Source organism: Camellia sinensis, chromosome 9 (genome assembly GCF_055761805.1).
Source record: "Camellia sinensis isolate YWXY chromosome 9, ASM5576180v1, whole genome shotgun sequence".
In the NCBI taxonomy this organism is placed as follows: Eukaryota; Viridiplantae; Streptophyta; class Magnoliopsida; order Ericales; family Theaceae; genus Camellia; species Camellia sinensis.
This window is the reverse complement of record NC_138969.1, coordinates 177,896,702-177,968,790: the sequence shown is the minus strand read 5'-3', so window position 1 is coordinate 177,968,790 and position 72,089 is coordinate 177,896,702. Positions and strand designations below refer to the sequence as shown.

General features: G+C 33.1%; 4 protein-coding genes, 1 long non-coding RNA gene and 1 pseudogene across 6 annotated transcripts; 3 read left to right on the top strand and 3 right to left on the bottom strand.

Moving 5' to 3' along the window:
• Positions 1-32,953: 32,953 nt before the first annotated feature.
• LOC145788865 (protein disulfide-isomerase-like) lies at positions 32,954-37,903 on the bottom strand. 2 transcript variants are annotated; one of them, XM_082889646.1, is made up of 6 exons: positions 37,381-37,903; positions 37,192-37,226; positions 36,853-36,965; positions 36,622-36,667; positions 36,219-36,301; positions 32,954-33,193 (listed from the first exon to the last, which is right to left on the bottom strand). In XM_082889646.1, the coding sequence occupies exons 1-6, from the start codon at positions 37,425-37,427 to the stop codon at positions 33,155-33,157; spliced, it is 363 nt and encodes a 120-aa protein (XP_082745772.1). In that variant the 5' UTR covers positions 37,428-37,903; the 3' UTR covers positions 32,954-33,154. The 2 variants fall into 2 exon arrangements, with proteins under 2 accessions (XP_082745772.1, XP_082745773.1); XM_082889647.1 differs by lacking the exon at positions 36,219-36,301.
• A 50-nt stretch (positions 37,904-37,953) lies between these two features.
• Positions 37,954-42,658, bottom strand: LOC145798871 (chaperonin CPN60-like 2, mitochondrial). The gene is made up of 4 exons (XM_082888109.1): positions 42,568-42,658; positions 40,244-40,325; positions 39,679-39,774; positions 37,954-39,609 (listed from the first exon to the last, which is right to left on the bottom strand). Exons 2-4 carry the CDS (start codon positions 40,253-40,255, stop codon positions 39,451-39,453), a joined length of 267 nt encoding a protein of 88 aa, XP_082744235.1. The 5' UTR covers positions 40,256-40,325; positions 42,568-42,658; the 3' UTR covers positions 37,954-39,450.
• A 5,766-nt stretch (positions 42,659-48,424) lies between these two features.
• On the top strand, positions 48,425-50,950 carry LOC145799953 (cysteine-rich receptor-like protein kinase 25 pseudogene; annotated as a pseudogene).
• Positions 50,951-56,143: 5,193 nt separating this feature from the next.
• On the bottom strand, positions 56,144-56,776 carry LOC145799991 (uncharacterized). The gene is made up of 2 exons (XR_014341359.1): positions 56,713-56,776; positions 56,144-56,565 (listed from the first exon to the last, which is right to left on the bottom strand). It is a non-coding gene; the product is annotated as an uncharacterized LOC145799991 (long non-coding RNA).
• A 1,888-nt stretch (positions 56,777-58,664) lies between these two features.
• Positions 58,665-59,435, top strand: LOC114322814 (cysteine-rich receptor-like protein kinase 25). Its single transcript, XM_028270236.2, has one exon. The coding sequence runs from the start codon at positions 58,665-58,667 to the stop codon at positions 59,433-59,435; it is 771 nt and encodes a 256-aa protein (XP_028126037.2).
• A 7,963-nt stretch (positions 59,436-67,398) lies between these two features.
• On the top strand, positions 67,399-69,565 carry LOC145799952 (protein FAR1-RELATED SEQUENCE 5-like). Its single transcript, XM_082889596.1, has 3 exons — positions 67,399-68,304; positions 69,271-69,342; positions 69,443-69,565. Exons 1-3 carry the CDS (start codon positions 67,399-67,401, stop codon positions 69,563-69,565), a joined length of 1,101 nt encoding a protein of 366 aa, XP_082745722.1.
• The last annotated feature ends 2,524 nt before the right edge of the window (positions 69,566-72,089 follow it).

Sequence of the window (72,089 nt, the reverse complement as noted above, 5' to 3'; positions counted from 1 at the left end):
GCTGATTCATCAGGGGTCGTCCAAGATTTTCATTCGAGCGCTCTCTTGCAAGTAGGAGCTTGAGAGGTGAATTTCGGTTCAGATTGGTGGAGTAGTTTTGATGCTCTGTTTGGGCGGAAACATGGGTGTCGTTGGCGATCCAGTTTTGTCTGGTTTTCACTTGAGCGCTCCTCTTCGAGTGAGAGTTTGAGGGGTGAACTTCTTCTATTGTTTTGGAGGTGTCCTAGAGGGTGGTCGGTGTTCGGTGGGTGTATGGTTCCACGGGGTGAGTAAGGTGAAGAACTGCTGGTTTTCAAAGTTATCCTTTCAGCCTCAGCCGAGGTAACGCTTTTGGTCGGTGAGGAGTTCAGGAAATACTATCACCACCACTGGAGAGGAGTTCGGCATTGCAGCAAATGTTGGAGCTGCGTTGTCAAGTTTAGCAGGGGAGTTGCAGCGGCAGGGTTGGTGTTTTCCGGTGTTGGCTTTGGTGTTGTTCTTGGTCGGAATAGCAGCATAGGTGTGGGATTGGGTGTGGCAACAGCATAGGCGTATGTGTGGGCAGATTAGCAGGGGAGTTGCAGCGGCTTGGTTGGTGGTTTCCGGTGTTGGCTTTGGCGGTGTTGTAGCAGCATAGGTGAGGGCCTCGGAATAGCAGCATAGGTGAGGGCCTGGGGAGTTGTAGCTGAAGCATAGGCGTGGTTGGTGTGGGCTGAGGTGAGGTGTAGCAGCGTAGGTGGGGGCTGCAGCAGAGGCGTGGTGTGTGCTTAGGGAGTTGTAGCAGCATAGGTGTTAGGTGATTTTTGGGTTGATCAGCGGTGTTTGGTAGGTTGATTTTGTGGGGATTTATGTATTTTTAATTTTCCAGTTAAGTTCTTAATTTTTCTGTTTTAAAACAAAAAAATCGTGAGGCCAAGGGGTTGGTTGTATGGGTGCGAGTAGCAGTAGTATGAGTAGGAGTATTTTTATACTTTCCGAATCTCTCTCGATGCATGTCATCTTCCTGTACCTGTAATTTCATGTTGTTAATGAAATTTTTCTTTACTGATCAAAAAAAAAATTTTTACCAAAATGGCAGCATATTGTTGTGGGCTTTGGTTTCCCTCTTGCACAATCAAAACGGGAAGGTGAATATGGAAAGTTCTCAATGTTGATTTCGATTTTACGATGATGATAGACAATCAATTTGTGTGTATCACTGTTTGATTTGGTAATATTATTGTTCATTCCCCAATTAACATTCCATTCCCCCCTCTCCCAAAAACCCTAGATTGCTGAAACCCTCCTCACATATACATTGCGGCCGTCGTGTCATTGGGCCATTTTACGATTTTGTCCAGCGTCTCACAGTGTGTTCCAAAGCTACCACCGGCGACATCGATGTTTGTTGATGGCACCCATGGCAATTGTTAGGGAAAAGATGTGATTCCCCACAAGTAAATCAATCAATGGGAATAAAAACTAATGCGAAAAAATTAAATCAAAAGCAACACAAGAATTTTTACGTGGTTCCCTCAATGTGAGGTACGTCCACGGGATCGAAATCCGATTCCGCTGTCAACCAAATAAGTTCCAAGCGATTACAAACGAGACACCAATGGTCTCACAAAATCACCCTTAAGTGAATTCCAAATAATCACAAATAAACAAGAGGCAAGACATCACCAAATAGATGAACAAAAAATCTTCAGAACCAGAGTTGTAGAAGACCTAAAATAATTAACCCAAATCAACTTCACCAAAGTTGTCGAAACCACGCCACCACCGAATCAAAACTGCAGAACCATGCTACTCACCATGATCATAATGCTGGGTGCTCAACTTTTGAAAAAAAAATACCAAGAATGGCAGCCGTACAACACCTTTTTGGTGAAAATCAATATATATCTATCTCAAATATTGAACAATATATATATATATATATATAATTGGGTATTAGGTTTTGTAATCAAACCTTAATTGTATCCAAATTGAATTGGATCTTCACAAATATAATATATAAAAATATATTATACCTAAACCAAGCCAAATTAAAATTCTTTAACAAACCAATTGGGTCCCACACTCCAATAAGGAGGTATACCCAACAATTCTCCCCCTACCAACTTAGGTGGAGATATCAACCATACCCGCCAAAATTTGACACTTTAAATGTTTGTCCCTCGACAAAGTCTTTGTCAACATATCCGAAATATTATCATCTGTGTGAACCTTTTTGAGTTGTAACAATTTCAAATCTAACACATCACGAATCCAATGGTATCTCACATCAATGTGTTTCGATCTCGAATGAAAAGTAGAATTTTTACTCAAGTGAATAGCACTTTGACTATCACATTGAAGCACATACTTTTCTTGCTTCAAACCCAACTCTTGCAAAAATTTCTTCAACCATAACTCTTCTTTGCAAGCTTCTGTAATAGCATTCAGCTTCGGTAGTTGAGAGAGCAACACATTTTTGTAATTTAGATTGCCATGCCACAGCGCCCCCTGCAAAAGTCATCAAATACCCCGAAGTAGATTTCCTAGAATCAACATCACCGGCCATGTCAGAATTTGTGAACCCATCAAGCATTGGCTTACCATCCCCAAAACACAAATACACCTTTGAAGTCCCTTGAAGATACCTTAGAATCCATTTTACCGTTGCCCAATGTTCTTTACCCGGATTAGAGAGAAACCGACTCACCACACCAACGGCGTGAACAACATCCGGCCTTGTACAAACCATGGCGTACATCAAAGAATCAACTGCTGAAGCATAAGGAACTTTCAGCATCTCTTCCTTGTCTTTCTCACTTGTAGGACATTGATTCGAACTAAGCTTGAAGTGACCCACAAGTGGACAACCAACCGGCTTTGCTTTATTCATGTTGAACCTCTCAAGAACTTTCACAATGTAGCTTTCTTGAGACAACCAAATCAGTCCCTCTTTGTGATCACGAACAATTTTCATACCAAGAATTTGCTTTGCCGGCCCCAAATCTTTCATAGCAAAAGACTTGCTCAACTCCAATTTCAACCTGTTAATCATGGTAGAATCTTGACCCACAATTAACATGTCATCAACATAAAGCAAAAGAATAATAAATTTGCCATCTGAAAATTTTTTCACAAACACACAATGGTCCGAAGTGGTTTTAGAAAAACCATTATTCATCATGAAAGAGTCAAATTTTTTGTACCATTGCCGCGGGGCTTGCTTGAGGCCATACAAACTTTTCTTCAATTTGCAAACAAATTTCTCTTTTCCTTTCTCCACAAAACCTTCCGGTTGCTCCATGTAAATTTCTTCTTCAAGATCACCATGAAGAAATGCAGTCTTCACATCAAGTTGCTCAACTTCAAGGTTCATACTTGCAGCCATGCCAAGTACAACCCGAACAGAAGACATCTTTACAACCGAAGAGAAAATCTCATCAAAGTCAATACCTTTCTTTTGCCCAAAGCCTTTCACAGCAAGACGTGCCTTGTACCTCAGATTCTTGCCATCATTCTTCAATTTGAAAACCCACTTATTTTTCAAAATTTTCCTCCCTGTAGGCAACTTCACTTAATCATAAGTCTGGTTTTCAAGCAAGGAATTCATCTCCTCGTCCATGGCCTTTTTCCAATCACATTTCTTTGCATGTTCAATTGCTTCTTGGTAGCTCTCAGGCTCCCCTTGATCGGAAATCAACACAAACTCATTAGGAGGATACTTTCTTGAAGGTTGTCGGTCCCTTATAGATTTCCTTAACTCAAGTTGTAGTGGCGGTTCTTGAGTTGGATGCTCTTCCTCAATTTCTAGCTCAACTTCATTAGGATTAGCATCATCCTCGACATCTTCAATAGGTGGCTGCATATCTCCCCCGTTTTCATCATCAACTGAAGATGAAGGAGATGAATCCATGTCAATGAGATCACTAGTTTTTGGCTCCGGTTGATCACCTTTGCCAAAGTCTTCAATTGTTTGGTCTTCAAGAAGCACAACATCACGGCTTCGAATGATTTTCTTGTTGACCGGATCCCACAATCTATACCCGAATTCATCACGCCCATAGCCAAGAAAAATGCATTATCTTGACTTGCTATCAAGCTTGGACCTCTCATCTTTTGGAATGTGAACAAAAGCTCGGCAACCAAACACTCTCAAGTCCTCATAAGATACATCTTTACCGGTCCAAACTCTTTCTGGAACATCACCATTCAAAGGATAGGAAGGAGACAAATTGATCACGTCAACTGCTGTCTTTAAGGCCTCACCCTAAAAGGATCTTGGCAATTTAGCTTGTGAAAGCAAACACCTTGTTCTTTCCACAATGGTGTGGTTCATCCTCTCGGCAACTCCATTTTGTTGAGGAGTCTTCTTAACTGTCTTTTGATGCCGAATACCTTGGCTGCGACAATACTCATCAAATGGCCCAATGTATTCACCACCATTGTCTGATCGGATGCACTTCAATTTCTGCCCTATTTCTTTTTCAACCATGGCTTGAAAATGTTAAATACTTCTAGAACTTGATCTTTAGTTTTTAGTAGAAAAGCCCAAATTTTCCTTGAATAATCATCAATGAAAGTAACAAAATAAAGTGCACCACCATGTGTTCTAACTTTTAAAGGACCACAAATATCCGAATGAATCAACTCCAAAACATTTTCTTTTCTAGAAGTAACATTTTTTCTGAAAAGAAACTCTATGTTGTTTACCCGCCAAACAATGAACACAAGTTTTAAGATGTGTACCTTTCAAAACGGGTAGAAGCTCTTTCTTGAACAAAACTTGCATCCCCTTTTCACTCATATGGCCAAGCCGCTTGTGCCACAATTCGGTAGAAGTATCATCTTGAAGTGCATTGACAACACCTTTACAAATTTTTCCTTGCATCGAATAAAGTGTATGAGTCTTCTTGCACTTAGCCACCACCAAAGAACCCTTTGTGAGCTTCCATATTCCATCACCAAATTTGTTGTTGAAGCCTTCATCATCTAGCTTTCCAGTAGAGATCAAATTGAGGCGAATGTCGGGAACATGCCTCACATCTTTAAGTAACAACTTGCAGCCCAAATTTGTTTCCAAGCAAACATCACCCATGCTAATAATCTTGGACAAACCTTCATTACCCATTCGAACAAAACCATAATCTCCTTTGATGTAGGTAGTGAAGAAATCAACTCGAGAAGTCACATGAAAAGAAGCACCGGAATCAATCACCCAATTGCTCTCTTGGCCCACAAAATTGATACAATCATCTTCACAAACGACCATGAGATCATCGGTAGTAACTGCCGTTGTGTCTTCTTGCTTCTTATCCACACTTGTGTCACGCCTTTTCTCCTTGTTCTTAAGCTTTCGACATTCTCACTTCATGTGCCCTTTCTCATGGCAATAATGGCACTCAATGTCTTTCTTTGAAAAAGAACCATCTTTTGATTTGTCACGGCTTTGATCACGACCACGAGGAGTCTTACTCCTCCCCCTTGTTTTGCTTCGGCCTCTCACAACAAATGCTTCTGAATGAGAGGAACCCGTTGATTTTCTTCTAGTTTCTTCATTCAACAAGCTACTAGTGACTTGGCCCATTGTGACAACTCCATCGGGTGCCGAATTACTAACTGTCACAACCAAAGTCTCCCAACTTTCGGGCAAAGAACTAAGTAGCATCAAAACCTGCAACTCATCATCAAAAACAATTTTCATAGAAGCAAGTTGGTAAACAATACTCTTTATTTCATTCAGATGTTCCGGAATAGGGTTGCCCTCTTTATATTTTAAATTAACCAACTTACGAAACAGAAAAGCTTTATTTGTGGCTGATTTCCTATCATAAAGGCCCTCTAATTTTTTTCATAAATCATGTGCCGAAGTTTCAGTAGCAACATGATGAAACACACTGTTATCAATCCATTGACGGATAACACCAACGGCTTTTCGATTAAGCCTCTTCCATTCATTATCTTTCATACCCTCGGGTTTGCCAAAATCACCCTCAATGGGTCCATATAAATCTTTACAAAATAATAGGTCCTCCATTTTAGTTTTTTAAGTTACCCAATTGCTTCCATTGAAGCTAGACATACGACTCACATTCCCCTCCATTGATTTACACAAATAAATAAACCCAAAAAACCGTAAGCTTTGATACCAATTGTTAGGAAAAATATGTGATTCCCCACAAGTAAATCAATCAATGGGAATAAAAACTAATGCGAAAAAATTAAATCAAAAGCAACACAAGAATTTTTACGTGGTTCCCTCAATGTGAGGTACGTCCACGGAATCGAAATCCGATTCCACTATCAACCATATAAGTTTCAAACGATTACAAACGAGACACCAATGGTCTCACAAAATCACCCTTAGGTGAATTCCAAATAATCACAAATAAACAAGAGGAAAGACCTCACCAAATAGATGAACAAAAAATCTTCAAAACCAGAGTTGTAGAAGACCTAAAATAATTAACCCAAATCAACTTCACCAAAGCTGCCGAAACCACGCCACCACCGAATCAAAACTACAGAACCATGCTACTCACCATGATCATAATGCTGGGTGCTCACCTTTCGAAAAAAATATACCAAGAATGGCAGCCGTACGACACCTTTTTGGTGAAAACCAATATATATATCTATCTCAAATATTGAACAATATATATATATATATATATAATTGGGTATTGGGCTTTGTAATCAAACCCTAATTGTATCAAAATTGAATTGGATCTTCACAAATATAATATATAAAAATATATTATACCTAAACCAAGCCAAATTAAAATTCTTTAACAAACCAATTGGGCCCCACACTCCAATAAGGAGGTATACCCAACAATAAGTATGTATTTTCTTGATGTGTTGTTTGATTTTTTTGTTACATAATCGTGAAATTGTGTCGTTGACGTTTGATTCTAAAGATTGGGTGGATGGCATTGTGTTGTGTTGTAATGTTAATGTGTACATTGTGTGCCAATTTGTAATGTTTAAGTGTGATATGGGTAAGGGCAGGTTGGGTGTCGAGTTATGTTGATGGTAGGGTCAAATAGTGGCCCTTATTATGTGATGTTAATTGTGATAATGTATTCGTGGGTGTTATTTTCAGAAATTCATTGGGGGCCATTTGTAATTTGGTGTAGTAGTGATGGGGTGTTTGTTATGATTGGGTTGTTTGTGTTTGTCTTATTATTTGTGTGTAAATGTGGGTGGGGGACTATTGCCTGTGAGTGTGTGCTTGATGTTTGTAACTATTGGGTGTGCCACTGAATGTGATTTTTTTATTTTTTGGGTTGTGATGTTGTTTGACGAGTGTGTTGTCTGTGTTGGTTGTGTTGGTATTGACGTAATGTGCAATGTGGTCCCCTGTTTACGGAAGGTATGTATTCAGATATTTGATAGTACTATTAGTGGCATAAATAGTTAGTCATGTGTAATCGTGAATTGTTATTCACATCTCTGAACTGCATGCGTATTGTAATATCGTTTTGTTGAGGTGATAGTGGTTAGTGGTGGCATAGTTGTCGTACGTCAACATTGAGTTCGAAGTTGCCGATATTATGTGATGTGGGTGCATTGGCGTGGTGTAATGTGGGTGGGAAAGTATTTGATGAGAATCATGTAATTTAGGTGTGTTTGAGGGAGTCCAGTTCGGTGGACGTTGTGAACGTCGTGGCAATTGTAGTAGGCTTTGCCGATTGTTGTGTGACATACATTTCCATGAAGATTGGATGTTCATTGCATTTTGGGTGTGCAGTGGGTGGTGAGAGTGATGTGAGTGTGGTAGGTGTTGTGAGTCCATTAGTAGTTATTGTTTTTGGTGGCCATGTAATGTGCAGTCATATAGTGGACAATGGCATGCTGTTAGGCCCCATTTGTTTTGGAAGATAGAAAGCGGATTGGGTTTGTAGCGACCTTGATTTTTCATAAGTCTTTTTTTATTTATTTATTTTTATTATTATTATTATCTTATTTTATTTTTGACTTTATTAATTGTGTGGTTACATGAGAATTTAATGTGGTATTTAATTAATTTAATATGCTATTTAATTATAGGTAATTAATCCGAATATTGATATATTTATATTGTTTATAAAAAAAAATGTTTATATATTGATAAAATATATATCATATATATATATTACATTTATGTTGTATTTTTATAATATAAATATAATAGTCAATTAAGTTATAATATACTTAGGCTTAGGTATAATGTGCTAGACCTAGATTGAATCACTAAAGTGAATTTTCAAGAGGTGAGCAGCCACGGAAGGAAGGGAGGGAGGGAGAGAGACAGACATCAAAATCAGAGAGTGGAATTAAAAGAGAACAGAGAGACGGGGGAAAGGAGAGAATGTGGAGAGGGAAGAAAAAAAAAAAGATTAGGGTTTTGTTTTGATAGTTTTATTAATTCTTTAAATATTTTTTTGATTTTTAAAAAAATATTGTGAGTACAAAACTCATTTTCCTTTATTTATGTTTATTTTGTTTTTTTATTTATTTATTTTATATATATTTGATGTTGGTTTGATATGGTATTTGTGTGAAGATGATGGTCTGATTTTAATTACTTTAGTTAGTTATGTATGCAAGGTTTAGGATTTTTGTATATATTTATTTTGTGGATGTAATCACACTCATAGATATATGAAATTAAAATTAATTAGGAACCCATAGATAAATTCCTTATATTTCACCATGACTCCATGAATTATTGTTTTATTTGAGTGATGGTAAGAGTGTATAAAAAAAATGAGAATTATGAGATTTATTTAAATGCTTTAGGCCTGACTTTATTATGTTTGTTCTCATGAGTAGATGAGAGATTGTATATATATATATATTGTTATCTCGTTCTCATAAGTAGACGAGTGGTTTGATTTATACGCATACGTATATGCTAGCCATCCGGAGAGTGTGGGTCAAACTCAGGACGATATCCCCGTGCAAGTTTGGCTTTGGAGCGGTGTTAGGCATATGGGATATATGTATAGGCCGGAAGTGAAGGGCCAAAGTGGTAGAGTTAAAGTATAAAGAATTTAGTTATGAGTTTATTATTATAGTGTGATTTGTGTTGATTTGTACATCTTGAAAAATTGTAAACGACCTTGATAAATTATGAAATTTGAGTAAAGGCATGTATACGCGATTATAGACAACTTTTATGTTTTAACTTTTTATTAAATAGATTGATTAAAACTTGTAATCGGATGATCTTGGTTACAATAGTTTTTATTTATTTTAACAGTGCATACTTTAAATGTTGTTTTAACCCACGAAACGAGCTCATTTTTATTGGTTTCACACAACTTTTAGTAAAATATTATTCTGCACACTTTTCATGTTTTGAACTTTTCCAAAAAAATTCATCTTAAAGCAGTTTCTTTTCGTTTTCAGTTCTAGATTTTTCGATCGAATTTCGTTTAGGATTTTCTATTAAGTTTTTCTCTCAACATGTTCAGTTTTTACTAAATTCATCCGCGCTACCTTTTAGGAAATTTGATTCTATACAACTTTTGTTCTTTGAGTTTTGCTTAATTCGAATTATTTAAGCATGAAACGGTGCATTTTTCTACTTCTTCAACAAGTTACTTATGATTGAATTATATTAACTTTATATTTTTTTTGCAGAATGATTGGTCTTACTAAATTTTTATGTATGGCTAACCTACCATATTTTTATTTTTATTTTGTTTATTTTATACTCAATTTATATTTAGTTATGTACGAACAAGAAATTAAATGCCACCGTATCGCAGGAAACTACCCATTTGTCTCGGTGCGGTTGGAACTACTTGTCTTGTCCTGCAACAAGAATTAAATGTATTTTTGTTTGTGTCTGGTGGACACGTGGGTGTTAAATCTTGTACTCACATCAGTATACTTGTATACTGACCCGTTTTATCTTTTGGTAACTGGGGTGCGTTCAATTTAAGCTCAGCCGAGCTTCATTTGCAGGATTAGTTGGGGTTACGGTGGTGACGTGGAATAACTATAGTTGTTGGATATGTCTCTTGGATTTATTTTGTTTTCTTGAGTTTAGGGTTGATATTAGTTTATGTATTTATTATTATTTTATTTTTTTTTACTTTAGCATTTGGATAATTTAGCATGGTTTGTAACCGTACATTATTTAAGTTATTTTGACTATTTATTGTTTTTTAATGTTGGAAGTATTGATTAGTTATGAAATTACGGTGAATGGTTTGGTTGGCGTTTAGTTTTTTGTTTCACTCTTAGGATTTGGATGATAGAATATTGATTGGGTTTAGTCCTAATTTAATATTTAATTGTCCAACTTTTGGGGCGTGACAGGGATTGAAATGGAGAAGAAACCTACTAATGTTGTATTTGTTTTAGAAGATGGAGATGGGATTCATAATCTCTCTCCAAATTAGGATGGGCCTTAGGGAAGAGATTAGGATGGAGACTTAGGACTTGGTATTAGGAAATAGTTCGTTGGACTTTTTTTTAATTATTTTTTTAATTTTTACATGTTGGACATTTTTTTTTTAACATTAATGTTTAATTTTTTGTATTTTTTTGTTAAGTAAAAATCATAGTTTGATTTGTTTTATTTATTTTATTTTTTATTTTTTACATGTTGGGCATTTTTTTTGAACATTAATGTTTAATGTTTTTATTATTTTTTATTTATTTTATATAAAAATAATTTAACAATCCCTACACCAACAACTATCATCAAAATAAACACAATTTTACTTAATCCCCTCACTATCAATCCCCTAACTAACAATTCCTTCACTACAAATCCCCTCTATTCTACCTCTAAAACAAACGATGTCTTAGTAACATACTTGATGTGTAACTATTGTTGTTAACATTCGGTGTTCACCATTTGTATCGGAATTGTTATTGTTGTGTAACGGTATTGTGGTGTGATGAAAGTACGAGGTGTAACTCTGTTGAGATGTGTTAAATTTGTTTTTGTCAGGTGGCGTTGTTGTGTTAAAATGTGAATATTCCATGTATTTGCGAAAGCGCATATTGTATTCCCAATATATTAATTTGGTGCTCTTAATATTATTACAGGCATCAATCGTGATCGCGATCGCGATCTTCAGTACAGACATCAACATGATTGGCAATGAGACGGCAAGCACAATTACTATTAAAAAAAAAGAAGACGACATCCATTAATTTAGCAAGATCGGTTTTAGATTGAACGTTGACATGTATTGAATAGTGCGAAATTATCTAACAACGACGGTGTTGGACATTGGCATTTTGTTGTCCATTAATGGGAAATCAAATTGACAATCACAAACGGTTGATTGTTTACGTTGGTGTTATAGCGACACACATTAGAACGAATGAATTTTATTACATGGTATTAGCTACACAACAACATCTACAGCTTAACAGTAGTGTGCATTTTTTCCCACGGTTTGAGTTTGTGTTTTGTAATCAAGTTGCACACAAGCATGACTACATAAAGTGTGCATTTTTTCCCACGGTTTGAGTTTGTGTTTTGCAATTAAGTTGCACACAAGCATGACTACATAAACTATGCTTTCGTGGTCCCACCCTCCCCCCACAAAATGGGTGCTATAAACACCAATATGACCCTTAGTCCAACGTGAATTTCAGCCACCCATTGTGGTGATGAGCACGTGGTGAATGCTGTAATGTAGTTGAAACTGGCATCATAACAACATTTGTTGATAACAAAGGACACATGGTGAATGCCGTAACGTGGTTGATACGAACATGGTACTAGGTACACAATAACATTTACAGCCCAGCAGTAGGGTGCATCTTTTCCACAATTTGAGTTCGTGTTTTGAAACTACATCGAACACAAGCATGTCGGGTTGTATTTGTCTGCCTGAACGTACACAATAGTAACACTGCAAACTCCATACCTGCCAAACAAAACAAAAAAAAACCATTATACGCGCAGATTTATGAACATATAAATGTGCATGGTCAGTCTATGCGGAATCAATCGATGGAATGTCACTTATGCATTACACAGTTGCAACATCACATACATCGCAATGTTGAATTTCCACAAAATTAACACAATAAAAAACAGAAATGCAAATATATCATCATATTAATTCCATATCCAATTTGACATATCCTCATAATCTATTGTGGTGTGTTAAAAATGAGAACACCATCACGACTACACCATTCAATGAAAATATGAACAATATTAATGTATATGTTCACAGATCACCCATCGTCGGAATTCGAAAGAAAAAAAAATATTAATGTATATGTTCGCAGAACACCATGGTTCAGCCAATCAAAAGCAAAGAAATGAAAAGAACACCAACCTACAAAGAAGTCACACACCACTTCAATCCCACAAACCTAGAATCAAGCAAAAATCCCCCACGAACAATACTAAGCAATAAACACCAATTCCATGTTAGCAAATAAACTTCAGTTGGGTAACATTATAAACTTCCAAATCAATCCACCTAATCTCCTCCTACAAGAAATAGTAATGTTATAACATTACCATATCCCACACACCAGCAAAAATAAAAATAAAATCACAAACAAGGGTAAAAAAAGTAAATCTCAAAACCAGCAAATCAAACAACGATAACATACCAAGAACAAATCAGACTAATTAGTCTAATAAAAAAAACTTAGGACGAATGGAGTAACATTTTTCTATATGAAATTTATGAGTATTTTTTTCAAAAAAATTCATTAAAAAAATAAATAAGTAAAAAAATTGTATTGCAAAAATATATTTTTTATATAACGCGCATAGCTGCACATGATAGTCTTTTCTAATAATTTTAGACATCTTTTGTTTTTCAGTTAGACTAAAGTTACGGTCCCAGAAAATTTAGGAGGAAATTGGTTCATAATTGTAAAATGTGATTGATATATATTGAGGCCTCGTTTCGTAAGGGACTATTTTAGTTAAAAAATTAAAAAATTATTAAAAAATTAAAATGCAAATAACTCATATCAAAATATTAAAGATTTCATTTTCTCTTTACTTTTTGTATATCTTTTCGTAAAAAGTCAAAAAATCATTCCAAACATACTAGTTTTTTTTACATCACATTTTAGTCAAAAAATTAAAAAATTACTAAAAAAACATATTTCCAAACGAAGCCTGAGTTTTTGATAGAGCTCAGGTATAAATTGAATCTAAGTGGTGTTTTAAAAAGTTAGTAAAAAATTGATTTTTTAACTTTTTAACTTTTTTGATAATTTTTTTTTTTTTTTTTTTGACAAAAAAGCTGGCCTCTTTGATTAAAAAAGCAAAAAAATTGAAAAAAATTAACTTTTTAAACTTGTTGCCAAACTGCCCCTAAGGATTGGTTTAGGATGTTTTAAAAAAATATACTTTTTGACTTATTGGCTTATATGGATTGAGTTTGAATTGGGTTTGATGTGATATGTTAGAGAAGTGATGTGATTTAAATAAGATGATGTAACTTAAATAGGATAGTGACTTTTTAACTTTTTGTATTATTTAATTTATGTCAAATCAACTTTAAGTTGTACATTAATTTTTTAAATAAAATTTAAGATAATCCTGTTAGTTATCCGAATTCTAGAACACGGAATATTCTTTTACTTTTATCGAAAGAAGTGGGAGGCGTGAATTGTCTATTTTCTGTTTTGTCAAACAGTTTGAATAATTACATGCCCACTACTTTTCCAAAATGAATAAGAAAGCACAAGGAAAAATTTAGAGATTAGGAAAAAAAAATTATGTAAGTGATTATGAAAAACTTATGGTCTTTAAATAATCTTAATTAGTGTGTGATGTTTTATTCTAAGTATAATCTAAAAATCATAAAATTCAAAAAAATTCATTAAAAAAATAAATGAGTAAAAAATTTGTATTGCAAAAATATATTTTTTATATAACGCGCATAGCTGCACATGATAGTCTTTTCTAATAATTTTAGTCATCTTTTGTTTTTCAGTTAGACTAAAGTTACGGTCCCAGAAAATTTAGGAGGAAATTGGTTCATAATTGTGAAATGTGATTGATATATATTGTGGCCTCGTTTTGTAAGTGGCTATTTTAGTCAAAAAAAACTTAAAAAGTTATTAAAAAATTAAAATGCAAATAACTCATATCAAAATATTAAAGATTTCTTTTTCTCTTTATTTTTTGTACATCTTTTCATAAAAAGTCAAAAAATCATTCCAAGCATACTAGTTTTTTTTACATCACATTTTAGTCAAAAAATTAAAAAGTTACTAAAAAACATATTTCCAAACGAAGCCTGAGTTTTTGATAGAGCTCAGGTATAAATTGAATCTAAGTAGTGTTTTAAAAAGTTAGTAAAAAATTGATTTTTTGACTTTTTAACTTTTTTGATATTTTTTTTTTTTTTTTGACAAAAAAGCTGGCCTCTTTGATTAAAAAAGCAAAAAAATTGAAAAAAATTAACTTTTTAAACTTGTTGCCAAACTACCCCTAAGGGTCGGTTTAGAATGTTTTAAAAAAATGCACTTTTTGACTTATTGGGTTATATAAATTGGGTTTAGGTTGGGTTTGATGTGATGTGTTAGAGAGATGATGTGATTTAAATAAGATGATGTAACTTAAATAAGATAGTGACTTTTTGACTTTTTGTATTATTTAATTTATGCTAAATCAACCTTAAGTTGTACATTAATTTTTTAAATAAAATTTAGGGTAAATTATATTTACCTCCCCTGAAGTTTCTGACAAATACAGGGACCTCCCCTGTGATTTGAATAATTACAGTAACCTCTCCTACTTTACCTGACAATGTCAAGATTCTTCCATTCTGTCTATTTTGCACAAACGACGTTAATATTTTATATAAAATGACCATATTACCCTTGCTTTTGCCTGCAAAAAGATGAAAAACCCTTTTCTTCAAAACGAACATCACTGCCATAAAGTAAAAGACGAGAAAACCCTTTGCTTTGACCAACGCAACCATAAAATAAAATAATTTAAAAATATCTATATTAAAAATGACACATTTAAAATAAAAAATAATTTTTTAAAAAATTTTTAATATTTAAAAAATATATTTAAAATATTAAAAAATACAACACATAAATGTATGAAATATAATGCACATTAAAATAAATAAAAAATATTTAAAATATAAAGTATTTACCCTAAAAAAATAAATTTCAAAAATTTCAAAACTTATAACAAAATAAATTTTTTCTTTTCAAAACTCATAACTCAAAATACAACTCCACACTCAAATCATGACTCTAAAAATAATTTCAAAAAATAAAATATATTTTTTTAATTTTTTCTTTTAAAATAGAGTTTTGGAAAAAGTTTGGTTTTGAGTTTTGAATTGAGTTTTAAATTTGTGTTTGGTTATGAGTTTTTGAAAATAATTTTTGAATTGAGTTTTGAGTACAAACATGTTCCGAAAAAATATTTTTTTTAGAAACATGTTTTGTTTTCTTTTAGAATTACAATTCCAATTAGAAATTTTCAAAAATCTTTTCAAAACTCATAGAGTCTTAACCAAATATAAAGTTTTGAAAATAGTGTAGAGTTTCGAGTTATGTGTTTGGGTATAATGTTTGAAAATAATTTTTGAATTGAGTTTTATGGTTTTATGGTTTTATTGGTCAATTCAAAAATTATTTGCAAAACTCATAACCAAGCACAAACTTAAAAAAATACAAACTTATGTTAAATATATTTTTTAAATATTAAAATTTTTAAATTTATTTTATTTTATTTTATTTTATAAATATATTTTTAAATATTTTAATTTTTTTATGTGTTTTGTTATGATTTGAGTGTAGAGATTTGAAAATAGTGTGCAATTTCGAGTTATGTGTTTGGGTATAATGTTTGAAAATAATTTTTGAATTGAGTTTTGTAGTTGTGTTGGTCAATTCAAAAATTATTTTCAAAACTCATAACCAAACACAAACTTAAAAAAATTCAAACTTATGTTAAATATATTTTTTAAATATTAATTTTTTTAATTTTTTTTTATTTTAAATATTTTATTTTATTTTATAAATATATTTTTAAATATTTTAAAAAAAAATTTATGTGTTTTGTTATGATTTGAGTGTAGAGTTTTGAAAATAGTGTGGAGTTTCGAGTTATGTGTTTTGTTATGATGTTTGAAAATAATTTTTGAATTGAGTTTTATGATTGTGTTGGTCAATTCAAAAATTATTTTCAAAATTCATAACCAAACACAAACTTAAAAAAAATACAAACTTATGTTAAATATATATTTTTAAATATTAACAAATTTTAAAAATTTTATTTTTTATTTTAAATATTTTATTTTATAAATATTTTTTTAAATATTTTAATTTTTTTGTTATGTGTTTTGTTATGATTTGAGTGTAGAGTTTTGAAAATAATGTGGAGTTTCGAGTTATGGGATTTCGAGTTGTGTGTTTGGTTATGAGGTTTGAAAATAATTTTTGAATTGAGTTTTGAGTTATATGTTTAGTTACGATTTGAGTGTGAAATTGTATTTTGAGGTTAAAATCTTAAAATTAAAAAATTAAAATATTTACAAATAAAATAAAATATTTAAATAAAAAATATATATTTAAAATAAAAAAATAAAATTAAGTGTTTACATTGGCCACTTTAGTATTTACATTATAGGCACTTGAGGGCATTTTAGGTATTTTTGTGTTTACAGTTGATGACATCAGCAGGGTCAGCTAGGTACATAAACGGCGATCAAATTTTGGGGAAATCTTAACATTGTCAGATAAAGTAAGGAAGGTTACTGTAATTATTCAAACCACAGGAGAGGTTCCTGTATTTGTCAGAAACCTTAGGGGAGGTAAATGTAATTTATCCTAAAATTTAAGATAATCCTGTTAGTTATCCGAATTCTAGAACACGGAATATTCTTTGATTTTTATCGAAAGAAGTGGCAGGCGTGAATTGTCTATTTTCTTTTTGTCAAGCAGTTTGAATAATTACATGCCCACTACTTTTCCAAAATGAGCCTCCGTTTGGGAAGTGGGTTGGCTTTTTGGCTTTTTGGCTTTTTTGGCTATTTTAGCCTGGGCTAAAAAGCTTGGTTTGGGAAGGGCTTTTTGGCTTTTTGGCTTTTTTGACTTTTTTTGTGAGAGAAGAATGTAATGATTATAGGTTGGATGTGATGTTTTGTTTGTTATGGCTAAAATAGCCTATTTTGTTTTTTGTGGCTAAAATAGCCAAAAAAGCCTGAAAAAGCCCTTGCCAAACACAAGCACAGGAAAAAAAAGTTAGAGATCATGAAAAAAAATTTATGTAAGTGATTATAAAAAATTTATAGTCTTTAAATTACCTTAATTAATGTGTGATATTTTATTCTAAGTGTAATTTAAAAATTATAAAATTTTCATAATTATTTTCATAAATTTTTTTTCATAATACTTAACATTACTGAAAGAACAAAGAACTTCCAAACGTATGTTTATTAGTTTTGACTCAGAGGCTCCATTAATGCAACATGTTAATGGTAAACAAATGGTCACTTATTTATTTATTTTGACTTTGAAAAAAATAAGTATGTATATAAAAAATAGGATAAATTATAAATATATTTTTTAAAATTTATTTAAAATACAAATTATTTTTTATTATTTAAAAAATTATAAATACTTCCCTGTTAGAATTTTTTATTTATCAAAATTAATTGAAAAAGTAAAATTTCTAACTATTCACCTATACAATAATAAAATTATTTGAATTATTAATTGAAATAAAATTTTAACATTATTAAAAACTGTTAATTAACTTGATGATTTATTAATAAAATGACCTATTTGTTATGAAATTAGAAACCTTAAGGGACATAATGTAATTTTTAGAATTACAAAGGGTAATTTGTCATTTAAATAAATTTCAAAAGGTGTGTTTGTAATTTATCCTAAAAAATAAAACTTATGAAGCGAACAAACTACTAGAAGGCTATTTTTTACTGGTGTTTTTGTTTCCAAAAATGCAATAATAAAAAGTTTGGTTTTGGTGTTTATAAATAGAGAAAAGAAAAATGTCTAAGATCCCTTTTTTTTTCTCACCCCCTTTGACCGTCTCTCTCTCTCTCATTGGTTGGATTTTTTTTTTTTCCCTTGTCTTCCAATCACCACCCGCTACGTGTATGAGGGGGGTGGGGGTGGTGATTGGAGGGGGTCTCCATCACTCCTCTAGAGAAAATTAGTGAAACATTTTTCTCTAACTTTGTTTTAATTAGTCTCCAAAGTATGCACTTTTTTATATTTTGATCTCCATTTTCAATTTTGCTGCATTTTTTTTTTTTTTTGGATAAAATTATGAAAATACCTCTTCTTGTATACTATTTTTGAAAGCTACAGTTGTCAAGTACCAAAGTATAACAAATCATGTATTTTAGAGATCAATGTAAAACAATAAAAAGTTTGGGAACTAAGGCGTAACAAAACGAATACTTTAGAACCATTTGTGTAATTAACCCTAAAAGAAATTATAAAACTAATCATTAATCATTTTGTAATTGAGTTTGCACATAAAGTTAATATTCAATTTTATAACCTAAGTATTTTTCTTTTTAATTGCTTCTTCTTTATCTAAAAATAAATAAAATAAAATAAAGCAAATTATATATATAATGCACCAGGCGGATCATATGGCATATTCCCAAACTCAACTAATTAATAAATCCAATATAAAAAAATAATAATAATTAATAAACACGTCAAAAAAGTCATTCCAGCTGAGTCATACGTTAATCAACAATGATAGAGAGCTCTAATTTTGAAACTCTAAAAAAAACTTTAGTGATGTAGGAAGAGAAAAAAAAAAAAAAAACAAAAACATAGGCACACACATCATATCATATGTAGGCCCTATTTCTTGTCACATCACTAGAACTCTCTTTAGAATTCCAAAATTAAAAAATTCAATTTTTATTCTATATCAATACCAAACCTTTTATAAAAGTAGATTGAGGCCTATTTTGGCGAATCAGGATCTCCTTATTGCATTTCCTCATTGTATTTTTTACTTGCAAGCCCATTGGGCTCACTTTTAGGCCTAATTTTGATAATCCGAACCGTTTTTATTTTAAGATTTGTTCAGTATATCATACTTGTAAAAAATCAAGTTGATCGAATATCAAAAAGTATGTGTTTGGAAAACTATTTATTAAATTCTTTAAAAAAATAGTTTTTAGTTCGAGTTTTCCGAACACATACTTTCTGATATCCGATCAACCTGATTTTTTACAGGTATGATATACTGAACAAATCTTAAAATATGAACGGTTCGGATTATAAAAATTGGGCTTAATAGTGGACCCAATGGGCTTGCAAGTAGAAAATGTAAAGAAGGGATCCTGATTCTATTTTGGCATCGGGTTAAAAGTCAATTTTTGACTATTTGATTTTTTTAAATCATATTAACTCTCTATTTTTTTATACATTTTCTTTAAAAAAATTTTAAAAAAAATAACTTTTAAGCTATATCTCAAAACACCATGGTAGCCTAGGCCAACCATAGTCGTAGTTCCAAGTTCCGTACAATAATTATCCACATGGGCTAATTATTTAAAGAAAATGCGAATTAGTGGCACAGTGAGTAAATAATTGCATTATAGATAGATAGATTTTATTTATTTATTTATTTTAATTATTGCAACATAGCTTGCACTAAATACACATAAAATTTACATCATTATAAAATATAAATATATATTTTTTAATTATTGCAACATAGGAAGACCTTGCACTAAATACACATAAAATTTACATCATTATAAAATATAAATATTTTCTTATAGTTTTACTGATTTGTAATTTTTTGTAATTATATAGTAAAACTATGCAAGAGTATTATGTGAATTATTTATTAATGTTCTAGAAAATTTTACTAAACAATACCAACTTTGTTAATTAGTTGAAAAATAGTGAATGATCTAGTTTATATGCTTTGTACATTTTTATTAGGAAAATAACAAATCAATGGTATTTTTAACAAATAATTACAAATTCATGGTAAATTTTATAAATTTTAATAATTATAATTATAATTTTTTTTCATAAATCTGTAATCATTTTGAAAAATGATCAGTAACTTGTAATTTTCTCTTTTTTATTTAATAAAAATATGAGAAAATTTTACTTCAGTACAAGTTTCACAAAAAAAAAAAAAAAAAAAAAAAATGGCAAATGGGTGGAAAAGTTTATCAAATTTAATAATTAAACTTATAAATTTTGAGATATTTATCAATAAATCTCATACCACAAACAAGTACTCCAATTAGTCCAAAGTTTTTTCTATTGATTGGTTGAGTCCTATTAGTGAAGAGTTTCTTTCCATGGGGTCCTATTTTTAATTTTGATAGTATTTTGGTGGAGAACTATACCCTTTTATTAATGTAACAGGTATGATGTGACACTCCAATGTGGCAGGTATTATTGTGACACTCTAACGTGACAGGTATTATGTGACACTCTTAAGCTTCGTTTGGGAAGAGCTAAACGAGTCTTTTTTTGGCTATTTTAGCCACAAGAGACAAAATAGGCTATTTTAGTCCCAACAAACAAAATATTACATTAAATCCATAATTATTACACTCTTCTCTCACAAAAAAAAAAGTTAAAAAGTCCTTCCCAAAGCAAACTTTTTAGCCTAAGCTAAAATAGTCAAAAAATCAAAAAGCCAACCCACTTCCCAAACGAAGGCTTAATGTACTTTTCTCAAATATAATAACATGGTGGATATGATGTGACACTCTAATCTTTTACTGAAAATAAATAAATAAATAAATAAACTATAAACTATAAACTCCTTAGTGTACTTCTTCCAAATATGACAATGTGACGGGTATAATGTGACACTCCAAAAAAATTTAAAATTTCTTAATGTACTTGTTTCAAATGTGACAATGTGGTGAGTATGATGTGGCATTCTAAAAAATTAAAAACTTATTAGTGTACTTTTTCTAAATGTGACAATATGACCCAAATATGATAATGTGACGGGTATGATGTAACACTCCAAAAAAAATTAAAATCTCGTTAGTGTATTTTTTTCAAATGTGACAACGTGCCGAATATGATGTGATACTCCAAAAAAACTAAAAACTTATTAATGTACGTTTTCCAAATGTGATAGCGTAGCAAATATGATGTAATACTCCAAAAAAAAAATTAAAAATTAATTAATGTACTTTTTCCAAACTTGACATGTGACACTCTAACATGACAGGTATGATGACACTATAAAAAAATTAAAAAAAAATTAGTGCATTTCTTTCAAATGTGACACTCCTAACGTAGCAAATATGATGTGACACTAAAAATTTCCTAGTATAGTTTTTTCAAATGTGACACTCCAATGTGGTGGGTAAATGAGTCATTACACATCAAAAAAGACTAAATGAATTACAAAAAAAATATAGACTATATGAATTACAAATCCAAAATATAAGATTTATTAGTTAATCGCCCTAAATTCTTTCATGAATTTATAAATATTTTGTAAAAATATCAATTATTTGCAATATTCACTATAATATCACTTCTCTAATAATTTTCGGTCAAAGTTCAACTCCATATCAGTCACAATCTTGTCTCTCTCCAAACTAGCGGTAACCCGTGCGATGCATGGAAAAATAGACTATATATATTTTGTTTGATAAATAAATCATCTTAATCTTAAATTATATCTTAATAGCGACAAGCCATAATATTAAGCCATCTAGGTAGATGTTAACAATAATTAACCCACAAAATTTTATAATAAAATTTGATATGCATAAGAAATTATTAATTATAAAAATTGTTGAGAATAATAGTATCACAATTACTTGATAACATAAATAACTTGTATCAAACTAAACAAAACATTAAAAGGGAGAAATTTTATAAACTCAGAAAAGTTATCATAAATTTACTTGAACTCTTAAATCAGTGGTGTATATTATTATTGTGGGATCAAATTATGAATAAATATCAACTTTTAATTATAATTTATAAGTAATTTTTTAAAAAATTTAATCTAAGTTTGTTGTCTTGCTTATAAAAAGAACTTCTCAAACAAATCATTAATTGATTATATTAGCAACTCTCTATCTTTGATTTCCTTTATCAATGACACACTCATATCATATCTGTTGGAAATGGTTAATTTTTCCTCAAGTTCGGTCTATTTTTTAGGTGGGCCCCGAGTGTCGTTTTACTCGGGTCAAAGTGGTAACGCGTTCTATGCCGCGTTGTGATTCACGTGGTATATTTGGTTGCTCAAAACCATTATCGAGTGAATGGGAAATTGAAGCCAAAGTGTGCTCCATGGAAATGGAGTTTTGGTGGAAATTTCTTAAGGTTGTAAATTGGCTTGTCCCACATTGATTTGGTGGGAGGTTTTGAAAGGGTTTATAAGGCTTAGGGTGTGATACTTGGGGTGTGCCCCAAAGGGTACCCAAGTGTTTTAGAGGGAGAGGTTATGGGCAAAATGGGCTAGACCCATTGGACCCAAAAATCACCACACGCGCGCGCGCGCCGCCGCCGCCGTCCGTCCGGTCGGTCGGTCGGGCGGGCTGGGCTTGGGCGCGGGTGCGTGGTGTGTGGTTGGGTTGGGCTTCTAATCTTTTTGGGCCAAAAACATTTGAATTTAATTTTATTTTTTATTAAAATAAAATCCATAATTCAAATTAAATTGGTTTGGATTATTTGTTCATCCAAACAGGGCCCTTCCCGGTTTCAAAACAGAAATAAACTGTTTTGGAATTAGTGCACACCCAAACAGGGCCCTTCCCGGTTTCAAACAGAAATAAACTGTTTTGGAATTAATGCACACCCAAACAGGGCCCTTCCCGTTTTGCTATCTGTTTGAATTCAAAACCCAACAGGTATGATACCTGTTCAATTCAAAACCAAGAGCTACATACCTGTTTAATTCAAAATGAAGAGCCACCTTCACATCTATAAATAGGACCACCCTCATTTGATGTTTGCATTCAGAAATTTCGTATTTCACTTCTGTTTTCTATTCTTCATCTTGCTGCATTTTATTTTCAAAAGAAAGAGTGTAAACACTTAGTGTGTTCGTAAGGCAAACAATTAGTAGTGCTGCTATTGTTTGTGGAAGATCATTTCATCCTGGGAGATAGACGTCCGAATTCTGAAAGCACCGTGGAGAGGACGAATCTGTCTTAAGGACACAGTGTTAAACACTGGACTTGATCAGAAAAACAATTCGAAGAAATTAAATCAAGTAAGTTATTTAATTACTTTCAGTGTTGTTTTTATTTATTTAAATCAGATTTTAATTTTGTTTTTGTAACAAAATAAAATCTGTTTTTATTTATTTATTTTTATTTCGAGTTTGATTTTTGTAATCAAACAAATTCTCTCCTTTTCTTTATTTCCTTTTATTCTTGTTGTTGTTTTGTACACAACAGAATTAAATCTTTTTAAATACAGTGAAGGTTGTCCAACAATCTTAAGACAGATTCCTTTTTGGGTATCTTCATTGTATTTAATTTTCTGTGTTTTCAAATTAATATTCTGGTTGGAAAAACAAATAGTGATTTATGCTATTTGACAGATAGTAGTAATATACTGTCTCTTTTCTTTGACAACTACTAGTAGTACGATACTGGTGTCATTAACAATTCAGAATATTATTTGGTATTACAGAAAATTCTTGTGATATTTTATTTTTCAAGTTTTAGTAACAAGGAAAATAAAATTATTTTGTTGTTATAATTATTTTCTGGTTTTAGTAACTAGAAAATTAATTTGTGTTTTAATATTTTCTGATTTTTGTAATCAGAGATTATGGCTACTACAACTGAAACTGCATCTGGCAGTGGTACTCCTATTGTTACACCTACATCGGTCCCTATCCAGAACCATGTTCATGTACCAATCAATCATGGAGAAAAACCGGAAAAATTTAACGGTACCGAGTTTAAGAGATGGCAGCAGAAGATGCTGTTCTATCTTACAACTCTTAATTTGGCCCGGTTTCTCCATGAAGAGGCTCCAGCACTTAAAGAGGGTGAAAGTGATCGGCAAGTTGTTGCCGCTGTAGATGCTTGGAAACATTCAGATTTCCTGTGCAGAAACTACATCCTAAATGGCCTTGACAATATGCTGTATAATGTATACAGTCCTCTGAAAACAGCAAAAGAATTGTGGGATTCTTTGGAGAAGAAATACAAGACAGAAGATGCCGGCACGAAGAAATTTGTCGTCGGTAAATTTCTGGACTTTGTTATGGTAGACTCCCAAACGGTAATATCTCAAGTTCAAAGTTTTCAAATAATTTTGCATGATATTCATTCAGAAGGTATGTCTCTTAGCGAGTCATTCCAAGTCGCAGCTTTAGTGGAAAAGTTACCACCGGCTTGGAAAGATTTCAAAAATTATTTAAAACATAAACGCAAAGAGATGACTATGGATGAATTGATTGTAAGGTTAAGAATTGAAGAAGATAACCGAAAGGCTGAAAAGAGGAATGGGAAAAATCCCATTGAGTCCAAGACAAATGTGGTTGAACAAGTTCATAAACCACATAACAAAAAGAGAAAGTTTACTGGAGATGGTCCTAAACAAGGCGATAGTAGCAAGAAGTTCAAAGGAAAATGCTATAACTGTGGCAAAACTGGACATCGAGCTTCTGACTGCCGCCGCCCTAAAAAGAATCATGGAAGTACAAGTAAGAAGACCACCAATCAGGCCAATGTAACAGAATTGGATTACATCTCTGACGGAGTGAATGACATCAACCTTTCTGCTGTGGTGTCTGAGGCTAACTTGGTTGGAAATCCCAAAGAGTGGTGGGTTGACACTGGAGCAACTCGTCACATATGTGCGGACAAGAAGATGTTCACTACCTACAATGAGGCTGCAAATGGTGAACAACTTTTCATGGGAAATTCTTTTACTTCTGCTGTGGCTGGACAAGGGAAAGTAATCTTGAAGATGACATCAGGGAAAGAACTGACCCTCAACAACGTACTACATGTACCTGACATCCGGAAGAATTTAGTTTCTGGGTCTTTGTTAAGTAAAAATGGTTTTAGGCTTGTTTTTGAGTCTGATAAGTTTGTATTAACAAAGAGTGGTATGTATGTTGGTAAGGGATACATGAGTGATGGTCTCTTTAAGTTAAATGTAATGACAGTTGTACCGAAAGTTGCTATGAATAAAAATAACACATCTTTTGTTTATATTCTTGAGTCAAATTTATGGCATGGTAGATTAGGACATGTGAATTTTGATGCTTTGCGTAGATTAATTGGTTTAGATTATATACCAAAGTTTGAAATTAATCCTAATCATAAATGTGAAATTTGTGTAGAAGCGAAACTAACTAAGGCTCCATTTAAATCGGTTGAAAGAAAAACCGAACCTCTAGAATTAATTCACACTGATGTATGTGATTTAAAGTTTATTCAAACTAGAGGTGGCAAAAAGTATTTCATAACATTTATCGATGATTGCACAAGATATTGTTATGTTTATTTACTTAGAAGTAAAGATGAAGCCTTAGAAATGTTTAAACTCTACAAAACAGAAGTTGAAAATCAACTTGGTAAAACCATTAAAATGGTTAGAAGTGATAGGGGTGGTGAATATGATGCACCATTAAATGAATTTTGTGCACAACATGGCATTATTCACCAAACTACAGCCCCTTATTCTCCACAGCAAAATGGAATTGCTGAAAGGAAGAATAGAACTCTAAAAGAAATGATGAATGCCATGTTACTAAGTTCAGGCTTACCACAGAACTTGTGGGGGGAAGCAATATTGTCTGCTAATTATGTTCTTAATAGAATACCCCACAAGAAAACCAAAAGCATTCCTTATGAATTGTGGAAAGGTCGACCACCTTCCTACAAATACTTAAAAGTGTGGGGGTGTTTGGCAAAAGTTGAAGTACCTGTTCCTAAAAAGACTAAAATTGGACCAAAAACAGTAGATTGTGTGTTTATTGGTTATGCTCAGAATAGTAGTGCATATCGGTTTCTGACTTATAAATCAGATATACCTGATATAAATGTGAACACTATTATAGAGTCAAGGAATGCTGTGTTTTTTGAACATGTCTTTCCTTACAAGAAAGGACAGGAATTAAGTTCACAGAAAAGAACTTATGATTGTACACAAAGTCAAGAGACTAATGACAATCAAACACAAGAGACTAGTAATAGTCTCGACCAACAGGATTTAACTAATGATGAACCAAGACGAAGTAAAAGAGCGAGAACATCAAAATCCTTTGGTCCAGATTTTCTGACATACTTGTTAGAAAATGAACCTCAAAGCTTTAAGGCAGCAATGACAGGTCCTGAAGCACCTTTGTGGAAAGAGGCTGTTAATAATGAAATTGAATCCATTATGCAAAATCATACTTGGGAATTGGTGGATCTTCCACCAGGTTCTAAACCTCTTGGATATAAATGGATATTCAAGAGAAAAATGAAAGCAGATGGTTCAATTGACAAGTATAAAGCAAGACTTGTTGTTAAAGGTTACAGACAAAAGGAAGGTCTGGACTATTTTGACACATATTCCCCTGTGACAAGAATAACATCCATTCGCATGCTTATTTCTATAGCAGCGTTGTTTAATTTAGAAATACATCAGATGGATGTTAAGACAGCTTTCTTAAACGGTGATCTAAATGAAGAGATCTATATGGAACAACCCGAAGGGTTTGTAGTATCAGGGCAAGAAAAGAAAGTTTGTCGACTTGTAAAATCCCTTTATGGATTAAAACAAGCACCTAAGCAATGGCATGAAAAATTTGATCATGCAATGCTTACTAATGGGTTTAAGATAAACGAATGTGACAAATGCGTCTATGTTAAAAACACTGACCAAGGATATGTCATAGTTTGTCTTTATGTGGACGACATGCTTATCATTGGAAGCAGTCAAAACATGATCAAATCAACTAAACAGATGCTTAACAAAAGATTTGATATGAAAGATATGGGGGTCGCAGATGTTATATTAGGAATGAAAATTACTAAAACATCTGACGGATATGCATTATCTCAATCTCATTATATTGAGAAAATTCTTGATAAATTTATCAAGGATGATTTGAATTTAGCTAGAACACCTGTAGACATCAGTCTTTATTTATCAAAAAATAAAGGTGATGCAGTGTCTCAGTTAAAATACTCCCAAATCATTGGAAGCCTAATGTACCTAATGAATTGTACTCGTCCTGATATAGCTTATGCTATCAGTAAATTGAGTAGGTACACTAGTAACCCTGGAGAAGACCATTGGAAAGCGATCATTCGAGTTCTTAGATATCTAAGATTTACTCGTGATCATGGTTTGAACTTTACTCGATATCCAGCAGTACTCGAAGGTTATTGTGATGCCAATTGGATATCGGATACTAAAGATTCAAAATCCACTAGTGGATATGTCTTTACTCTAGGAGGCGCTGCTGTTTCTTGGAAGTCCACGAAACAAACGTGCATCGCACGATCCACAATGGAATCCGAGTTCATTGCTTTAGACAAAGCAGGTGAAGAAGCAGAATGGCTTCGTCACTTCTTAGAAGACATTCCAATGTGGCCAAAACCTGTGCCAGCTATTTGCATTCATTGTGATAGTCAATCTGCAATAGGCAGGGCACAGAATCACATGTATAACGGTAAGTCACGACATATTCGTCGTCGACATAATACCGTAAGGCAATTGTTGTCAAACGGAATAATCTCAATAGATTATATAAAATCTAAAGAGAATATTGCGGATCCGTTAACAAAAGGTTTGACAAAAGAGCTAGTGTATAGTTCATCGAAGGGGATGGGATTAAAGCCTATTACATAAGAGTCGTCATAATGGTAACCCTACTTATATGACTGGAGATCCCAAGAACTAAGTTCAAAGGGACAACTAAGTTATGTATGGCTCGCCAGAAATCACCAAGGGATTAAAATTCCTACCCATTCCTATGGTGAGAGTGATATCTGCAACATATGTTGTCTGCAGGGGTATAAGGATAAGCTTTGCTTTTAATGATTACTTATATCTTGATTAAGGCATAAAATCAAGACGAGTATAAAGAGATACTCACAATAAGAATCACCTATATGAGTGTTGAACTGGGGCCGGTTCTATGAGAATACAAAGGCTAAATTCTCTAGAAACACTTATGAAAACCAGGCGCGTTCAAGGCCAAAATGAACACAACAGTGAGAACCACGATGTGTTAGAAGATATTTTGTGTGAAATCTATTGTCTTGGCTTACACAAACGGCTGAACAATTCAAGGCATCGCGTCCATTGGTTAGCCAGTAAGTCCGATAGGTTATCACTAGGGAAGGTTCAAAGCCGAAAACTACCTATCCTGATGCAAGATATTTTCGACTTATGCTCTTTCGTTAAGTCTGCATATTGTTGCATTTCCGTTGTCATCAAATTCCATTCATGTGGGGGATTGTTGGAAATGGTTAATTTTTCCTCAAGTTCGGTCTATTTTTTAGGTGGGCCCCGAGTGTCGTTTTACTCGGGTCAAAGTGGTAACGCGTTCTATGCCGCGTTGTGATTCACGTGGTATATTTGGTTGCTCAAAACCATTATCGAGTGAATGGGAAATTGAAGCCAAAGTGTGCTCCATGGAAATGGAGTTTTGGTGGAAATTTCTTAAGGTTGTAAATTGGCTTGTCCCACATTGATTTGGTGGGAGGTTTTGAAAGGGTTTATAAGGCTTAGGGTGTGATACTTGGGGTGTGCCCCAAGGGGTACCCAAGTGTTTTAGAGGGAGAGGTTATGGGCAAAATGGGCTAGACCCATTGGACCCAAAAATCACCACACGCGCGCGCGCGCCGCCGCCGCCGTCCGTCCGGTCGGTCGGGCGGGCTGGGCTTGGGCGCGGGTGCGTGGTGTGTGGTTGGGTTGGGCTTCTAATCTTTTTGGGCCAAAAACATTTGAATTTAATTTTATTTTTTATTAAAATAAAATCCATAATTCAAATTAAATTGGTTTGGATTATTTGTTCATCCAAACAGGGCCCTTCCCGGTTTCAAAACAGAAATAAACTGTTTTGGAATTAGTGCACACCCAAACAGGGCCCTTCCCGGTTTCAAACAGAAATAAACTGTTTTGGAATTAATGCACACCCAAACAGGGCCCTTCCCGTTTTGCTATCTGTTTGAATTCAAAACCCAACAGGTATGATACCTGTTCAATTCAAAACCAAGAGCTACATACCTGTTTAATTCAAAATGAAGAGCCACCTTCACATCTATAAATAGGACCACCCTCATTTGATGTTTGCATTCAGAAATTTCGTATTTCACTTCTGTTTTCTATTCTTCATCTTGCTGCATTTTATTTTCAAAAGAAAGAGTGTAAACACTTAGTGTGTTCGTAAGGCAAACAATTAGTAGTGCTGCTATTGTTTGTGGAAGATCATTTCATCCTGGGAGATAGACGTCCGAATTCTGAAAGCACCGTGGAGAGGACGAATCTGTCTTAAGGACACAGTGTTAAACACTGGACTTGATCAGAAAAACAATTCGAAGAAATTAAATCAAGTAAGTTATTTAATTACTTTCAGTGTTGTTTTTATTTATTTAAATCAGATTTTAATTTTGTTTTTGTAACAAAATAAAATCTGTTTTTATTTATTTATTTTTATTTCGAGTTTGATTTTTGTAATCAAACAAATTCTCTCCTTTTCTTTATTTCCTTTTATTCTTGTTGTTGTTTTGTACACAACAGAATTAAATCTTTTTAAATACAGTGAAGATTGTCCAACAATATCAAAGTATAAATCATTCTTCATAATTTGAATAATACTTGCATAATTCCTACGTCATTTTAAAAAAATTAATCAAGATAAGAATGTCATAGTATTATAAAAATTATATAAGAGAATAGTTTTAATCTATTTTATTTATAAAAAAAATGATAAAAAGTTATTTGAATTGTACTTGAAAAAATATAAGAAATGATAGCTTTAATCATTATATATCCAAAAAAAAATTATATCGGTTACTCAACGAAAAAATGATCAAATACAAATAGAGTCATGAACATTGAATTAAATCATATGGGCTTTAATTTCATATATTATATGAAAGTTTTATTCGTCTCGATCCTTCAATAAAATAAGGATCAAGAAAACAAATTTGATACGAAATTGATTCTAAACTTAATTATTGAAAAAACAAAAATTTCAAAGAGAGAATTTAGAAATGGGATTGAAGAAATACTATAACGAATAACAGCCTTATAAAAAAATAAAAATAAAAAAACATAACAATGATCTAATGCAAATTATTTTTAATAACTAATAGAAAGAATCTCAAATTATTACCTTTTATAAATATAGTGAAGAAAATTAATTTTGTGAGATTTTTGTGCTACCTTCTCCTATGTAGCCTTTATTATTTCATTATTAATACTATTCTCATTCAGAGCGATAATTTTTTTTTTTTTTATAATCTTTATCATTTGGTAGATAATAACGAATAACAAAAATTATCAAGAGAAGGTTAAGAATTTAATAAGATATAAGAAGTTATAGATAAGAGCATTTCATAAGGTAAAAAAATTTAAAATAAAAAAATAATATGTGATAGGAGAAAAAAAAATGAGTAAATCAAAATAAAGATTTAGATATATATGTTTTTGATAGATATATAGATTAACAAATCATATCTTTATCTAAATTTTATTATTTTAATTTTTTGAAAATCAATTATTTAATCTTTATCTTTATCTGTAGGCCACGAAATTAATCTTTATAAATTATTTATCAATTTTCATATGTTTATTTATCTATAAGTCACGAAATTATTTTTTAAAAATAATTTTCAAAATTTTTATCTTTATCTATAAGTCATGAAATAAATTTTCATAAATTATTTATGAATTTTATATGTTTATCTATAATGAAATTAATTAAGGTATGAAATGATGGGGGAAAAAAAAGAGAGTAATTTTGTTTTTTTTTTAAAAAAAAAAAATTAATTATTTAATCTTTATCTTTATTTGTAGGCCATGAAATTAATTTTTATAAGTTATTTATCAACTTTTTTTTGTTTATTTATGGGAAGAAATTTTAAATTATCTATAAGTTATGAAATTAATTTTTTTTTTAAATTAATTGTTTATTTTTTATCTTTATCTGTAGATTATAAAATTAATTTTCAGTTTTTATATGTTTATCTATATGGAGGAATTTTGAAATTCAAATCTTTATCCATAAGTAATGAAATTAATTTTAATTTTAATTAATCAAACAAATAAAAAATGAAGAAAAATAGAAAACATAAAAGGCAATCAAAGAAGATTGCCACGTAAGAAAGAAAGTGTTTTAAAATTATGAGAATTTAAGAATAAATATTTGGAGGCTTTTGACAAAACAACTACATTTAGTTATATATATAGTATAGATTTTCCACAAAAACCAGCGGCATTTCCTTTACAGCAATGTCAACGGTTTAGTTGCCATCTCAACCACTCTATCTCCTCACAATATATATCTACATCTGATTTTGATAAATTGTGTTGAACCCAAAAAAGTTTCCCACTGATGAAGAGTCCGATCACCATTATGTTCCTTCCCATTCTAATTTGCTTGCTTAGCCTCACAACAACCAAAGCAACCCCAACTTACCTTTATACTGAATGCCCAAACACAACAACTTACACTCCCAACAGCCCATACCAATCCAACCTCAACACTCTCCTGTCTGTTCTCTCTGTAAAACAAAGTTGAGAGAGAGTGATATTGAAAGGGACCTGTATATTATTTACACTCTGATCAGAAACCAAATGAAGGCTCCATTATATAGGAGCTGAGTACAAACATTATTATGATGTTATTTACTATAATAAAGAAAAGTAGCCGAAAGGAAAGGAGGTGGGCGGCCGAAAGCAGGGACAGGCCGAAAGTGTTTCTATAATATATTCCTACATACTATACTATAGTAATATATTCCTATACAACGTATATTATATTAATAATACATTCACTACAACAAGTTGGGTCTTGAATGACGAAATTTTTTTGTCTTCAAAGAGCTAATTTCGTCACTATAGATATTTGTGAGGAAATATTTTCGTCACCAGTTTCGTCATTGAATGTTTGTCACTAAAAACCAACGTGACGAAAAATAATTTCGTCACCAATGAAATTACTTCAGTGACGAAATTTTTTGTCACCAATAAAACAACATTTTGTCGCCAAAAATTCTCATTTTCGTCACCAAATAGTTATTCAGTACCATATTTATAACTTTAGTTGACGAATAAATTTGTCACGCATGTTGATCATTGATGAGGAAATAATTTCGTCACAATAAGATATAAAGATGACGAAATTTTTCGTCTTCAAAAGTCATAATTTTTTGTCACCAATAAAACAACATTTTGTCGCCAAAAATTCTCATTTTCATCACCAAATAGTTATTCAGTACCATATTTATAACTTTAGTTGACGAATAAATTTGACACGCATGTTGATCATTGATGAGGAAATAATTTCGTCACAATAAGATGTAAAGATGACGAAATTTTTCGTCTTCAAAAGTCATAATTTTTTGTCACCAATAAAACAACATTTTGTCGCCAAAAATTCTCATTTTCGTCACCAAATAGTTATTCAGTACCATATTTATAACTTTAGTTGACGAATAAATTTGTCACGCATGTTGATCATTGATGAGGAAATAATTTCGTCACAATAAGATGTAAAAGTGACGAAATTTTTCGTCTTCAAAAGTCATACATGGGTGACGAAATATATTTCGTGACAAATATATATATACGTGATGAAATTTTTAGTCACCAAACAACAAATAAATAAAAACTTTCATATATAAACTGCAGTAAATTGTCACAAAAAAGTTTATTAGTGACGAATAATCACTTTGTCATAATAACAAGTACAAATGACAAAACAAATTCGTCACTAAACTTGTTCCATATTTTATATTCAATTTAAATTATTATTTCATAAATATCCCTGCTCATATCCCAATAGCCTTTAATTGTACTAAGAAATCCACTAGCTATTATACATCACTCCACAAAAAAATTCACTAAACCATTTATATTATAAATCAAAATATATCCATCAAACAACTTTACTAATAATCCATTAAGTATCACAAAAAAACCATCAAAGCAAATCCCAAAATGAACTAACGTGGAGTCCACAAAAAAAAATCAATACTCAATCTTGATTTGCAACTACAACTAAGCATCAGTTTAGGGAAAAAAATTCAACAATTGATCTTCATTTGCAAGTATGCTTCCGAACGTCATCAAAACCAATCTGCAAAGAAAATAAACAAGGCAAACATTAATATATTATCAATTACATCTAAACTCATATATAAATAATTTTATTTTATAAACCAATTTAGTAGAAATGCATATAACAATTCAAAACTTCAAAGAGTTGAGGTGATCCTTGATGATAAAGCAACACGGAAATAGAGACTTAGTTGATGAGACGTATTACAAGCAGCTAGTGGGTAGTTTTAATGTATCTCACAGCCACGAGACCGGACATGATGTTTGTAATAGAGAACAAATAAAAAAGAAAAACATGGTAGTATTTTGCACATATTCAAATATACAAGTGCCCTTTATGTTTCACAAAATGATTTTGAATCCCAATGTAATTGAGCGTAGTTGCCTCAAATCATTTAAAATCACTGCAATGCCCAATATGACTTAACAAATATGCACTTGAATACCACTCCTATAAATGATAGAAAATTGCAAGCTAATTGAATTCGTACTCCTAGACCTTGAAATTGCTCCAATACTGCCTATAATTTGACAAAGTACATTAAGCACTATAGCCACAACTGATTCAAAATGTGCTACAGGCTCCGTCTGTTTTTCAGGTCACAATTGAAAGCATTGTGAATGAGGGGATGTATTAGAAGCAAACATGCCATAATATGTCCGTAGGTGCAGCATCTTGTCAACAATGCGTGCATATTAAAGTTCTTACCAAAAATACATCAAGCACCAACCACAGTTCATCAAACTAGTTAAACCAGCCAAATCTTACCATAATTACAAAAAACATACAGGGACTTTCAACTTCTTCGAAGCTTTTAAAATAAATCCTTTTGAATTGATTTACAAATTTTTTTGAAAATAACTAATGATCTGAAAACTTTAGATTACTTCCGTAATGATAATATAAGCTATTTTTTTTTGTCAAAATCAAATACTTTTTCCACTATAATCTATTCTCACACTTCCTCGAATCACAAAATTCTTAAAAATATCTTTCAGTATACAAAGGTAAGTTAATAAATCTAAAACCTGCCACAATGCAAAGGCAAGGGATAATCCAATCCCCACACAAAATGAATCACAAGGGGTCATAGATGAATTCTGTAAGATATCTACTTGCTAATAATATCTGAGTATTCATCTGAGAAAAGTAAACAAACAATAAAATTTGTAATTGTAACACTATTCTCTTTGCTTTACTTTTTCTCGGTCAAAAATTTTCAATTGAAGCAAATGGTGTAGTTAAGAATGCCTCAGCAAAGGCCAGCAAACATAAATCTAGGAATTAAGACAACATAATAGTCAATACAAGCATAACTTCTCATTTATAAACCTTCAACAATAGTTAAAATTTTGGTGGTCTAGAATTGATACTTCAACAACTAGGCAGTGCACTCTCTGAGATCATCAATCGTTGCCTAAGAAGCATGAACATGGACACATGACCCGACATGGACACCGACACAGTAAATTTAAAAATTTTAAATATATATATATATATATATGTATATATATCTGGAGACAAGACGTGAGCGACACACAAAATATATAGTTTACACATTTATAAGCACATGCTGTGCATGGAGACTGCTGCGGTGGAAAAAGCAACAACACTCAAGCCTGGTGAGGAGTGGAAAGGAAGGCAGGAACTCTCTGCTGCTCCTTCCAGTTATTGCAGTGGGCAGCTTGATCCTCAGAGTCCTCCATAGCAGCTAAAATGTCCATTTTCTGGTCTAAATACAGTACAGGTACTTTGCCGACTTTATTATTATCTTTTGTTTAATCATCTCAAATATTGGTTTTTAAAATATTTATATTAATCTGTCAAATAAAATTGGGAAAAGAAGATTGCTTATGGGCCCCTTTGAGATAGCTTTTGCTTATGCATAATTGGTTTTCTTTGGATGCCATGTTCAGAAGTCTTAGTAGTTGTCAATAGTGACTATCTGACCATTTGGTTTATGGAATGCCAAGTCATTTATCTATTTTATAGCGATATAATATTTGATTATAAATTAGATACATAAAAATTTCAACCAAATAATAATCTACTATAAAAAATGTATTTTTTGTGCTTTTAAATGTGGAAAAATGACTAGATAGGCATATGCCTCGCACACACACACATAAAAAAACAAAACAAAGAAAGCTTATCCAAATTAAAATCCAAATCATATCTAACACAGACAATAGCAGATGTGTCAATGTTGGCATACATATGACTTGTTTGACAAAGGAAACTCATATGAAAGTGAGCTGGAACAAGCAGAGACCAGGTTGCAGACTCAACTGCAACAAAACACCAGGCCACAGCCCAAGCCACAGTGGCTGCAGCCTAGGCCACAAGCTCAGAACAGAGCAATATCAACTGCAGCCTAGACCATTTCTCACATATGTTACTTGAATGATTCATGTACAAGCCTCTAAATACACCACAAAATTATGTAAGTACTCCTAAAAATTCATTTAAATTACAGTCCCCTTAAAGTACAATTAAGTGAGTTGGTAAGTGAGTATGTTTCTAGTTCGAATCTTCTTCTATTTGCGCACTAGTTGATGGTGTGACTATTAAACCTCAAATTTATCATATGGAATGAGTCTAGATGAGTTCTCAATTTTAAAAAGAAAAGAAAACTTAGGGTAAAAGCCCTTAATCCATAAGAAATCAATTGTTTCAGTAAGCCCTTAATCCATGAGAATGAATGTTAAATCAAATTAAAATACCCTAAATCCATGAGAAAATATTAGTGTTAAATCAAATAAACCCTAATTCCATGAGAAAATACCCTAAATCCATGAGAAAGTAGATGTTTGAGTGTTAAATCGAATTAAAATGCCCTAAATTCATGAGAAAATATGTGTTAAATCAAATAAATCCTAATTCCATGAAAAAATGACATAAATCCATGAGAAAGTAGATGTTTCAATGTTAAATCAATGGGAAGTAGGTGTTTCAGTGTTAAACAATTAAGAAGTAGGTGTTTCAGAGTTTAATCAGAAGATTCTTTAGATATAGAGAAAAAAAAAAATTGAAAGATTCATACCTTAAACAAACCAGATTCTTCTAAAGTACAACTATGGTGAGCCCTAGGGAGGAGCAGCGCTTGGGGAAGAGGCAGAAGGAATGCCGTGAGAGAGAGAGAGAGAGAGAGAGAGGAGAGCAAAAGAAATGAAGGAAAGTGAAAGAGGATTAAGGTTGAGCATAAAGAACTGAGATTGAGCTAATTCATGTGTAGTAACAATGTTGTACAATTCTGTCCACAACTTTTAGGACCAAAGAGAGAGAGAGCAAATACTACACACCCAAAAAAATTTCAATAATCAAAAAGCTTCTATATATGGATGAGAAATAAACCAACATAGATGAGCCAAAATATCAAGCTAAGATTAATTAAAAACAATTTTTACTATATATTGTTGTAAAAGCCTGAAGGAAAAGAATTTTACTCTTCAGTTTTAGAAGCCATAGATGAACAGTACATGAACCTGCAACCTAGAAATGACGGAAGAAAACAATTTCAATTTGCAAGGCAGAAATAACATTAAAGGAAAGGTACTTTGAGAGTAATATTGAAACATAATTCAAGTGCACAATATTTGCAGAAAATAACCGTCTATACTGACAAAGCAACAAATCTCTTCAAGTAGTCTTTAGCTAGTTTGGGTTTTAGATCTTACAATCTTTGCAATGCCAACATCAGCATCACTTTCAAATGAAACAGCAACTTCATCCAAGATTGGAGCCAAGTTTTTGCAATGACCGCACCAGGGTGCATAAAATTCCAAAGGAACTGTGTAACAAAACCTAACCACATATCAACATGAATTGATTGATAACATGACAATCATTAAGATCTAATAAATTTTTCTTGGTTTCTGAGCTCTAAATCAATTATAAAAAAACAATCCAGAATTCTAATTGACATAAGGACCACATAAAAGGCCAAACACCAATCCCAAGTTACTAATATGGATACGAACAAATAAAATGTTGAAAAAACTACAGTTAATACATACCATTTTCCCCAGAGTTGAAAACATTGTCCTGAAGGCTGTCAGCAACAATAAATTAATCATTATTTATAACTATATAGTAGTTGAAAAAGATTTATTATTAAGAAAATTAAAATAAATTCAGTAATATATACAACCTATATGGAAAGTCATACTCATTAAAAGGATTTAATTAACACAACACTGACATACCTGCCTTTGGGTTGAAGTAATTTACTACGACAAGCCACAAACTCCATGGGAGAGATCTAAGATTGAACCAATTTCTCCAACCAAAAAAAAAAAAAAAAGAACAAAAAAACAAAACAATAAAGAAAAAACCTAGCCATTGTGGCATTTTATCAAGCACCTAGCAAACACAATCAGAATATCATGAGACTTTATAGTGTGTAGAATCAACAACAATCCATTCAATTCAATGATTATATTCACTACTACAAAATTATAAATAGATCACACCTTTTATGCGTAATGTATGTTATTTAATCACACATTTTAAGTTTTGTCAAAATGTGATCTTTGAGAGTGTGATTAAAAAGGATCATTTTTAATCACACGTTTTAAGTGTCATTAAAAGATGATTCCATCACACATTTTGCATGTGATAATAAATATTTAGATCACATCTTTTAAGTATGATTAATAGCATTTAGATCACATCTTTTAAGTGTGATTAATAACTAATAAAACCTGTGATAATAAACATTTATATCACAGATTTTAAGTGTAATTAATAATGAGATAAGATCGCACATTATATGCATTTCTCATCACAGTTAATGCGTGTGATAAAAAAAGGGGTTCGGCGTATTTGAAGAATAATCAATATTATTTTTGTACGCGTACTTGAAGAATGCAATACACAATATATACTATCATTTGAATCACAACCACATATTGAATGTAATAACGTTATATATTTCATAAATGAAAGTTAAATGTTTAAAAGTATATACAAAGGAATTAATAAAAAGTTTTTAACTATGATTACATATATTAAAAAATGAAAAAACTTGAAGCACAAAGTTCTTGAATTCTTTGACCATATTTTGCATCTTTCCAAGCAATTTCTGACCTAAAAAATGAAAACACAAATTAATTCAGAGAGCGCTAGAAGCATATGAATAAATTTACTGTTTGTAGAGACTATTCTAGTAGAAAAGATAAAGTCAGACATTTTCTTATCACACTGACTCTTCATCTCCTACATCAACACAAAAGGAAGAACCATTTTGATTGTTACTAGTATAAAATGTTTGGATTACCATATAGATATTATATATATATATATATATAGAATTAACAAATCCAAAATAAAAATCTTTAGTGCACGGCCAGATATTTTAAAGTTATAAAACCAAAATAAGAGCCAATTATGGCTTAAATATAGTGAGTGGGGGGAAAAACCACTTTTCAACGCTTCTGTCCTCAACTAGTGATAAAGTAAGCTCACTTGTCCTGGGAGAGGAACACAAATGACCCCATGGTTCTTTGCAATTTTTCATTTCACAAAGTTGGTCAATCTAGTATAAAGTTCAAACATCATGTCATAATTTGTTATTTGATTTGCAACTGATGTTTATGCATTTTAATTAGGTTTGGAGTTCTTATTTGTGAGATATTATGCTCTCATAATTTGTGTATTTTTTGTCTTAAAAAAACTATATGTGAATTTGTGAGGGGGTGTTCCTTCTTGCCTTGAAAATAGATGTTGTCTAGTTGTGGGGAATGTGTATGGATACTGTTTCACAAGGAATAAGTTTTGCATCCACTAATAGCAAAAAAATAGAATGAGCACTGCTATGAAAATCTGTCTACATGACAAGTTTCAATTACAATACTTATAACCTAGATGCTTATGGCAATGTCAATGAAGATTTCAGCAAGGAAATTACAAAAATCAAACAAGCCATCTAAATACAAAGGAAAGAAACATAATTAGAACAACCTTTAGGATTTGCTAAGTTTAGACCAACTAACTAGTTTTCTTGACATGACCATAATGCTGTTTGGAAGCTTGGAAAAAAGAAGATAGAGAATATAAGAAATTCTGAGTATCACATCAAGTAGGTTGCTAATCTTTGGACTGGAAAATTTCTATCAAATTCAGGCAACAAATGCATCAAGATTTCACTATGTCAAATGATTCAAGATTTTGGTTGGCAAAGTTCAGTTCAATTTAACAGAATTATGAGGATGAAAGGATTATTAAGTAGCATCTAGAGAAACAAACCCTTGGCAGCATCATAACCCAAACTAAGATCATCTTACTCCAAAAATGAAATGTAATTGGCCATCAAAAATGAAAAAGACAAACTTGCCTGGAACAATTCCCTTTTCCACATCTGCTCTTGTTGCTTTTAAAGCATCTGTAACCCGATCTTTCCTTTCTCCAACTTCTGCCTTGCCAGCCTTTCTAACCTGAAAGAATAAGACTTGCAATGAAGTCATTAAAATACGTGCAACAGTAGAAATTCAGTAAATATTTACCTTGAAAACAGTAACACCGCCAGATAGCTTTGACAATCGCTTATGTGCTTTCTCTTTGTCAAAAATAGCAGTACTCTTCTTAATGGCGGCCCTTAGCTATTCAAATATATAAATAGTATCTCGTTAACATTTTTCTATGCAAATCAATGGCTTTAAGACCCTACATGATAACATGGGAATTCTATGTCTCTTCAATTAAGTACTTGAGAACATTTCTTTAGTAAAAACCATAACTCTAATTAAAATCAAATCCAAGAAAAAAAATTATTATCAATATTTAGTGCTCAAATTAATGGTTAGGAAATAGATTTCTCCCATGAAATGGAAGTTTTAAACTATAAACATCGTGTGTTGACCATGGGTATTAGGGAGGATAAGGCCCATCTTCCCTATTAACTTCAAGCACTTCCTACTACGACCATTCAAATTTCCACAAAAAAGATATGTTGCAGCACATCAAGCATGGAATTACACTATTATGTATTTAGCACAAAAAATGAATGCTAAATAGTACCTGCACAGGACAAAACAAAACATAAATCTTTAAAAGGAAACAAGTGCATACCTCTAACCACATGGATGTTTTCACCACTTTTTGGATTCCATATTCTCAAAGTTGCATCATTAAAACCAGTACAAATTGTTACCTAAAGTTACCAGGAAGTAAAACACACAGGCATAGATAAAATTTAGTTTCTGAATGAAAATCCTTAAATATACAATTTCTATTTTGTTGTCACCAAAAGTAGGATAGTGCCATCAAGTGTAAAATCACCACAAGTCACACTACTAGCATGACTGAAAACAGATTAAGATAGGCACTTTTGTCAGCATTCCACATCCAAACAGTGGAATCCTCCGAACTAGCCAAGACCAAATGTCCTTTTGGATGCCACGTGACCCACTGTGTAGGCAGATAGTTCATACTCAATCTTCATACATTAACTATGTGACAAAAAACACTAAGAGTAGTCATAAAATCTCACCTCAATGCCCCATTAGGACCATCAAGCATACACTTAAGATTCCCAGAATTTATGTCCCAGATTTTAACAAGTCCATCAAAACTTCAAGATGCAAGCAACTGTCCATCAATATTAAAGGCTAAACTAGACACAGATTGTAGTGACCCTAATTTTTGTAATATATTATTAGTAATTATTTCAGTTAAACCTTTGAATTTTCGCTTTCTCACAAAATAGAATTCTACATTCATTAATTATATACTAATAATAAATATTTTTGGTTACAAAATTTCATTTGGCATCCTTACACTTATTTTGTATATATATATATTTAATTTTGTACCAGTTATTTATTATATGATTTAATATATGCTATAAATCCCTTAAGTGTGTCTAATTTGATTCTTTGGGGAAGGGGTGGCAAATCCATGCTCCATCAGTTCCTTGTAACTCCCATGCTCCTTTATTCCCTTGTAACTTGTGGGAATCTCACCAGAACACCACACTTCTTTTGCAAAGAGGGGCCAAACATGCAACCCTATAGTTCTAATTTTTCAGTCTATATTATGTATATATATTTTCACCTCTTTTAGCCCCTCATCCTCGTTTGTGAGCTGCTGAAGCAACAGGAGTAGAGAGTTTGAGACTTAAAAGAAAAAAAAGAAAGAAGAGAGAGAGAGAGAGAGAGAGAGAGAGAGTAAGGAAGTAGAACTTGAAAGCTAGCTTCATAGTAAATTACACACCCCTCTTCTCTTCTCTAATCCTGCTTACTCTTCTTAATCTACCTCCTAGCATGTCCCGTGTATGTATGAAATGTTGGTATGCTTGGAAATGGGGTGTAAATTTAGGTGTTAGTATGAATAAGTGATGCTACCTTGTATTTTCTGCTGATTTCATGACTGCTGCAACTTTATCACTCTTGGAAAAATATCAAACTTACTTCTTTTTCAAAACTGAATGTAGGGGATGATCTTTGAGGTATTTAGAGCATGTGACATTTTTTGTAGCCCCTAATTAGACGTTTTATAGTCTAAACAATTTTTTTAAACAATCTAGCCCTGTGTTTCCAGAAAACAGTCCACTTCGTGTATTTAAAAAAAAAAAAATAGAAATCTAGAAAAATCATCTTAGGTTGGTTCTTATGTCAAAACTTAGCATTTTTAGTCCTCTTTCCAACAAAATTTATTTGAGTAAAAGTTATTGGGTAGATTGAGAGAAACGCTCATTTTCCTAATAGTGTGTTAAATCTGGACAGAATATGGTGTGTGGCCTATTGATAAAAATTCTAGTTAGGTTATGCAAATTCTGAAATTGGAAATGAAAGTAAACTTATTATTCTATATTTCTGTTAATTTTCAGAACCTAAAAAGGTCAAAAGTATTTTTACCGATCCAATCCTTTGGCTCCTATACTAATCTAAAAATATGTTACTTTTTTGTGTCAAGTGTTCCTGAGTGCTTAAAAGCATGCCAAATGTGGTTTACTTGCCTTACCATGCTTGTATGTATTAGTGTGTTATATTTCATCCCATATACTTGCCTTACATTCATGTATATATTATTTGATTCAAATCTAATTATATCAACCAGGGCAATTACCTTTATATCACAAGAAACCATAACATTGGAATGGTGAGAACGCATTGGACCACCTTAAGAAACTCAAATTAGAAGTAGATGAATTCCTCTAATCAATATTACAAGAATCATACAGCATACAGTACGAATCATACAACATACAGAACAGATCAAGCCTCTGCATAGAAAAAAACCCCTAAATCTAGAACAAAAATCAAAACACATTTATTCATTTCACAGAAATCAAGATTCTATAGCATCAAAAACAAAGTAAAAACCCTAGAGCTAGAGTGAAATGGGGAAATAGAGAGAGAGAGAGAGAGAGAGAGAGAGAGAGAGAGAGAGACCCCTGAATCAAAATCGATGGGAGGCGAGACGGTGTACCGACTGTGGCAATAAGACGGTGAGACATAGGGAGGGACGGTGATCACTGTCGATGAGAAGGACGATGAGCGATATGAGAAGGAGACCAAACGATGCTCTGTTGTTTGGTTTGTTCTTTGTGTATGTATCATGCATACAGAGAATAAATCTAAAAAATATATAATGATACTTAATTGAAAAGTAATATAAAAAATAAATATAATCCCATATTAACTAGAAAGTGTGATTAAAAAAATATAAATAATCATAATTGAAAAGTGATATAAAAAATAAATATTATCATACTTAATCAAATCAAGTGTGATTAAAATATTAATCTAATTTTTTATCACACTTTTAATAAAAGTGAGATATTTTCATTTGTCAAAGTGTGATCTTTAACTGTTTTTTTAGTAGTGATTGGTTATAATATGAATATCATAATCAGAATATCGAACATGATAATCATTATATTTTTCATATTTTTTTCCCAAATTAAAATCATTCAAGTTGTTCATGGAACCTTCAAAGTAGAGAGGTTATAGAAATGTTAGAAGCAATGAATGGAATGGATTTAATCTCATCTTGACCCAAACGCGTCTGAAGACAGAGTAAGGGTAGAGAATGAGAAACGAGAGACCCGAATAGAGAGAGGGGTAGAGAAAGAGGAACAGAGACTACAACTAACCTGGATTTCGTGGACGGTGCTGTGAGTTGGACAATGGTGCGAGAGAGAGAAACGAAGAGCTTTGATGAAGCTATACAGTCTGCCTCTGCGTGTGAAATGAGAGCAATGGATCATTTGGGTCAAGAGAATAGATTTGGTGAGGAATAGAATTTGTCTCCAAAACACAAAACTACGTAGTTTTATAAATTGAAATATTTGGTGGCAAAATATTTATCCTCACTAATAATATTTTTAATGGAGACGGAATTTTTTGTCACTAACTTGGCGACATAATTCCCCTCAAATTTTTTAATAGCGGGAAAAAATTTTGGTGACGAAAAAAATAAAAATAATGACGAAAAATAATTTTGTCACCTAATTTTTTATTATGTATGTAGATTGGTGACGAAGTTTTATTTTTCTCTCTAAAAATGGCACATTTGGAGACAAAATATTATTTTCTTCACTAAAGGGTAAGTCTTTCGTGACAAAATTTATTTTCGTCATTAGTTTTCATCTCCAAAGACACTTTTTGTTGTAGTGGAGAGATAGATAGAGATACAGATTGATACGAAGACTGATAAAAAAAAAACAAAAAAAGAAAAAAAAAAGGAGGGAAAAATAAACTGATCCAAAAAAAAAAAGGAGGGAAAAATAATTTAGGAAAATTGATCCAAAAAAAAAAGGAGGGAAAAATAATAGACTATTTTTTTTCATTACTGCTTAATATGTTAAAATTCTTCTTTCAAAATTAGTGACAAAACAATTTTCTCACTAAAAGGCCTAAAAATATTAAAAATTATTGGTGACGAAAATATATATCTCACCAAATGGTTTTAAAATATTTAAAATCAAATTTTTCAAAAAAAAAAAAATTATTGGTGACGCGAATATATTCTTCATTATTAATTTTTTAATTGTTGAAAAAAAAATCTCACCAAAAGTTTCTAAATTTTGGCACCATCAAAAAAAATTAGTGGGAAAAATTTAGGTGACGAAACTTATTTTTTTTCTCACCTAAAAGTAAGTATTTATTGACGGAAATACATTTCGTCACCTATTATTTGTATATTCTTATTATACGTGACAAAATTTATAATTCCTCATGGATTATTCTTATTTAGTGACGAAATTTGTTTTCTTCACTAATTTTCGTCACCATACCAATACAGAGAATAAGAGAAAGAGATACCAGAAAAAGAGCAAAGAGAAATCAAGTACCAAATCACCGAGCGAAGAAGATGTGGCGGTTACCGGCAAGGCTACTAGTGGCGGCGACGATTGGCAAGGCTAATAGAGGCGACGATGGTGATCGGCGTGGTGGAGGAGCAAGAGATAAGATAAATTAATACCCTATTTTGAGAGAGAGAGAGAGAGAGAGATAGAGATGATAAACAGAAAAGGGGTAAAAAAAATTAATACCCTATTTTTTCTTAATTGCCGCTCAATATATCAAAAATTTCCCACCAAAATTGGTGACAATATTATTTCCTCACCAAAAGATATCAAAAATATTAAAACGTTTTGGTGACGAAAATATATTCCTCACAAATAATTTTATAATTAGTGACAAAATTTTTTCTCACCAAAAGTCTCAAAATTTTGGCGCCACCCAAAAAAAATAGCGGGAAAATTTTTGGTGACGAAACTTAATTTTTCCTCACTTAAAATGAAGTATTTATTGACGAAAATAAATTTTGTCACCTATCATTTTTATTTTTTTATTATATGTGACAAAATTTATAAATTCCTCACAAATTATTTTCATTTAGTGACGAATTTTATTTTCTTCACTAGTTTTCGTCACCATAGGTTACTTTTGTTGTAGTGATTCCTATACAAAGCATATTATATTAATAAGGATATTAATATATTAACAGCCCCCCGCAAACTCAAGGAGGACAAACATCAACCAACTGGAGTTTGGAGACAAGTTCAATGAAGCGGCCAGGAGAATGAGCTTTGGTGAAGATATCAGCAGGTTGTTCAGCAGAGGAGATGGGATGGAGATGGACAGTACCACGAGTGACATGTTGACGAATAAAATGACAGTCAATCTCAATGTGCTTGGTGCGATCATGAAAAACATCATTGTGAGCTATTTGAAGAGCACTGTGATTGTCACAAAAGAGGGCAGTAGCGCCAGAGGGAGAAACACCCATGTCAGCAAGAAGCCAACGAAGCCAGAGAAGCTCCTGAGTAGTATCAGCAAGAGCACAATATTCAGCCTCGGTACTGGAGCGAGCAGTAAGAGATTGTTTCTTGCTGCGCCAAGAAATAAGAGAATCACCCAAGAAAAAGCAGAACCCGGTAGTAGAGCGCCGGTCAGTAGGATCCCCAGCCCAATCAGCATCGGAAAAAGCACGAAGCTGGAGAGAGGAGCGGGCAGAATGATGAAGTCCATGAAATAAGGTACCTTTGAGATAACGAAGGATACGGACTAATGCAGCATAGTGAGGGGTACGAGGAGCTGACATAAACTGGCTGACAATATGAACGGCATAGGCAATATTAGGACGAGTAACAGTGAGATAGACAAGGCTGCCAACCAGCTGACGATATAGGGTAGCATCAGAGAGAAGAGTGCCATCAAGAGGTGTAAGACGACTTTGAGGCTCCAGTGGAGTGGAGGCAGTCTTGCAATCCGTAAGACCAGCGCGGGTGAGAAGATCAGAGGTATACTTAGCCTGAGAGAGAAAAGACCCCGTGGAATCATGGAAGATTTCAAGACCCAAGAAATAGCTGAGAGGACCAAGATCTTTCATCTCAAAATGATGGCTAAGAAACTGTTTAAGGCAGAGAATACCATCAAGATCGTCACCGGTGATAATCATATCATCCACATAAAGAAGAAGCAAGGTGGTCCCTTGAGCAGTGTTCCGGATAAAAAGAGCAGTATCATAAGAACTGGAGGTGAAACCACAGTCATGAATAGTAGAGCTGAACTTGGCAAACCAAGCACGCGGAGCTTGTTTGAGACCATATGAAGCACGCTGAAGTTTGCAGACTTTATGAGGTGGATAAGTAGACCCAGGGGGAGGTTGCATGTAGACCTCCTCAAGAAGAACACCATTAAGGAAAGCATTTTTCACGTCCATTTGATAAAGATCCCAGTGGCGAGTGGTAGCAACCGCAATCAGGCTGCGAACAGATGTGAGACGAGCAACAGGAGCAAAGGTCTCCTCATAGTCAATACCATATTCTTGGTTGAAGCCTTTGGCAACAAGGCGGGCTTTGTAGCGCTCAATAGATCCATCAGAACAAGTTTTGATTTTGTAGACCCATTTGCAACCAATGGCAGTCTTGCCAGGAGGAAGATCAACAATGTCCCAAGTGTGAGTTTTGTCTAAAGCCTGCAATTCATCAGTCATAGCTTGTTGCCAAAGAGGATTAGAGCGAGCCTCACGATAGGAGGTCGGTTCATAAGTAGAAAAAACAGTAGAACCAACAATAAAGTCATGAAGACGAGTAGAAGGTTGGGTTACCCGGTGTGGTCGAGTAGAGGCAGGAGGAGCCAGAGGGAGAGACACACCAGGAGGGGAGAAACCCGAGGGAGCAAGAGCAGGACCATCAGAGGGAGCAAGTGCATAGGACAGACCAGTAGGCAAGGCAGGCTCGAGAGAGGCTGGTAGGGGCGGTGGAGTAAGCTCATCGGAGAACTCGAGAGAGGCTGGCAAGGGTGGTGTGGTAAGTGCATCAGAGGTAGGCAAGGCAGGCTCAAGAGAGGCTGGTGGAGTTAGCTCATCAGAGAACAGATCCGTGGAAGGGTCAGTAAAAAAAAGAGAGGATGTGGGAATGGACAAACGGAAGAGAGAGAGAGAGGAAAACATTTTGTGTTCCCAAAAGACTACATGACGAGAGATACGAAGTCGCTGGGAGAGAGGATCCCAACAACGATACCCCTTGTGTTCAATACCATACCCTAAGAAGCAACAAAGGCGAGAACGTGGTTCAAGTTTGGTACGTTCATGAGGTTGGAGAAGAACAAAACAGGCAGATCCAAAGACCCTAAGGTTGGTGTAAGGGGGACGGGTGCCATGCAGACGCTCATAAGGAGTGTGATTATGAATGACAGGTGTAGGGAGACAATTGATAGTGTAAGCAGCAGTGAGAGCGGCCTCTCCCCAAAAATGTTCCGGACAAGAGGAAGACAGAAGGAGAGCTCGAGTAGTGTCAAGGATATGGCGATGTTTCCGTTCAGCACGTCCATTTTGTTGAGACGTACCGGGACAGGAACGATGAGGTTGAGTACCATGACGCTGAAGAAAGGAAAGAAAGTCAAAATCTTTATATTCCATGGCATTGTCAGAGCGAAAAAACTTAATATTTTTAGAAAATTGTGTTTTAACCATGGCAGCAAAATTGTAATAAAGTTGTTTGAGCTCAGAGCGATTTTTCATAAGAAACAACCATGTAAAACGGGAAAAATCATCTATAAAAACAACAAAATAGCGTGCGCCTCCCATAGTAGGAGTAAGGGAGGGTCCCCAAATATCAGAATGAATGAGATCAAATGGTGCAAGAGAAATAGAGGCACTTTTATTAAATGACAAGGCAGGTTGTTTGGCAAGTTGACAGGACACACAATCTAAAACATCAGAACTTACATGACACTTACATGACCTAAATGACCACTGGAAATTAAAGATTTTAAACGACCAACAGAAAGATGGCCTAAACGACAATGCCAAAGCTGAAAAGGGGATAAAAGAGGAGCAGTGGTAGCAGTGGTAGGAGCTGTGATCTGAGAGGAATCGGGAACATGAAAATAGATGAGTTCGTAGAGACGTCCATGCTTACGGCCTATCCCAAGAGTTTGCCCCGTCCGAGGGTCCTGCACCACACAACCAGTACGGGAAAAGGTAACAGTTAGACCATGCTCACATAATTGACTAATGGAGATAAGATTTAAAGTAAGAGCAGGCATAAGATAGACATGGGATAAAGATAAGTGAGAGGTTGAAACAGAACCAACATGACTTACAGACAGAAGAGACCCATCAACAGTATGGATAGAAGGAACATGAGGAGTAGAAGAGAGAGGAGTAAAAATAGTAGGGTCAAAGGTCATGTGATTACAACAAGCGGAGTCAAAGTACCAAGAAGAGTTATATGCGGTGACAGATAAAGCAGTAGATGGAGGAGTACCGGAATTCTGCCAAAAATGTTGAAACATGGCTTCGACATCAGTTGGAGAGAAGGCTGGAGTGGAAGGGTCTATAGGAACAGAGGAAGGTAAATCCTCTGAGGTAGCAGCAGCAGTGCGTTAAGCAGGCATTGGTTTAAACGGAGTCCCAGAACGGTGAGATTGGCTGCGAGAAAAACTCCCGGTGGAAGGACCATTACGAGAGGCACGGGCGGGATTGCAGAAACAATCTTGCTGGAGATGACCAGGGCCAGTCTTGTTGCAAAACCGACAAAGACGAACTGGATAATTAACCAGAAGATGAGTTGACGGAAGATTGCGGTTGTGACAGTAATTGCAGGCATTGGACTTCTGTGGTGAAGTTGGGGAAGGAGAACTTCGAATCTGAGGAGTGGCAAGAACAGAGTCCACAAGGTGTGGATGGAGAGTACCAAATCTGGTTTCCTCTGACAGGATTTCAGAAACTGCTTGCTCAAGAGTGGGTAAAGGAGTGCGATGAAGGAGAGATGCGCGGACTGGCTCAAATCGGGGAGTGAGAGCCATGAGAAACTGAACCAAGCGCTGTTGGTCACGGTAAGTAGTAAACAAGGCAGCATCCTTAGTACAATCCCATGGAGGTTCAGAAAGCTGATCCCAAACATAATACATTTCGGAGAGGAAATCATTAATGTTCTGAGTTGTTTCTTGGCGCATACGGTGAAGATGACTCAGAAGCTGATATTGGTGAGCAAGGCCAGTAGTCTGATAGCGTTCTTGTAAAAAATCCCAGATGGCTTTGGCAGGAGAGGAAGCAGAGTTAAGTTAGAACCGACCAAACTGAAGGCTGATAGATGTAATGGAAGTATTGCGAAACCAAGTGATGATCTGATAGTTTTTACTATCCCAATCTTCCAATCGGTCGACATATTTGGTGGCGGAGTCCGTGACAGCGGAATCCGTGGTCTCTTGAACGGGTTTGCACACATCCCCAGTGATGATGCGCCAAAGTTTCTTTCCTTTGAGGAAGCCAGACATAGCTTGTGCCCATAGGACATAATTAGTCCCGTCAAGAAGAACGGAAATAGGGTGGTGAGAGGAGTCCAGGCGATCCATGAGAGAAAAATAGCACAATGGAGGTAGAATCTGAAAAAACTGAGATTACCAGTGAATTCAGAAGGCCAAAATTAGTCAGAAAAGGAGTGAACGGATCAAAAATATGACCAGAAAGGCAGAAAGTGAAATAGTCAACGTCTTGGTCAAAAAGGCGCGGCGCAGGTTAGCATAGAGTGGCGCGGCGCACGTTAGTAGGCGAGAGATACGTGGTGCACGGAAGCAGCCAGGGCTGACGTCAGCTGACGTCAGAAACACGCGGCTCACGTTAGCAGATGAGGCGGTGGCGCACAACAGCACCGGACAGTGTAGGAGGCGCGTGGAGCGCGACTGAAACGAGGCAGCGCGTGGCCTAATGTTCTGGCGACGCGTGGAGGCGCGTTAGACCTCAGATGATGATGAATCTAGTGGTGTTGGCTTCGTCGTGAAGAGACGAAGGTGCTGGTGTTGTCCAATCTGTATATTAGGTAAGGACGAGGTATGCAGCAATCTGCCAAGAAAAATGTGATGCAGAGACTTCGGAGAAACACCTGTGCTCTGATACCATGTAAAACAAAGTTGAGAGAGAGTGATATTGAAAGAGACCTGTATATTATTTACACTCTGATCAGAAACCAAATGAAGGCTCCATTATATAAGAGCTGAGTACAAACATTATTATGATGTTATTTACTATAATAAAGAAAAGTAGCCGAAAGGAAAGGAGGTGGGCGGCCAAAAGCAGGGACAGGCCGAAAGTGTTTCTATAATATATTCCTACATACTATACTATAGTAATATATTCCTATACAACGTATATTATATTAATAATACATTCCTATACAAAGCATATTATATTAATAAGGATATTAATATATTAACACTCTCTTCCAAATCCACCTCCATAAATGGCTTCTACAACTACACTGTCGGCCTCAAGCCCCCCGACATAGCTTACGGCCTCTTCCTCTGTCGCGGCGATGTTTCAACCCAAACTTGTCAAGACTGCGTGGCCACTGCTACTAAAGAAATAGTACAAAACTGTCCCAATTTGAAGGTTGTTACGACTTGGTACGATGAGTGCATGTTACGATACTCGAACAAATCTATCTTCTCCATTTCTGATCAATCTGTCGGATATATCTTAGTCAATACGGAGAACATAAAGGATCCAAAACGTTTTACAAATTTGTTGGGAAAGGTGATGGATGATGTAGCGACTCGTGCTTCCAATAGCGTGTCGGGTAAGAAGTTCGCGACGAGAGAAGTTGATTTCTCGGCACTTCAGACACTGTACGGCTTAGCGCAGTGCACGCCGGACTTAACTACCTCTGACTGCAATACTTGTCTTAGAGATGCTATCTCTAGTTTTCCGGATTGCTGTGATGGAAGAAGAGGTGGGAGAGTTCTGTTTCCGAGTTGCAATGTACGGTACGAGACTTATCCTTTTTATGCCATCCCTGCTCCGCCGCCTTCGTCAGGTTAAATATATGTATCAGTCAATAATGTATCGACGAATATATCAATAACGGCGATATTTAAAATTTATTGAAACTTGTCAAGTTGGCTTATAAAATAATATAAGTTCTCTTATATATTGCAAGTCAACAATGATAGAGATCACTAATTTTGGAGCTCTAAAAAGATCACTAATGACATGACACTCAATAAAAAAAGAAAAAAAATACAGCATCAAGGCCAAAACATCAAATCATTCCTAATGGGACCCGCTACCATATCATTAGTGATACCACTAATTAGTGCTCTCACTCATTTTCCATTGCAAGTTCGCTTTTTATGCCGCCCTGCACTGTAGCATTGACTTTTGTAAGTTGTAATATTGAGATATGTATCAATATCTAATTGAATTATGGCTTTATTTGGGAACCTATGTTTAGGGTTAAAAGTCTTAAATATTTAAAAAATCAAATAGTCTTAAACAGTATTCTAAGTTACTGATCAAAAGTTAATAAGGGTATAATAATCATTTTGATTTTATTATAATATTTTATTACATATTTTTTTGTAAAAAGATAAAAAATTATCTCAAATATATATTTTTTTTCAATTTTTTTAATCAAAAAATCAAAAAGTGCACTTATATAATATATCCCAAACAACTCTTTAATCTGGGATTAAAAAGTCTCGTTTGGAAAGAGTTTTTTAACTTTTTGGCTTTTTAACTTTTTTTTAGAGAAAAGAATGTAATGATTATAGGTTGGATGTAATGTTTTGTCTTATTAGACTAAAAAATTTATTTTGTTTTTTTGTGGCTAAAACAACTCCAAACCCAACGCAACCATTCTTCCCAAACAAAGCCTTAAAAATAAAAAATAAAAAATAAAATAATAATATTTTAGAGCACTAAATTGGGAGCGCTAGAGCATCACTAATGATGTGGCACAGTGGCTCCCACTAAAGTGATGTGATGTTTTGGCTTGAGTTTGTTTGTTTGTTTTTTTTTTTTTAAGCTCATTAGAGCTATTAGTGGTCTAAAAATTAGTGGGATGAATCACCACTCAAAATAAAAAGTGAGGTTAGGGACAACGTACCATTGTCACGTTAACAGTCTACCACTATCACGTTCACAGCGTATCCCACAAGTAATAAATGACAATTTCACCTCTTTAGACCAATTTTGAAAAACGTGAGGTTAGGGACAAATTTGTTATTTTAACCTCAAACATTATTTCTAACACATTTTTCAATACAACAATCAATCAAAAAATTCAACCCAACTTCCCAACAATAAAAACTAAAATAACCTACTAAAATAATTAAATAACCAAAAAGTCAAAAAAGTAACTACTTTCCAAACAAGACCTATGTATGTTGTACCAAAAAAAAAAAAAAAAAAAAACCCCATATATATTGATAACCCCGATATTTAACAACTTAATGGAACTCATCAAGCTAAAATAATAAAAGTTCTCATATATTGCAAGTTTCCTTACATTTTTATCACAATTTTTTTTTTAATCCATTCAATTTTAATTATGACCATTAAACTTTTTACACTTTAACTCAAGTTGTGATAGTACTCTTCCATTCAGCTACTGTTAATGAAGTTGATAAAAATTAAAAATGAAGAAACCAAAGTAAGATTTTAGTGAAAATAAAATGATTAAAGTGAGATTTTGATAAAAGTATAAAGGTATTAATAAAATTAAAAACATGTCACGTTTAACTCACATAACAAGCTTCGTTAGCTTTATTAATACTAGATGGACAAAATGACACTACAAAAAATTACACTTTCGGCTATCAAATTTTTAGTCGCCGAAGGTTGTTTTTTTAATCATCTAAAGTCAAAGGCGACTAAAGTTCTTCGTCGTCCTGTTGGTCACCAAAGCCTTATCGGCGATAGTCAACGACGACTAAATTGACGTTGGTCGCTAATTATCTTATCTTCGGCTATTAAAACGGACTTAGTTGCCAAACATAACCTTTTGACGACTAAAGATTTAGTTGCCGAAAGTAATCAAATCAAAATGAAATTTTGTTTTAGCTACTAAAATATTTAGTCGCTAAAACATTTCAGCCGCTAATAATAATACATTTAGCGACTAAACATTTTAGTAGCTAAAAATAATACATTTAGCGATCAAATAGTTTAGTTGTTGTTAGTTTTTCATGACTAAATATTTTAGTCGCCAAACACTGAATTTTTTCATTTCATTGTATTTTACGATCAAATATTTTAGTCGTCAAATGTTCTTTCGTGACTAAAATATTTAGTCGGTAATAGTTTCTTCTCTCATGTTGATTTGTTTTGGCTACTAACTATTTAGTCAACAAAAGTCTTTTGTTTCTTTTTTACTACTAAATTGCTTGCATTTTTTACTATCAAAATATTTAGTCACCAAAAATTTTATAATTTTTTTATTTTTAATTAATTTTTCGACCACCTGTATTTATTCTATTATTAATGCAACACGTACCCTATATATAAACAAAATAATCCATATACTGATTATATTAACAACCAGTCCACAACGTGCACACATTTTACTTTCAGCCATCCAAAAAAATCATATTTAACGTTAAATTGTAAATGTAATAGAAATTTCATACAAATCAAGTATAATCCAACCTCAAAAATATAATTCCATACATAATTGAGGATTAAACAAAATTAATATCCAAAAGTTAATCTGTATCACCAAAAACTAATCTATATCTTGCCAAAATGCAATATGTAATATGTACATGCCAAAAAATAATCTATATCATGCTAAAAAATTAATCTGTACCACAACAAAAAACTAATTCGTATCACGTCAAAAGGTAATACGTATCATGCCAAAAAAGTAATCTATACGAACAATACAAATTCGTAGATTAAAAATTATGTCTTTTGTACTTGTCAAAAAAAGTTGTATCCACAATTTCACACCAAAAACCATGATGATATTTTAATTTTATTTAAAATATAAAGAGTTGATTGTAATAAATTAAAATGAATTGACTAAAGTGATATTACAATGAAAGTGTAATGATACTTTGTAGGACAAAATTATATTAGTAGTCTCTATATTTTGCTCATTATATCATTTCGGTCCCTATATTTTTAATTAACTCAAATTTGATCCTTATTAATTTTAAATTTTGTGTCAATTTAGTCTAATTGATAATGCCAGTAATTCTTTTGATGAAAAATTATCACTGAATTAGTTGAGATTAACTCACTGAATTCAGTAAGTTTATAATTTTATTTTTAAAAATATAACATATGTCACTTATATGTGTATTTTTCATTTTAAAAAAAAGTAAGAGTTGTAATCAATTGGACTAAATTAAGACAAAATCATAAATTCAGTATCAAAATTAAGTCAATTAAAATTATAAGAACCATAAATAAAAACCAAAGTATAGAGACTAACATCATAATATACTCTATTTTATATAATCTAGTTAGTTTGGATCATGTGTGGTATATTCTATAACGTTTAGATATGATTGCATAACACCCACATGATTTATAAATTAAAGTACACCATTAAACATTTCGTCCAATTTAACAATAAGTATAAAATACTTGGCAGACATAAGAGGGTTATATGCTTATTTTCAAATTTCAAAGGAATAAATTGCACATGAAATAAAGCACAGTAAGTTAAAGTGCATTTTGCCTTCTAAACAAATGAGGAAATATCTGTAGTTCACTCACTTAAGTTATTTATATACAGAGGTATTTTAATTTTTTTTTATTAAATCGTTAATGGATTTAACAGTGCATTTCAACCAACATACTACGCGAGAGTTGTGTAATTATTTTTGAGTATTAAAAGGATAAACCGTACATGCCCCAAATCACAAAGAGGCAAAGTAAAATTTATCAAAGCTTTTGTTTTGGCAGGTGGATTAAAAGTTACTTTTTGTCCTTTAACTTATTTTGAGTCATATCACCTCTTTATTTTTTTACATATTTAAAAAAAATTAAATTTTAAAAATTAACTTAAACTATTTTCCAAAAACAAACTATTTTCCAAAAACAATCCTACAATTTTCTTTTCCATGAATTATTTTGGGATGACTGGCTGGGCAACCACCAGCTTAGTTCGGATTGTTTGCTGCACTTTCCTGCGGCCCTCCCTACTACACTGGCCAAAACGACGTCGGGTTTTTTTTTTTTTTTGTGGCTTCTTAGCCCCTTTTCACACCTCTTCTTCTCCATCTCCTTCTTCTTCCTTTCTATCTATAGAAACTACCAAACCCACCATCTCTTGTTCTCCGTCTTCTTCTTCTTGCTCTTTGCTCTCTCTAAAAACTACCAAATCACACCCCTTATAAAATAAACCTATATTCAAACCCAAAAAGAAAATTTGCAAACCCACAAGCTTCTCAAATATAAATTTAATATAAATGCAATCTCAAATCTGCAAACCAAGCCCACCACCTCTTCTTCTCCATCTCCCGGCCCGGCCCTAGGGCATAGGCCACAAGGCCATGGCCTAGGGCCCCTCAAAATAGACTAAAAAAAAGGACCCCTTCCTATTATAATTTAGTATAATATATTAGGTATGTTTTAAGTCTAAAAAAATTTAAAAAGGCCAAAACTAACTTAAAATAAATTGACCCATTAAAAAATTAAAAGGCTATTCAAAAAAATTAGCATTGTTATCCATTGAAAATAGACCCAAAAAGGGGTCTCTCTTATTATAGTTTAGTCTAATATATTAAGTATATTTTAAGTCCAAAAAAAATTAAGGAAGGTCCAAATTAACTTAAACTAAATTAAGCCATTAAAAAATTGAAAGGCCCATTTAAAATAATTAGCACTGTTATTCATTGAAAATGATTTTGCAAAAAAATTAGATTATGAAAGTATGATTGATTTATTTGCTTCTAAAAATACAAGAAGATGGAGGATCAAGCGATACTTATTAGTTATTGTAATATAATACTAAGTATTTTTTGTGATTTTGACACAAATCTTTTGTCTTTTACTTTCAATTTTTTTTTTTCATTCAATGAAAAAAAAATGTAAAGGGCCCCAGAAATTTATTAGTTGATTATCGGCTTTGGGCCCCGAAAATCTCAAGACCGGGCCTGTCCATCTCCTTCGTCTTCCTTTCTATCTATAAAAACTACCAAACCCACCATCTCTTCTTCTCCATCTCCTTCTTCCTCTTTTCTCTCTCTAAAAACTACCAAATCACACCCACTAGAAAATAAATCCAGATTCAAACTCAAAAAGAAAAATTGCAAACCTACAACCTTCTCAAATATAGATTCAATACAGATGCAATCTCAAATTTCCAACAAATCACATAAAGACCCACATATCTAATAAAATTTCAAACTAAATGAAATAATTTTCCGTCTAATCTGGTTGTTTATCAGTCCGATCAAGTTGCACAGGTATCAATTTGGTTGCCCTTTCCTTCTAATAATGTTTCGGTGATGCCTCTTCCTTCATTCTTCCCTCTGCCCTCTTGCCTCTGCCTCTAGTCTTTTCCGTCTAAATATTTTCTTTCTTCCTTTTTTTTTCCTTCTAAGTGCTAAATCATGGTTGAATGTGTCGTCCGGGTGGCGAAGTATGTTGTAAGTTAGCTTGAAGTTTGATATGAGGATTCATATATTCAATGGAAACACTCTCTGTAAAGAACAATCAAATATTTTGAAGATGATGATAAGAAAAACCAATTAACCAAATGGACTGAAAAGAAAAAGTAAGAAAAAAAAAGCCAAGAAAACGACGCTGTTTTGGATGCGCCACAGGAAGGGCCGCAGATCCGAACTCACCACCGGCCTAGTGCAGTGCGCAACCGTAGTTCCAAGTTCCATACTATAATTGTCAAACATGAGCTAATATATTCCATGCCGTCCATTTTAGCTGCGCTGACCTATATGGGTTTTATTGGATTTTTTTTATTTTTTATTTTTAAGGTTATAGAGTTACATTTTTAAACTCACAAAGTCATCTATGCAGCAAAGGAGGGAGGTCATATATCATTAGATGTGTAATGTATCAGAAATTGAAATATATAATATTACATCATTATAGATATAATTATGAGAGTATTTTGTAGGTCTTAAACATTTTTGGGGCATTATCTACAAATATATTTAAATAAATAATTAAATAGATTCATCTAATAATCATAACATATTTAATTTATCAAATTTGACACAAACAAAATGCGCTACAAATGTGGTTTTAAACATAAATGATCTATTTTTTTGATGGTAAACGTGATACATTGAATATATTATAATTATCAAATCAATTTAATTTTTTGGACAAATTACATTAGTAGTTTTTACATTTTGTCTCTAGTATTATTTTGGTCCCTATACTTTCAATTATCTCAATTTTGACTATTAATTTTAGATTTTGTGTCAATTTGGTCCAATTGATAAAGTCATTAGGATTTTTGACGAAAATTTATTGTTAAATTGATTGATATTAACTCATTGAGTTGAGAAAATTTATAATTTTGTCCGTAAAGGCATGTCGCAAGTCGCTTATTTGAGTATTCTTTATACGAAAATGCTAACAATTGGAATCAATTGGATTAGATTGAGATAAAATATAAATTTAGGGTTAAAATCAAGCTAATTAAAATTATAGGAACTAAAATGACATAGTGACCAAAATATAAGAACTACCAGTATAATTTGCCATAATTTTTTTTTTTTTTTTTTTTATGAATGATATGTATAAAAATTTAAAAAAATGAATAATTTAAATTATTAAAAGAGGAATACTGATAAGTTTCCCAGTCCCAAAGAAACATTCTACAGTCCTATACGGTACTTCGAGAAAATTTGACAAAAAAATTTCTTAGCCAATGAGGTAATAGAAAATTTGACGAAAAAAAAAAAAAAATGCTACCAGCTTTGTTAGCTCGTTAAAAAATAATAATAATAAACAATCTTATCTTGTGTGTTGTATATTTTTCATTTGACGAAACAGAAAAATTACTAATTTTGAATTATTTATTCAAAATTTGCCTAGAAATAAAAATTAATGACTCAAATTCATTTCATTCATAGATGAAACTATTCAATGCTCTTAGAATGCCACGTTTTCATACTCTTTCACTAATTATCATACATTATGTCCTATCGTATTCCTCAATTATTTGACACAAAATCATGAACCCTACCTTCTCCACCAATCACAACACCTTAGAGTACCACGTGACCGTATTTCAAGAGTACCCAATAATCACTCTTCATAAACTCCATATATCATCAATTTAATTTCTATCACCTGTATCTATTTTGAACAAATTCTGAAGAGTAATACTAAAAATTTTAAAAATTCTACTAAAATTTTTACCAAATATCTTATATTGATATGAGACCTACACAATGTGAATCTACATGAGTCTCATACTCATATAAGATATTTAATAAAAATTTTAAAATCTCTAATATTTTTTATTTCTGAAACTTTAATTCCTAGACCCTTAAGAAAAGTCTTTCATGAAATGAAAACCTTCATGAATGTGTTTGCCACCGCCAGCGCAACTTATGGACCAAACCACTGCATTTGTAATGATTTTTGGTCAAAGTTCAACTCCGTCAGTCATTGCATCTTGTCTCTTTCCTAATTTTCCACAAAACCAGCCTCATTTCTTTTTCTAGAAGCTATGTCAACGGTTCAGTTTCATCTCCACCTCTCTATCTCCTCACTATATATCTACATCTGATTTTAATAAATTGTTGAAACACAAAAAAGTATCCCCATGATGAAGAGTTTCAACACCGTTTTGTTCCTTTCCATTCTAATTTTCTTGCTTGGCCTCACGACCACCAAAGCATCCCCAAATTACCTTTATACTCAATGCCCAAACACAACAACTTACACTCCCAACAGCACATACCAATCCAACCTCAACACCCTCTTCTCTGTTCTCGCTTCCAAGTCCACCACCATCAATGGCTTCTACAACTTCACTGCTGGCCTCAGTCCCCCCGACATAGCCTACGGCCTCTTCCTCTGTCGCGGTGATGTTTCAACCCAAATCTGTCAAGACTGCGTGGCCACTGCTACTAAAGAAGTAGTACAAAACTGTCCCAATTCGAAGGCTGTTACGATTTGGTACGATGAGTGCATGTTGCGATACTCGAACAAGTCAATCTTCTCGATTTCCGACCATTCTTTCGGATTAATCTTAGTTAATACAGAGAACATAAATGATCCAAAAAGTTTTACAAATTTGTTGGGAAAAGTAATGGATGATGTAGCGACTCGTGCTTCGAATGGCGTGTCGGGTAAGAAGTTCGCGACGAGAGAAGCTGACTTCTCTGCACTTCAGAAGCTGTATGGATTAGCGCAGTGCACACCGGACTTGACTACCTTTGATTGCAATAGTTGTCTTAGAGATGCTATCTCGAGTTTTCCGGATTGCTGCGACGGAAGAAGAGGTGGGAGAGTTCTGTTTCCAAGTTGCAATGTCCGGTACGAGACTTATCCTTTTTATGCCGCCCCTACACCGCCGCCTTCTCTAGTTTAAGTTGCGGTATATATATCAGTATCTGATCAATATTGTACTATTGATATATCAATGACGACTGATATTTAAAACTTATTGAAACTTGTGAAGGTAGCTTATCAAAATCTTCTATATGGCAGGATTCCTTTTTATGCAGCCCTGTACTGAGTTAAATAGTAATATTCAGATAGAATAATGTTTGGTAGCTCAAGACTTTCCCCCGAATCTCATTAATGCTCAAAACAACGTCGTTTTGGGCATTAAGTTTTTTTTTTTTCTTTTTTTTCTTTTTTTTCTTTTTTTTCCTCCATTTTCAGTCTGAAATTGAAACGCAAGGGAAGAGGGAGAGGGAGAGGGAGAGAAAGAGAGAATAAGAAGGAAGAAGAGGGCTGCGAGCCTCGCCGCCCGCCGTCGTCGCCTCACCCCAAGCTCGTCGCAGCAGCAGCAGCTCCGACCGCCATCTCCGCCTCCGCCTCCTCCTCCCCCTCCAGTCCCTCCTCCTCCTCCTCTCTTTTCCTCCTTCTTCTTCCTAGTTCTGATCTGTAAAAAAAAAAAAAAAAAAACGAACCAAAAACAGCGTCATTTTTTGTTCGGGGGATTCGGGGGGAGGGGTTTCGAGCTACGTAGCATCACTCATTGAGATATGTATCAGTATTTGTCAATCAATATATCTATAACGCCGATATTTAACAACTTATCAAAACTTGTCAAGCTAGAATAATAAAAGGGATTCCGGTGATATATTTAAATCTAACTTTCTTTGTCTAAAGGTCCAAGCATTCCTTAGAATGTTTTGGAAAGATGGTTAAAAATTATTTTTTGATTTTTTTTAGCTTTTTTATGAGAGGAAAGTAGATTAAAAATTGAAAAGTGGCTTTTAACTTATTTTTCAAAATAGGCCAAAATATTGGGCGATTCTATTTATATATCACTACTGCTTTCAGTACACATCATTACTAAGTATACACACAAAATAATTTTTAGGGTTTAAAAATATCTTAGTTTACACTTTAATTGTCCATTACTAATCCTATATTAACACACCACTAACTATTTGAATACACACAATTGCACATGCCAAAAACTTTTCATCTTCACCACTACACACAACAAAAATCCCACAATCTTCAGAATACATACCAACAGAGACCATCTCTGTCGATCTTGATCTCCATCCTCGACAGAGGTTTCATTCGGTATCCATTTTCGCTGGTGTTAATCTCCATAATTGGTGTTGAACTCTCATTATGCCTCATCTCGTTGTCTCATCGTTTCAATTCATCGACAGAGTGTTTCATTTGGCCTCCATCTTTGCCAGTCTTGATATTCGTTGTCAGTCTTGAACTCTCGTCTCTCATTGTCGTTTCAAATTCATCAAATTAGTCATGTTCATTGATATAGAGTTGAACAAACTTAATGTGTTTAAAAATTTATATCTGAACAATCAATAAAAGTTTAATTTATTTTAACTAAACTAACTTAAAATGTTTAATTTTTTATGTATGAACGTTTAATTTTTGGTCAATCTTAATAATTTGAACAAAATTATTTTGTTCAAATATAAATAATCAAACATAGTACAAAAGTTTATCTCGAACTATCCAAACACGACGAACAAACTAAACTTCCCAACATACGAACGGGATAAATAAAAAACTAAAAAATTAAGTCATAAACTAATAATTTTAATGTTCAAGTCAACGTTTTCAATGTTTATATCGGAATCTGTTGGACAATTTTCACTATATTTGAAAAATAAATTCTGTTTGTGTACTTAACAACAAACAGAATACAGAAGAAATAATAGAAAATGAGAGAATATGTTTGATTACAAAAATCAAACCAGAAAAATAAAATAAAATAAAATAAATAAAAACAGATTTTTATTTTGTTACAAAAACAAAATTAAAATTTGATTTAAATATATAAAAATAAAACAGAAAACAAATTAACAACTTACTTAATCAATTTCTTGAACAAACTTTTGATCAAGTCCAGTGTTTAATACTGTGTCCTTAAAATAGGTTCGTCCTCTCTACAATACTTTCAGATTTTCGGACGTCTATCTCCTAGAATAAAATGATCAACAACGGAAAAATGCAACACTACAATTTATTCGCACAGCGAACACACTAAGTGTATACACTCTTTCTCACATAAATTTAACGTAGCAAAAATGCAGAGATTATTTGTAGATGAGAAGTACGAAAATTATGAATGAAAATATCAAATGAGGGCTGCCTATTTATAGATGGAGCGGTGGCTGTTTAATTTGAATTAAACATGTGCAGATTTGAATGAACATGTATGGTACCTGTTGGGTTTGATTTAAACAGATACAAATCTGTTTACACAGGTAAGCACTATTTTGTTTGAATTTAAATTTCGAACAGATTAAAAACTGTATTAAACATATTCAAATTTGTACAGAAATTAGGAAGAGGTGCAAAAACAAATTGAATTTGAAATTAAAATTTCGGACAGATTTTATTTTACTAAAAAATAAAATTAAATTCAAATATTTTTAGCCTAAAAAGATAAGTATTGGGCTGAACAAGCACAACCCAACCTCACACCACACACCCAAGTCCACCCGGAAGGCTGCAGCGGCGCACGTGTGGTGATTTTTTGGGTTCAATGGGTCTAACCCATTTTGCCCATAACCTCCATTTTTACAAACCTTGGGTGCCCCTTGGGGCCTACCCCAAGTTCCAATTCCAAACCTTATAAACCCACTCAAAATTTCCTACCAAATCAATGTAGGACAAGCCATTTTCTAAATTTTAAGTAATTTTCAGCAAAAACTCCATTTCTATGGAGCTCACTTTGATTTTAATTTCTCATTCACCCGATAATGGTTTTGAGCAACCAAATATACCACGTGAATCACAATGCGTCATAGAACGCGTCACCACTTAAACCCATGAAATTCGGCGTATGGGTCCCACTTAAAAATTAGGTCAAAGTTTAAGAAAAAATCTGTTTTCCAGATTTTCCCAAAACCATTTCTAACAGAATCAACCATCTCAGTGTCATCCACGGTATGTAAATCTTCAAAACTAATTGATTTTAATGTTTTTAAATCCTAAATCTTCAAAGGCAATAATACTTTAAGTTTGGAAAATAAGTATAATGGATAAGAGAATGAAGTGAGCTAATTGATAATAAATGATATCATGAGTATATATTAATGGTGAAATTGATGAAGAAATGCAATGTTTCGTTGTTAAAAACCTAAACCCTATAGGAATAATGGTGTGTAAAGAGTATTTTGTATTTTTTATATATGAAATTTTTTGAATAGATAGAATACACCTCATGTTGTCCTCAATGGTGATTTTATTAGAAGATATTATTAGAATATAAATTTAATTTATATACTGAAAGTATTAATAATGTGTAAATAAAAGCACCCTAAAATATAATGTTCATAATGACAAATTTCTTTAAAGTGATCAAAATACCCATTCCCTAGGTATGCCGATCTGTTGAAATTAACGTTTTGGAACAGATTTCCTCAAACCCCCTCTCTCTCCCTCTCTCTCTCTCTTTTCTCTCTGTATTTCTTTTCAAACCCTCTCTCTTTCTCTCTTCAAACCCTCTCCTCTCTCCCTTCTCCCCTCTATCTCTTTCTCTCCATCACCAAGAACGCTGATGTACCTGGACAATAAGCCCCTCGAGGCCTGCCGTACTAGGCGGCGATGGCGCTGAAACAGGTGGCTCGCCGATTCGGTGAGGTCGCACTGAGGTTACTAGAGATGCGGTCATTCTTCAGTGGTGAGATGCCGACGACACCAGCGGTGAACGTGCCGATGTCATTGGCGAAGAACATGAGTGACGCAACAACCTTAACCTCATTATTAACACCGAAATCGTCAGCGATGGAAGATCCAGATCTATCTAGACGATGTGGCAGAGCTTCGATTTGCTTCAATCTTGATATGCATTGATCGATGATAGTAAGAGTCGGAGATGTGCTTCGATCTAGAGTAACACAAACTCTATTCTCACTCATGCTCGAAAACAGATGAAGGCACCACCGTCGGATCGAAATCCAGATACATATTCAACCTTCTTCGATCCAGATCATCACAGATCCTGGTCTCTCTCTCTCTCTCTCTCTCTCTCTCTCTCGCTCCCCCCCTCACAGATCGATGTGAACGGATGGTCTCTCTTCCCTCTCTCATTATATCTATACATATACCAAATCTCTATTCCTCTCCATTTTCCATCTCTGTATTCTCTTCTCTCTCTTTCTCTTAATTATGGATTTCACTTCGATTGTTCAAAATCCAATTCATCGCAAGGTCTCATGTAGATAAAACAATCAGACACGTGTATATATCAATCTGAATCGATCTAAGAAACCCCACTTTTTCGATCTATTTAGCGTTGAATCAATTTATGTATTGGATATATATGAAATCTTTATTTTTTTTTTTAATTTTTTTTTAAGTTGATGTTGATGATCTGATTTTTTTTTAAAATTTTTTGGTGTTGATGATGATTGTGATGAAACAAATTGCAACAGATATGGATAGATAGATAGATGGAGAGAGATAGAGATTTGAACAGATAGTATTTAGAGGTTATTTGGAATGATCTAAATAAGTATATTTTTTGAATTTTTATAACACCAAGGATCCTCTAGAGTGAAATTTTCCTAAAGTTTCCTAAAGTGCTATAGTGTATGGTTGAGATTTATTGGCAAGTCACATCAGAAAAATTGATGTGACTTGCCAGTAAATCTCAACCATACACTGTAGCACTTTAGGAAACTTTAGGAAAAAATCACTCTAGAGGATCCTTGCTCTTTTTATAAAATATGAGTTGAGTTTGAAGTAATATGATAGAAAGGTAATGTGACTTAAATAAGATGATGTGATTTAAATAGGATAGTGATTTTTTTACTTTTTAACTTTCTCGATCAGGTTATGACAAACAAGAGCTTGGTTTGCTTTGGTATTCCAACATATATATATATATATATAAATAAATAAATAAAAAATTGAATAGAGATTTTTTCAACACATAGAGAGAGCAAAGAGAGGTGGCGAGTGAAACAAATACAGAGAGAAAATAGAACTAGCTGTAGGAAAAATTGAGAAAATATGTAAAATTAAAAAGAGAAAAATAGATTTTAAAAATAAAACCAATGATAGTAGTTCTTGTCTAGAATTTTAACATTATACCCTAGTTATTAAAGTATCATGTAAAATATTACAGTTTATAAAATATAATTTGTTAGGTTTTTATTCTTGGCAATCCCGTTTGACAAAACTCTTTTAAATTGTATTTGTTTTCGCACTTTTTATTTTAGTGAGGTTATAAGTTTTTAGATGCGAATCCAACTCGAATTGTGCCTTGCAGAGAAGTTTGTGATGTTAATACTTTCAAGATTGCCACTTCGCTGATTATGACGGGGATCGAGCTGCCCGGTCAGCTCGCGGAGGTCCAGGGGGCAGCGTCCCTTGGCGGGTTCGGGGCAGCGCCACGGCGGGGTTGAGGGGCAGCCCCCCCGAAGCAAAATGTAAAAATGCATTCTAAGTTGCATGTCCGCTCGAGCGAACATTCCCCCGCTCGAGCGGAGAATGCTGAGTTCCAGAAGTTTATTCGTCTGCAAAAATACTAGATGTTGTTTTTTCCCGCTCGAGCGGAACTTTCCGCACTCGAGCGTGGGTCCTCTCGAGCGGCCAATCTGACGCTCGAGCGGAGATCGCGGGACAGTTTTCTATAAATACGTATTTCAGTCCAAATCTAGGATAACTTCTCCAGTTCTTCTTTTTGGATTCCAAGGTTTATATCTGGGGATATTTTGCTAGTTTTCTTTGATGTTTTGATTGAGTATTCAACTCATGGTTTAAAGAGTATACATCAAAGGCTTATTTGTTTGTTCTACACGAAAGAAAGAGTTGTTCTTCGGTGGATTCTGAAGAATTCGAGCCTGAAGCTTTGGTGGATTCTGGAGTGGCTCATCGTCAAGACAATTCCGAGGTGAAGACGGGGTTGGAAGAGGCATATAGGGGTTGGTTCAATTCGGACGTGGGTTCGCTAAGTAATTGAGAGTATACCTGTGTAATTCCTTTATATCTTCTTAGTGAATTGTGTTAGGTTTTATTTTTGGCAATCCCGTTTGACAAAACTCCTTTCAGTTGTATTTATTTTCGCACTTTTATTTCAGTGAGGCTATGAGTGTTTAGATGCGAATCCAACCTGAATTGTGCTTTTCAGAGAAGTTTGTGATGCTAAAACTTTCAAGATTGCCACTTCGCTGATTATGACGGGGATCGAGCTGCCCGGTCAGCTCGCGGGGGTCGAGGGGGCAGCACCACGGCGGGGTCGAGGGGCAGTGCCCCCGAAGCAAAATGCAAAAATGCATTCCAAGTTGCCTGTCCGCTCGAGCGGACATACCCGCGCTCGAGCGGAGAATCCCTGGTTCCAGCAGTTTTGGTCGCCTGAAAAAATACTGAGACGTGTGATTTCGCGCTCGAGCGGGCTCTCTAGCGCTCGAGCGGATCTCTGTTATGTTACGCGCATATTTTGCTGAAGCCGCTCGAGCGGGCTGTTGGGCGCTCGAGCGGAGATCGCGGGACAGATTCTATAAATTCGCATGTTGGGTCAGATTTTAGTATAACTACTCCAGATCTACTTTTTGGGTTCTAGGGTTTATATCTGGGGATACTTTGTGAGTTTTCTTTGATGTTTTGATTGAGTATTCAACTCATGGTTTAAAGAGAGTACATCAAAGGTTTTGTTTGCTATACAAAAGAGAGTTGTTCTTCGGTGGATTCTGAAGAATTCGAGCCTGAAGCTTTGGTGGATTCCGGAGTGGCTCATCGAAAAGACAATTCCGAGGTGAAGACGGGTTGGAAGAGGCACATAGAGGTTGGTTCAATTAGGCGTGGATTCGCTAGGTAATTGAGAGTATACCTGTGTAATTCCTTTAAATCTTCTTAGTGGATTGTTTTGTGGCTGTTGCCCGTGCTTTTTTGATCACAGTTGGAGGTGTCCAATTGTGGTTTTTTCCACGTAAAATCGTTGTGTCTCTTTGTCTTGATTGTTTGATTGGGATTGTTATATTCTGCTTAAAATTGATACATAATCACAAATCAACATCTAGGGGATTTCTAGTTTTTTCAAATTGTTTTGTGGCTATTGCCCGTGATTTTTTTTTATCACAATTGGAGGTGTCTAATTGTGGTTTTTTTCACGTAAAATCGTTGTGTCGATTTGTCTTGATTCTTTGATTGGAATTGTTGTTTATTGCTTAAAATTGATACATAATCACAAATCAACATCCAGGGAATTTCTAGATTTTTCATAATTTAAACCGAAAAAATGGTGTGTGAAGATAATCTGTGAATTTTTTAGACACAACACAAATCTTTATTTTAAAAACGCATGCGCTTTTCTTGGTCTAGATTTGAAAGAATGCATACAATTTTAAAATTCAACTAAAATTATTCACTGTGATATGATTCATGATGGACAATTGTAAATATTATGTATATTAGTATAGAAGAAGACATCAAAAATAAGAAATAATAATTATTTTTTGCTCTTCAATCATCATCAATGTAAAAAATAGGGTGATGGCTTTTTTATTTTTTATATAAGAAGGAGACTATTTGTTTATATTTATATAGGACTCTTGGAAGCAGATTTATCGTTTTTAAGTGTTCAACTCCAAAAATAAAGAGATAATTGATTTATATAGGACTCTTCATGACTTTTAAAAAATATAATAGATTTGAGAGAGTAAAATTGAGATTTTAAAACAGTAAAAAATATGAGAGACTCTTCACACTTTTATAACAGTAGTAGATTGTGCTCGTTTAAAGTTTTTTATTTTTATAAGATAGGTGATACAGATGGTGTATTGGAGTATTTGCAAAAAATGCAATTAGAAGACCCTAATTTTTATTATGTCATACAAGTGGACGAAGATGATTTGATTATTAATATCTTTTGGTCAGATGCAAAGATGATGGCTGATTATGCTCATTTTGGAGATGTAGTATGTTTTGATACGACATATAGAAAAAATAAAGAAGGTCAATCTTTTGCAATGTTTGTTGGGGTGAACCATCACAAGCAAACCACTGTTTTTAGTGCTGCATTGTTATACGATGAGATAACAAATTCTTTTATGTGGTTATTTGATACTTTTGCTAAGGCTACGTCTGGAAAAACACCAAGAACTATCCTTACAGATCAAGATCCAGCAATGGCAAAAGCATTAGCTACTCAATGGCCAGACACATTTCACCGTTCATGTATTTGGCACATCTACCAAAATGCAGCTATGAAACTTAGTGGTGTATTTGCAAGGTTCAAAGAATTTACAAAAGATTTTAGTGACTGCATATACAACTATGAAAAAGAAGATGATTTTATCAATGCGTGGAATGTGATGCTTCAAAAATATAGTCTTGAAGATAATGATTGGTTGAAGCGAATGTATAATATGAAGGAGAAATGGGCTTTAGTTTATGGCAGACAAACTTTTTGTGCAGACATGACCACCACCCAGTGCAGTGAGAGCATGAATAGTGTTGTAAAAAAATATGTCAACTACAAGCATGATTTGTTTCTTTTTTTCCAACACTTCCAAAGGTTAATTAATGATTGCCGTTATGAAGAGCTCAAAGCTGATTTTCGAGCAAGTCAAAGTACCCCGAGTTTAACATTTCTAGTAGAAATTTTAAAGCATGCAGCAAGTATGTACTCACAAGAGGTTTTTGAATTATTTCAAGCTAAGTTATGCAAGGCTTATGATTGTAATATGCATCTATGTGGTGAGGATGGAACAGTGACTGAATATAAGATCATTCCTTACCACAAGCGTCACGATCATACTGTTACATACGACTCATCAAAAGGTACAGTGGTGTGTAGCTGTAAGAAATTTGAGTTCATGGGAATTTTATGTTCACATGCACTTAAAGTTTTTTCTTCAAAAAATGTTATGAAGATACCTGGCCAGTACATTTTGAAGAGATAGACAAAGGATGCAAAATCAGGGAGTATAGAAGTGACTTCTATAAGCTACGAAGATCCAATGGCAATGATTGGAAGACAATACAAAGAGTTGTGTCACTTGTGTACTCAATTGGCAACTAGAGCTGCCAAAACGGAAAAAACTTATAAAATTGCTTTAGATGGCCTTAACAAGATATTGGAAGAGGTGAATGCAAGTTTAAGAGGAGTTGTAATTGTGAAAACTTGTCTTGGCACTTCACATGCCAATAATAATTTGTTCAAGCAAAATAAAACCATATGCCTTGATGGCATTGATGTAAGAGTTAGACGTATTAAAGTTAAAAGAGAGAACTAATAGCAAGTCTAGCGAAAGGCCAAAAAGTGCTCTTGAATGGGCTACTAAGAACAAAAAATCTCAAGGAAGTCCATTCTCAAATGATGATAGCCCAATGTATGATCATGTTAAATAAAGTGAATTTTCTCCATCAGCTTATTGTTATATAAAATCATTTATCTTCCTTTTAATCATACGTACTATAAAATAATTTGTCTTCCTATTTTACAAGTGATGTAATTGATATGTTCTTTCTCTCTCTCCCTCTCTCTCTCTCTATGTGGAATGATTCAATTCAAAAAACCAATAGCAACTCAATGCTCACTCAAGTATGGATGTTCCTACTGTGCACACATTATTTCATCAATCATCACAACTAAAACAAACATCTCAATATGGACAGGTAAATTTTAGTCTCTCATAAGTTCTCATTATTAAACTTGCATTTTTTTTATTATTTATTGTGTTTTGTTTTGTTTTTTATTAGCAGGATAACTTATATGTTTCATTCGTGCAACTTTTAAAAAAAATATGTACCAGGAAAATGATCTTAGCACTAACAGTCTATTCAAAAAGCAACGAGGACCTATTAAAATGACTGATTTACTACAGGTAACTTGGTGTTTCTTACACGATTTATGTTCTTTTTTTTTTTTTTTTTCAATTTAAAAAGAATATACCACAGAGATAACATAATTTTTCGTATTTATAGGCACAACTACCAGCACAAGGATATGATGGATTTTACTTCAATAACTTTCATGACAAAGGCCAAATGAAAGGAGGACCAACATTGAAGTTTAAGATGACAATCATGATGGAATGCCTGCTATGATAGCTTTATATAGCAATATTCAGAAGTTGGTTTTTATGTGGGGATGCTAAAGTTTCAAATAGTTTTACAAATTTCCTTTCGGTTTACGCATGTGATTGAATTTTTATGTAAAGATTGACAACATTTGCTTTTATTATTTTTCTGGTATTTATGAATTGGTGGCAAGACAAATGATTAGTAACACTTTGTTTTTGAAAGAGTTTAAGCAATATAAAACTATCTCTAGTTTTTATTTGATTTCTCATTGAAAGCTATTATCTTATTTGTGATTCTTGATCACTCACAGAAATCATGTTGTAAAGGCTCCTTTGTTGAACCCAATTTGAGCTAAGATTTGATTTTCCTGAACAAATTATGATTCTAATTAAAAATGTCACAAGCTACTTGAGGATGTATTTTGACAAAATTCAACCACCTAGACATATAGTCAAACAAAAATATTTTATTATGTTTGGTTCATTGGAATAAAATTTTTACTTTTGATTTACTATGAAGATTATAGAAAATACATTGAAACTAGTTTAAGGGAATGAGAATTTCATAAGGCCATCTCCAACCTTTCACAATATTTTTTTTATTTTTTTATTTTTTTTTTATCTATTTTGATTTTAAATTTCATAAAAAAAATTAATTTGATATAAGTAATTCTATTTTTTATCAAATTTTCATCAAAATCTTTTTAAAAAAATTCCATCTTATCTCAAATTTCTCTTTTCTACAAATTTGACCCCAAAAAAAAAAACCATCTCTAATGTCTAAGATAAAATTCAAATTTGATAAGTTGTCAATTTGATAAAAATAAAATAAATAAATAAATAAATAAATTACTCTTCTTCAATCCGAAAGAATTTGACATAATTTTTTGAACATCTTTAAATTAAATTAAAATGTAATAATAGAAATGTGAAGGATTAGAGATGCTTAGACTAAAAGTATGATCATCCATTACAATTCACATTTATTCAAATAAACCAAATAAATTACAAATAATATTGGTTGTCACAGGCATCTAGGTATTTTGATCATAAAAGGTGAGGTTGGGGTTTTTCATTGTCAAAACAAATAAAAAAAATTATAATAAAAAATCAAGCAACACAATATGGGAAATCATTTGCTTATTTTTTTTGAACATGACTGAGCAGGGTTTGGAATAGATGAAAATCTAAAATTCCAAACAAAATAGATCACATACAAAATTTCAAGAAACTAATTGTATCAAACATATACTATGGCTGAATACATGATACTTCAAATTCCATGCTTGTGGAACTTGACAATTTGTTGAGGAATTGGGCAAAACTTGAGGAAGAAGCATAAAGAAACCCAATACAGAGCCTCTAGTTCACCTCTGCAACTTGTGTTAACTTTTTTTCTATTTCTTTTACTCTCTATATTGTCGAATCAACAATGATTCATCCCACTAAAAACATCACCACTAATAGCACTAATGCATTAAAAAAGTAAAAAAAAAAAAAAAATACAACTTCAAGACCAAAACATCACATCATTAATAGCGAGACCCACTGTCACCTAATTAGTGGGAACACTAATTAGTGCTCCCAAACATTTTTCATTGTCGAATATGTGGAGTGTTGCTTTTGGAAATGTAAAAGGTGCAGCACAGAGGGTACGTAAATGAATAGGTAGGTAAATGAATAGGCCACTTTATTTTAATTATAAAATATATAAAAGAGTTTCTGTTAACATGACAGAGTTAAGTTTTGTTTAAATATTAGGCCACGTGGCGAGCTGAGATGCATGGGATAGGAAGCCGGGATAGCAAATGGGTATAGGGGATCCGCAGCCCCCTACATATACCAATCTTGAAATTGTTTTCATAACATATTTCGTAATCAATTATAATTTAGCAAACAATCAATCAAATGTCGTGAACGTAGGATTATAAAATCGATATTGTTAATCAAATTCAGTTGATCTTTTAATTATATCATAATAATTCATGATGGTGGACTGTGCTATATATGAGTTTCTGTTAACAAGTGCCCTCAAATGTCGTGAACGTAGGATTATAAAATCGATACCTTTAATCAAATTCAGTTGATATTTTAATTAGAAGATCATAATAATTCATGAAGAAATGGGTTTTTGTTAACAAGTATATTAAATCCTCTCAACCAACTTCACTAGGAAATTAAAAAAGGTTTTTAACGTGTTTTTTCTAGAGACCAAATTACCCTTTCATCAAATTTTTTTATTTTATTTTAATATACTTTTGATAATGAATTTTTTTTAGGGGAAATAACATATGTTAAAAAAATGGTTAAAAAAAACATTATCAAAAGTATATAAAAATATTAAAATAAAAAGAATTGAAGAAAAGGTAATTTGTCTCTAAAAAAAAAAACACATTTTAAACATTTTTAATTTCTTATGATAGTGGAATTAGTTAAGAGGATTTAGGTCTCGTTTAAAAACATAATGTTTTAGTTTTTTGGCTAAAATATTATGTAAAAAAAACTAGTATATTTGTGATGACTTTTTAATTTTTTACGAAAAAATGTGC

Bases quoted from the DNA above. Each gene is read 5' to 3' on its own strand.
- LOC145799952 (XM_082889596.1), top strand. From the start codon at position 67,399: ATGATGGCTGATTATGCTCATTTTGGAGATGTAGTATGTTTTGATACG. The intron at 68,305-69,270 runs GTGTGTAGCTGT...AATATGTACCAG, and splicing joins ACTCATCAAAAGGTACAGTG to GAAAATGATCTTAGCACTAA. The intron at 69,343-69,442 runs GTAACTTGGTGT...TCGTATTTATAG, and splicing joins AAATGACTGATTTACTACAG to GCACAACTACCAGCACAAGG.
- LOC145788865 (XM_082889646.1), bottom strand. From the start codon at position 37,427: ATGGAGTTTGTGGCTTGTCGTAGTAAATTACTTCAACCCAAAGGCAG. The intron at 36,966-37,191 runs GTATGTATTAAC...TTTGTTACACAG, and splicing joins TTTCAACTCTGGGGAAAATG to TTCCTTTGGAATTTTATGCA. The intron at 33,194-36,218 runs GTATGAATCTTT...TTTTCTTTGCAG, and splicing joins AAGAATCTGGTTTGTTTAAG to ATTGGTTTTGATGACGTTCG.
- LOC145798871 (XM_082888109.1), bottom strand. The intron at 39,610-39,678 runs GTAAATATTTAC...TTATTCTTTCAG, and splicing joins GCGGTGTTACTGTTTTCAAG to GTTAGAAAGGCTGGCAAGGC.
- LOC114322814 (XM_028270236.2), top strand. From the start codon at position 58,665: ATGATGAAGAGTTTCAACACCGTTTTGTTCCTTTCCATTCTAATTTTC.